The 72,089-nt window shown below is 37.8% G+C and overlaps 1 protein-coding gene across 1 annotated transcript; it reads right to left on the bottom strand.

The window, feature by feature from the left end:
* Positions 1–19,017: 19,017 nt before the first annotated feature.
* On the bottom strand, positions 19,018–64,482 carry LRIG3 (leucine rich repeats and immunoglobulin like domains 3). The gene is made up of 19 exons (XM_067314281.1): positions 64,164–64,482; positions 56,872–56,943; positions 56,560–56,634; positions 41,706–41,840; positions 40,899–41,042; positions 38,538–38,681; positions 38,093–38,236; positions 37,529–37,672; positions 36,056–36,136; positions 35,244–35,315; positions 34,798–34,869; positions 32,268–32,431; positions 28,307–28,627; positions 27,461–27,742; positions 26,352–26,804; positions 25,979–26,137; positions 24,708–24,851; positions 24,325–24,600; positions 19,018–21,139 (listed from the first exon to the last, which is right to left on the bottom strand). The coding sequence occupies exons 1-19, from the start codon at positions 64,352–64,354 to the stop codon at positions 20,895–20,897; spliced, it is 3,318 nt and encodes a 1,105-aa protein (XP_067170382.1). The 5' UTR covers positions 64,355–64,482; the 3' UTR covers positions 19,018–20,894.
* Between the last annotated feature and the right edge of the window lie 7,607 nt (positions 64,483–72,089).

The following is a 72,089-nucleotide window of genomic DNA, read 5'->3' as shown; positions in this document are numbered from 1 at the left end:
AGACAAGGTGAAAGTGCCTTTAGAATGCAATGATAATTACCCTGAATGATTTCTTTATAGAGACAATTAAAAGGCAGAAAGACCGACTACATTTTCCCAGCTGGAAGTGCTACCGTACAGGGCCAGAAGAGACCAATGCCACTAGCATCAAGAGGTTTAAGACAACAGGGAAAGCATTGCCACCGCAAATGCAAACCACATCAGGGGTTTGCAGGGGTTTGCACACACAGAGGACATCTGCAGCTAATAATAGTTTTGGGGGGTAGTTAATTCAATTGTGCACTAATTAATTTTGTTTTCCAGTTTTCTGATTATGTACTCTTTTTTTTCAGGTGAAGGGAGGAATGTCACAGGACTGCTATGAGAAGGTAGGGTAAAGAAGTGCTTCTGCACAGAATTTTTCCTAGTCTTCTGCCTTTTTCTCTCTGAAAGTATTTTTTATGTATCCGTAAATATTGTTTCTAGGAGGTCAGTGACTTGCAACTTTTCTTGATTTATTGACCATAAGAAATTTTCAGTGAATGCTGAAAATTGCTGAAAATACGCTCTGTTATAGGAAATTCTATGGCTCCAGATTGAAAATCTTGCTATAAGTTGTAAATTAAACATAAAGAGTAGTCTCATAATGCATTATGGAACTAAATAGCACACAGAAATTGTGCTATTCCAGTAAGGAAAGAAGCTGTGTTTTTCACAGCAAGAAACAATGCTCAGAGCAATTAGAGTAACAAAGAAAATTATAAAAGAATTGAGAATGGCTATGAAGTACTTGCAGCTGAAATATTTCCATCTACTTGATGTAGACCTCGTATTCCAGATGTTCACTTAGCCCTCACCCACAGTCTGTGCTTTCTAATGGGTCAGATTCACTCATTCACTTGTGTTCTTTATACTGTTAGCGGAACGTGTCATCCCTTGAAATCATCCTTTAGAGGCTAATGCTCTCTGTTATCTTTTGCCCTCTTAATATAACACTCAGCCAGTGATGAGTGCACCTAGATCCTTTCTCTCTTCACACCTCCTTCACTGTTCTTTAGGCAAAGGATTTGTACTTGTAGGTTTGAAAAGACAATGAAAAGAAAAAGAGAGAGAATAAAAAAACAGGAACAGAGTCTGCTGAACAAACAGATTTCACAAAACACCTTCCTTTTGCTAATAGAATGTCATCAAAACCAGCACTGATTCATTAAATACACATTCCCCAAATGTTAATTTCAAGGATATGAGAACCTTTGTTCTAAGGCTGAAATCTCTAGCATTAAAAAACTGATAATGAAATAATGCATAGTCCCTGATATAGCTCTGCAAATAAAAAAAAATTCAGTTCCTGACATTTCCAGAAAACATTTAAAAATATTTCAGTGATGGATCTTTTTAAGAAAAACAATGAGGGCAGATATATTAAATGCATATAGAAATGCTGAGAGATTTCATTTAAAAAATAACATCATAGAGCTTTTTCATTTTGTTAGACAAAACCAGATCGATAATAGGAAAACATTTATAGATTATTTTTTTCCTTTTGGCCTTCCTTTTTTTCCCCCGGATTTTTTTTTTCTTCCAGTAGTTTGGATAACTCTGCTGAAGACATGACTACACTTGAGCAGGACAATGTCATATAGAGATATCCACAGTAACTTTAAATGAACTACCTTAGAGACCAGGAGCAAAATAGTTTCCATAATGGGATCAATCACCGTGGGGAAAGCCTCATGACTCTGTCTTCCAGTATACAAATTAGCTCATTTGGGATTGGCTCCTGTGCTTTAGCTTAGCACTGCCTACTCTGAGTTTAATGCTCCAATGGACAACCTTTGAAGGATAACCTCCTATGGCTTGGTCCAAGTCTGCTCTGTTTAATTCAGAATGTGTGAAGTTTGGATTTCATCAGGTACCTTGATGCAGAAGACAGCACACGTCACTTTTAACAGGACAAAAGGGAGGATGCTGTCTGCCTTGCAACCTGCTCAAGAAGCTGAAGGAGCAGATTGCAAAGAGATTTGCTGCACTATCTGCTCTAATCTCACTTTTCAACAGTGATGGGTTCATATTATAGTGCTTTATGTTTTCACTACCTTAGATGCTTCTTTTATCTAGAAATGCTGAGGCTAGAAGACCTTAGGGATTTTAAATTTAATATCTTTAATATTGTGTTATTTAAATTAAGTGAGTTTTAATTCAGAAACTGAAGTGGTCAGCAAGAGTGAAACTTCAACCCCTTGACATTTTCCAACAATTGCCAATGTTCTCACTACCAGCTGAGTCACACATGTAAGTCTATGTAAGGTACATCCACAATCTATGCATTTATAAATACATGATTACATACATGATACAATTAATTTTGACTCCATAAGAAAAATTATGCTTTTTCTTTAAAATCATTTTTGTATGTATCGTTACCTTTATTCATTATCTTTATTGATTCACTTACATAAATGCTTGATGATGATACTCAAGCATAAGATTAAATCTCATATCTGTATTGACAATAGACAATATGGACAATATTTGATGCTCATTCGCCACAGTTAAGGATCCCAAACACAAAACATATGCATCATTTTCATCATGCGGGATGACACATTTTGGGACACAAAACCACCACAATCTCAAAAATAGTGCAACACTTCAACCTTGATAAAATTATAAGTGGGATTCATCTCAGTGAACTTTTAAGCATTGATGCAGCAGCCAGCTACATCTGAATTACTCAGACAGATTCTTTTATTGTTGATGGGGAGAAAAAGACAGTGGATACCTACAGTGGAGACATTTTGAAAGCCACCATTGTTGTCTCTGACTGTAGAGGCGTCTTTTGAAATATTGTCCTTCAGAGACAGCCACACTGGGCCCTTAAGAACATGCTTTGGGATGCTAAGTTTAATTACCAACTCTCCCTGTGATTTCCTTCAGTTCACCAGACCAACCTCTTGGCCATGTTTTTTCCCTATAAATAATGTGGGTTACTTACCTCTTTCTTCTTCTCATGAGAAAAATGCAATTACATGTCCAGATGCAAGGATTAAAGGAGATAAAACTAAATACAGTGAATTTTGTATAGCAGACATTCTAGTAATATATGTAGGATAAATAGCTAGATAGATGAATGAATTTATTGTATCAGTTACCGTTCTTCAGGTGTAATCTGTTGCTAGTATAGCATTGACTTGTGATAAGAGTGTCTGCTGCCAAGTAAGATGGGAGATGAAAAAGAAATTAACTAAATTAGATTTATGTTCTGCAGGACAATTGCCAACACAAAATGCATTATTTCAGTACCCAGTGGTATGTGAAATGGCTCATGTTAATTCACCAGAAACTTAGTCCAATACCTTTGCCTGTGTCTTTTCCAAGCTGCCCTACTAAACTACTCGGATCAAAATAAAAAGGAAAATAGATCATAAAGGAATTACAGTCCCAAAGCTAGTTTACTGAAGCTTGGATGGTCTTGGCAGCACTACAAATGATGTGCATATGATCAACAAAAGCATGGAAAAGATGCAAAGGATATTGACATATTTTACTATTGTGTTTGTTTTTCTTCTATTTTGTTCATTATGTACAAAATTAGAGATGGAAGCCACAGCCAGAAAGCAGCATCTCAATACAAATATAACCTAAAGCCTATCCAAATAGCTGACTGAAGCAAACCAGTAACAATAAGAAGAACAGCAAGAGCACAGAAGAGAGGCTTGGGAAAACAAACAAACAAACAAAAACAAAACAAACACCTCATCTTTCTATGGATGTCATCAGCCATGACAAAGAGAAAGTAAGTAAAAAAAAAAAAATTCATACTTCAGTGTTTAAATCTCACATCTTCCTTCACTTTACAGCTCAGGTGCCCGTGCTGTACCATCACTGCCTGCCAAAAATGGTGTCAAGCCCTAATGAGGAACTGCAGTCAAGTTCACTGAGTAACTACGGCCGAACCTCGGAATTTCACCTGCTACTAGATGGTCACACACGCCACAGAATTTGAATGCTATATAGCATCATTTGGCACTGGATATAGGTAGAGCTAGTAGTGAGATATCACCTATTTCATTTACTCTGCATTACAGTGGATTAAAAGTCCCACTGAAGAGCATACAATAGCATCAAATAAATTACTGTAACCCTAGAGGGCAAAGATGCAACATTTCTGATCAGTAAAGATGCACTGAGACTTTATGGAAAAGGTATTACAGTTACCACTTTGAATAATAATAGCTGTTCTCCACTATCAGTCCTACAGAAAATTGATGATACCATGGATACAGTCATTTATGCGGGGTGGAAAATTTGCTCATTGAACTGGGAAAGAAGCCCATCTTTATAGCGAACTCTCAAGCCTGAACACCAGATCTTGATGCTGCTTGTTCCCAGGAGAGGTCAGAAGTTGCAGCCGCTCACTGAGCATTGCTATGGACAGCCATTTCCAGAGAGGAGGCTGGAAGGAGAGTAGCTTTTCTTGAAAGTAATTTGAAGGATGAGGTTTTCCCTACTTGGGGTCTCCTCCTTCTAGTCATATGCCAGTTGGACTAATCACATCAAATGCATGCTAGTCATGTTGTGTCATTTAATTAAGCAATTTTTACCACTTTTCTGGACAGAATTTTTGAAATTGTTGGCGAAACAAAGTTTTCGTCCTTGAAAAACAAAAACATGAATACTACAGAAATACTTTTTAATTTTAGAGAAAATGTCTTTAAAACACGGAAAACATAGAGTCAGAGTTTCCAAATATAAAAGAATCTCAATTATGTTAAAAGATATTTTATGTTAAATAAAAACTTAAAGGGAAAAAATCCACCAGTTCTAATCTATTGTTTCAGTGATCACTTTATCTTTATCTTTACAAGAGCATTTTGCACTCTTTAAATTCAATCACCTTCTTTATGGGCTGCGAAGGAGGATTTAGCGAGTATAGGAACCTCATGCAGCAGCGTTCATGCCAGTAGGCTTTTGTGTTTTGATTCCAAGGAGATATCTCTGTAGCTGTGCTTATGATAGTGTCCCTGAAAACTGCCTTTTGCACAAATGAATAAATAAAAAGCCAAGCACAAACAGTATTTTGCCCTGTTTTTGTAAGCCCTGCACATTAACAGCCTCAAGAGCTATCGCTCAGACGAGCCTGTGAAATACACAGCAGGCAAAACATCTCGAGTCCCTTTCACTGGCCACCCTTCCACTTTGCCTTATTTGTCTCTCTCTGCATTTAAACGCTTCCCCGTGAGAGCCATGCAGCAGATTAAATCGGGAGTGAAAACAGTGCAGTCATGTTACTTTTTCTTCCCTTTGCATTTTCAAGGATTGTTTTTTGTCTGGCTTTGTGTTACTCATTCAACCAGTGCGGTTAGGTGTCTCTGAAATTTTGTGCACTCCCCTCCAAATTCAAATTCAGCCTGGCCCAGTGTCAAAAGAGAATGTGAAATGAGAGATCTGGGATCTTTTCAGCTATAACTTTCCGCACAACCTTAGACACAGTTGTCTGATTTAGTTTCCCCATCATCATTTCTTTTTAAGAATATTTTCCTTTCTCTGATGTGTTGATATCACAAACTGAAATGACATTATTGTCAGAAAGCCTATCACAGGAGTTTGGCAAACTGATAGAAATGGATGAGAGACAGAATCACTATAAAAATTCTCTGAAAATAGCCTTGTGGGCTGTTCTAGTTTAGGGAAGATGATTGTGCTTCTAGCGTTCATGACATCCTTGTTATGCATGTAAGGAGGGAATATTGTTCTCGAGAACTGACAAAGTCACAAGCTGTAAATTCGCTACCATAAACAGACAAAATGTTAAAGCATGCTTTTTGTTAACTCCTTTCTCAGTATGTATTGCGCTTGTAGCTTTATCAGCTCAGTCATCTTCACACACACACACACACACACACACACACACACACACACACACACACAAAATCAAAGTGATTGTTAAAGACTTGCAGGTTGAAACCATAAATAAACAATACTCAATCAATAATTGTAATGTATCCCATCTTATTCTTTTATCAGCCAAGTGTGAAACACAGGCACAGCCATTGAACACGGGTTTAATTGAATCGCAGTTGCTTAAGTGCTCTCAAGAGGTGATAAATTAAAAAGTGTTATGCATGAAAGAAATAGGTTTCTGCAAGCTGGAAAAGCAATATGGCATGAACCTAGTAATAAATTGTTGGTTATCCACTAAAACCAAATTGCTACCAATAAAAATTATCTGTGAGAATTTTAACAAGGAAGGAAGAGTAAACAGAAGATTTTACCCCAGACAGATTTTTTTTGTCTTTTTTTTTTTTTTTTTTTTGTCAAATTAGTGCCAAGTTAACTGAAGATCTCATCGAATTATTTCTTGCGGACAATTAATCCAGTGAACCTAACTTATTTCCTATGGAAAAACGGTTCCCCAGAACACTGCTGTTTGTTCAACTGATTTTATGGATGTTTTGCAAAATGATCAGATCATGACTTTTTTCTGCATTTTTTTCTTCAAAAATTTTTGTCAGTTTTTAAATGATTTTGAACTCAGAATTCAAACAACTAGTGCATTTGCTCTCCCAAATCACATGGTGCTATTTATGTAAAGTGAATGAATAAGGTAAAAGGTTTATACTTGTAAAAGTTATTTCTATATTTTGTTGCAAATTATTTTTTCAAAAAGTTTTTGAGTTAAATCCAGAACTTACTTTCTAAAGTTGGTTGATTTCAGCAAGAGCAAGTTTTCATTTTGCATACCTTGTATGTAAATTAGAAATGCAATGGAATAAAATATAGAAGACACTTTTACTTATAAAATAACTGAAAAGGACAATTGCAGGTAAATTTATCAATATTTCCCAGTTATGATTTCATACTGCCCTGCTTCCCTAAAATATGAAGCATTAAGGCTCTCAGCATATTCAGCCAACAGTCAGACCAAATTATGAGAAGAAATTCAGTGCTGATGGCACTAAACGGAAAATCATCCCAAGAGCATACCAGTGCTGTACTGGTATACTGCAGAGTACTGCAAATACTGTGCAGAGGAGAAAAGAACTCAGTGAAAAAAAAAACCATCCCTTGAGTTGAAGAAACCTGCTGGGTAGGACTGCCACTGCACAGGGCTATGGATAGATTAATTCCTCAGATTCCAACTCAAATTAACTCAGAGCATTTCATCAACAATCTTATCTGTACTTCTCTTTGACAAACCTCCTATCTGGGGGAAGTGGGGAGCTGTTCTTGTCTTTGCTGCCATGTTGGTTTCTGCAGATGTGTTTTTCCCTCTCTTTTTATTTCTAAGAGATTTTTTTCCTATTTGTGATGGGTTGTTTTCCTTTTCTCATTTCACAAGTGACTATAAGTCTACTGAATCAAAGATTATAGCCACAGCTTTATTAAAAATTAAGAGTAATAATATAATTTCCTCAGAGGACCATTGGATAAGCAAGAGGAAACAGATACAGACATAACCGAAAGGGAATAGTTCCATGCTGACTGATGCTCAAAACTGACAGATTCTCAGAACTGTTTCTTCTCCTCTGTCTGCACTTAGAGACTGATGCAGTTATAGCTTTTAATACAAACCAGGTCATGAATTCATCCCACCAAAGATCTAAATCACACTTGTGAGATTCCAATATTTGTTGTGCTCTGGACAGAGGCATCCACCCAAGGGACTGATGCCTGGTCCCAGATCAAATAGTACAGAGTAGCTTGTGTGCTGGTCGAGACAAGCTCTGCTACCTAACACTGACAGCAGCCATACTGAACAGCAGTAAGCCTGGGCCTTCTCTGAGCATCTCTGTGAACTTAAGAAAACATTATTATTATTATTATTATTATTATTTTCCCCCAGATATAGTGCCCTGAAATGAGGCAAGCACTGCACTACAGCCTGTCATGCCATTTGTACATCATGATGCCTAGGGTGTGTGTTGCAAATCCTGGACTTTGATTTGAAGGCACTCGAGAAGGCATGAAGACAGCGGGCTCCACTGGGATGGCAGGGGAGAGCTGTGCAGGGTAGTACTGCTGTACCACTGTACGGCTTCCCCCACCACCTAGCGGGAATAGCCCCAGGCGGAACTGTTCCCAGAAACGCATCTGAAAGTCACCTATGAAGGAACTGGTTGATTCACTCCAAAAAAGAGATCAGATCTGAAAGAGGAGGGTAAATTGTTAGACAGTGAAGATAATGCTCGCATACTATAGGCTCCCAACTTAGAAATTGCATTTTGTTGTCTAAATTTACAGATGATGCTAGGAGTGAAGCTTTCTGATAGATGAAGAACTGGCTCTTGATGTATCAGCCCATCAGGTGTTTTGGTTCCATAAGATAAACTGATAATAATGTTTGGACATTTTTGAAAAACTGAAGACACAGGTTGTGAAGCACCTTAAAATTTCACGAAGAGAAACTAAAATTCAAAGATTTAAACTTAAAAAAGAAAAGAAAGTAAAATAAATGTACAGTCTGGAGTTATTTCGAAAAGTCAAAAATTCTTTCAGGATCTTATTGATAGGGAGCAACATTTTCTGTGGAAAAAATATTTGTTAAACTCTCTTTTCATTCTGCATCTTAAGAAACACCTTATCCTTTGTTTAATTACCTGAGTGGTAGCATAAAGTTATAAAAGTTTCCAGCAGCAAAATATAATTATACCATTCAAACTTACAAAATAAGTACTTACATAATGGAACATTTTATAACAAAACAGTAAATTAAATACAATATTGCTTCATGTTCTTTGGGCTCACCTCCCAGGATTCATAGTCAGAATGAATATTTTAGGTCTTTGGGTAGTGTGTGATTAAAACTGTGCCTGTTTTCACATTTTTGTATTTAAACAAAGAGTTTGTAGTTTTATCCAGTTTAATAATGAAATTCTAGTTGTGAGAACCTCATATATAAATAGTTCTGAATGTATGTATATTAGTGATAAAGTAGTCTCTCCAACACATGTCCCTCCAACAGCAACACAAAGCTAAAGCACAGGCCCAATTCCCTCTAACCTAGGATATTTCCCTAAGTCCCATCTCTCTGCCCAAAACACGCTTCCTAGTCATTAGAAAAAAACAGGCACTTCCAAAGGGGGAGCTGGACCTGATGGGCTCAACCAGCTCCAGCAAAGCAAGGATTACTACTCTTTTCTTAAAGCACTCCAGTGAAGTGTTTCAGGAATGATAGGATGAAAGAAAAAAAAAATCTTTCTCAGTCCATTTAATTTCTTGTATTGATAGGTGCTTTTGTGCTTAGCTGACAAGGGCTTTGAGGGATCTTTTTAATTTAACAAGTATTAATAGAAGACTCAAGGCATTTTGTTGTGAGAAAACTTGTTCCTTTTAGGTGTTGCTGGCTGTATAGTATTTAAGACAAAACCTTTGTTGCATACACAAAAGCAAAAAGCAAAGCGAAATCAAAAGCTAAAAGCAAATTGCTATTGAGCCTGTGCAGATTAATCTGACATCTCCAGAGCAAAGTCAACTGTCCCATTTACTAGAGTGAAGAAAATGGAAATAAAAGGCATTTGCTGGATTCCAAAGATGGACTTCAGGGCTGAAATAACTATGAATTTGAGAATTCTCTGATGGCAGATGTCAGGCTGCCTCTAGCTCACCAGAGCAATGACCCCGTTAGAGAATAACCTGCTTTCACCTGCTTGGCCTTAGCTCAATGTGAAGGCAACAACTGAGACAAAGAGCCACTTAGAATATAAATATCTGAGCACAGCAGCATGGTAGTTTTCTCCACTTGAGGTTTATAATCCAGGAGATTATAATCTGGGAGAAAATATTATGTTTATCTCTTATGAGTCTCAATTGAAAGTAAAAGAGAGAGAAATATGAAAAGAAAAAGAGGTCACTAGGTTTAAAGAACTTGAACTCTGTGAAAGTACATTGGGAAAAAAAATATCTTTTCTGCCAAACACAACTTGGATTCAGAAAATGCATTTCTCAGGCTATCTGTGATAGGTACTAGCTTCAGGCTATTTTCAATCATCTACCACCTGTTTTGGGATTCAATTCATCCAGCTAAAAGTTTACCGTCTAACAGTTAGACATCTAGTCTGTATGGTCATGGAGGTTCCCTGTAAAGGAGAGACACTGATCAAATTAATTGCTCTCTAGAAACATCAATTTTAGGAATGGCCCAGGGGCGGTAACGGTGGCCTGTTCTCACCGTTATCACTAGGGAAAGGCTAGATGGTGAGGCAGATGTCTTACTTTTAGGTGACTGAAGAACTACAAGGTAATTCCAATAACATGCCTAATTTAGGGTCACAAATGTAATCCACTCGTATACTGACTGTATGCAGAGAAAGTCTGTAACTTGAGTTGTTCATTACATTTCTGAATTTAGATGCAAGAGATACTGATCCAACACTGCTGGACATGTAGGTGGTCTGAATATGACTTCACTTATTTAGTTAGTCACCTTTGGAAGAAAGTGTAGAGACTTGCTTTTTTGCCTTCACTGCCTTTTCCTACATATATTGTTTCAGATTTTAGGCTAGAATGTTAAAATGATACAGTGTAATTAAAGCTATTCACATACTTTAAAGAGCAGAGCACATTCAGTGTGAACAAAATGGAGATCTGATAAGCTAAAATGTCACAGTGGTGTAGTATGTTCTTGCTTTTCATTAATATTCAGGTTTCTGAGAAATTACACTTTATGAAAGTTGATCTAATTGATTTATTTCCACTAGTTGTTAGTGCCAACTAATTGTTGGATGCATTACTTAGAAATTAGATCATTTTAATAGAGAGATCTAAACCCAGTGTTCCATTCCACAGTAACCGATCACTCCAGTAGTCCTATACTTAACTGCTAAAACCTTAATAAAATCTTAATGTAAATAGGAATACTGCCACTGACTTCAAACAAGGCCAGCTTTTACCCAGTGTAACATGACTGGTCTCAGAACAAACCCGTAGCTTTTCTTGATTCTACTCAACAGAAATTAATTTTTTCCTTCCTCTATCTGTTTCTGTTCTTGTAGTTCTGCAGAGGTCTGCAGGGATGTGTTATAGATTTGGCGGACTCCACAAACAAAGAGGGTTTTAATCAAACATATAGGGTACACCTATGGATCACCTTTTTCCAGTTTCTGCTGAGGAGGTTTCCATATTTAATGTAATGTTCAAAATAAGTGTAATTTTTCAAATGATTGCCAATGTTGATTTACTGTGACGTTTGGTTGGATGGGTAAGTTTAGAAGAAAGAGATGTCAGAAAAGGGTACTAAGTTGATTAAAGGAAAGTTATAGTCAAAGGGAAGTATAAAAATTTGGCTTCTTTAGCCTGGCAAAAGAAAGGCTGAGATGGAGTACACTTGCTCTTTAGAAATGTGCTGGAGGTTAAATAGTGGGTATGGTTTCAGCTCTTTCCAGCTACTGAAAAGTATTGCTGCAATGAGTAAATGCCTGCCCTGAGTAAAATTAGGCAGAAAATTAGAGATGGATTCCTAACTGTTAGCAAACAGGTTTGGGGAGACCAAAGTTGATTGGGGGAAGAAAACCTAGATGGCTTCTGTAGTAGAGCATTATCTGTTTCTGCAAGATAGGCATAGTATTGGCAAAAAGCACTGGACTCCATGACTATCTCTAGTTCTCCTGTCCTCCATTCTTATATGAACATTTGAAGCCAACACTAAAGGACACTTCATTAATGGTCTCAGCTTCAACATCAGATACAAATCAGTTTACAATTGAAAATCTGTTGAAAAATCTGTTAAATCTGAGTTAAAAATTGAGATAGTGACCTGAGGCTATAGGTGGTACACAATAATATTCATAACTTGGTATTTTGTTCTAAATCACATTTCTCTAGTGATGATTGCAATAACGGCTAAGTGGTTCTTAGACTGAGCTTATTATTTGGCTGTTAAACAGTAATAATTCCTAGCAGCAATTGTAAGAAGAGGTGATTTGCATATAGTCAATGTGCCTAGAGCCCAGTTTTCATCTCTCTTTGTTCAGCGGAACCAGCTCATCATACTCCTTCTAACTTGCCTCCAAATGTTTCCCCATCAGATATTTTGTAACAACTCCCAAGTAGTCCTGCATTCATGAGTTCCGATGAAAAAGCCAGAAACTATTTATTGTTATGGGAAGGATGGTCTAGCTCCTCAACAGGCTCCATGCATGTTAAGGTGAATGCCAGCACCAGCAGGGGAATCGGAAGGAGTCTCCTGGCTGGAGAGGGGCCAGGTCTTCAGAAGAACCTACCGAATCACATTAACTGTACTCCAAAACATTACCCTACCTTTAAGTGGTCTAAAAAGAAGTGGGATTAGAAACTGATTAACTCTGACAAAAAAAGTAAATATCCAGACTTCTTGCCTCTTGGAACTGATCCCACAAGGAAACAGTAAAGCAAAAGAGTTTCATATAATGCCCTGAAACCATTAGAATAGAGCTCTAGCTCATTGATGATTTATCTTGAAGATAATTAGGGTCAGCTCAGCTCAGCCCTCTAAGCAGCAGAAGCTCATGGCAGGTAAGTGAAATGGCTCTTTCACAGTGATTTGATACGCTGCCATGAAGCTTGGCATGGCTTACTAGGACCTACTCTTACTCATAACAACAACAGCCTATTTGCTTCAATTTTCACAGCACATTCCCTCTCTAAAACTTTGTTAGCAGATTATTTTGACTGTAATCAAGGCTTTTTTTTTTTTTTTTTTTTAATTCAAGTAGCTGAATTAAATCATGGAGGTGGTGGACCACCTAGGGAACTCTTCCAGAAGAGTGAGCACATGCAACCTCTGCTTCTCCCTCCCTCCCTACACACACACACACACACGTACACATACAAGCACACATTTTATTTATGACTTTGCTTCCACCTGTGCTGACATGGTTGGGAATTTACAACAGTATTGAAAATGTTACAAGCAGTACCTCAGAAATTCCACATTTTACTGAACTGCATTATTATGGAACATTTGCCATGCAGCCAAATCAATTACGGGGCTGACACAGCATTTATAGCAACATCTGTGAGAACGGTTGAGGAAGAGGAGGAAACCAATGTTCACTTTTGATTCTCATGTTTCAAAGAAATTAAAGGTGATAGAAGACTGACAAAGAGAAAACACTAGGAAATAAGCAACATGGTTAAAGTGATATATGTTAAATATTACAAAAAAAAAAAGGCAAAAAAAAAAGCGCATTACTTTTCAGGCAGGAGAATAACCATGGCCTTTCCAGGCATGTTTTAACTTAGCTATATAAAACACCTGGCCCCCAAAAAGCAGACCTTTTTTTTTTTCCTGAGGAAAATATGAAGCTTAAACAGGAAGCCCACATAGACTCAAAACTCCTTTGTGAAAGGCCTCATTAAAAAAATGAAAAATTCCATCAAATTTATATAGTAGTTTCTTTGTGATCTCTATGAAGTATACTCACAAATCCCTATTTCTCCATTTAAGAATGATTTGTAAGGAGAAAGAAGGTTCAAGGTTGTTGAAGAGATCGAAAAATTTGGGTGGAGGAAAGAGGAAGGAATGCCTTTCCCAGATGACTCTTCAGCCTCTGCTCCTACACAACTTGCATTTCTGTTTGCTTATTGAACATTTTCTCTGCAAGATAGTAAGATGCGGAAGAAAAGAGGAAAGATAGCTTACGATATTTGTGAATGCTGAATATGATTTCAATCATCCTGCAGCACAGTGCTGTTTAACTGGGGAAAAAAAAAAAAAAAGTTGATCAAACTTCAAAACTTCATAGAATTTAAGAAATTACCTCAGCTGCCTCATTTGAGAAGACTGTATGATGCAGCATTTTATTTACACTTCACTTTAATGGGAGTGATGACTTGGACTTACACATACACACATGAATCACATACAGCTCATGAATTCTAGGTGCTGTCAGGGAATTGTGGCACCAAGGCATGTCTGAGAGGGTGGAGCTCATCCCCTGTCCCCAGGGCTGTGGCTGTAGCTAACCCATCCTAGCAAGTGCAACAGTGGCTCTTCAGAATTCACTTGGTGCTTCTGTGGAAACAAAACCACATTGAGTTATGCAGAAAGGATGGAGATTAACTTTCTACAATTCTGAAAGGATATGGACATCAGAAAATTTCTAATCACACAGCAAAAAAATATTAAGGCCGACGCTTTAAGACTATAGAAACTTGTTGAGTCAGAACTATTTAGAAGAAGTCAGGAAGAGAAATATGCTCTGGCAGTAAAGAGAATTAACCCACAGGTACCTGCCAAAGTCAGATCAAATGGAGTTGGAAAGAGAGGTATGTGTGGTAAAGAGACAACAAGCAACAACTCTACCCATTTGAGCTTCTACATCTGTTTAGAGTTGCCCTGATAACAAAGGGCTCTGCAGACTGTATTTCAGTTCCAATTGGAATATCAAGGGCTTGTTAAGAATTAAAAAATAAAACAACAAGTAGTCTCAAATTGAAAAATCAAAACATTTTATTTTTAGTATGTGGAAAATGACTTTTTTTCAGAAATTTTTTGATGGTCTGATTTAATTAAAATAAAATGAGTAATTCAGCATCAGAGTTGTCACATATTCAGCTTCTCTTTCTCTTTTTAAACCTGCTTTGAACAAAACCACTATTTCAGATGAAACTGATAGGGTATGCTGGCAGGTGAAAGAAACACAAATAGTTGTTACAAGCTACCGAGCAATAAACAAACACTTGCTTTACTAAAAAGGCACCCAAGAACCTCAGTTTACATTAAAGCATGGTTTTATTCATTAAGTTAATACAGTTTTCTAATTAGTCATATTTTCCATCATCACCATCATTTTACTATTCTACTCCTACTGTGTGGTCGCAGTTATGTGAAATTTAATTCATTTTAAGTACTATTTTACACATGGTTTTTGTCCCCTTGCCAAAATCTGAGAGCAGACTCACTTTTCCCTGCTTACAGCAAATGCGGATGAGGCTGCTGCTAGTGCCCCTGACACTTTCTTTAGCTTACAGAGGAGGCTGTGTAAGCTAATTACGAGGAGAGCCATGTTTCCCCTTTCCTGAGGGAAGGTTAACAGAGAAAGAAGTTTACACTAATAAAGAATATGATCAGCGTGTGGCAAAAGCCAGGCTCTGAGCAGTTGGCTGCTGTAGCAGTGATGCTTTCCCAATGCTGATGGCATACAAATCCACAGTAGGTAGCAATGCAAGTACAGTTTATTTTAAGCTAGTAGAGTAACTACTTTCAGGTACAAGAACTGGCTGGTCTTCCACCACTACTATTCAAATAGTAGCTTCTTCACAGTTGTGCTAGTGACCCACAGCTGTGAAAAGCTATTGAGCAAACACCTCACTCTAAGATGCGTTACAATTTTTATATGGTAACAGTGGGTCAAATAGTTTTTGTGCTACCTCTCTGCTTTTCAGCTATGTTAGACAATAGTCTGCATAATCTGCATGCAATGAGGTAGGCCATGAGCAAAGCGAGGGAACTCTTGATGCCAAATGCAGGAAAAAAGTTCTTCTGGCTATTTCTAAGAGTCTAGAATCAATATGAGATTGAAAAACAGTTTCAAAAAAATCTCAATGTGAGAAAACGCGCACATCTCTTCAAATGCAGTTCTCCCCAGCATCTGGAGGGCTCTTTGTCAGCAACAATTCTGCCATATGTGGGCTAAGCATCAGACAAGTATCTCACCAAGTATCTCCAGCTCAAACATGTTCTGTGTTCTGCAAAAAAGCTACAGCTGTCCCATTCAAGGGCTGATGAAGTGGCAGCTGTAACTTTTCGATAAGCTTATTGGGATGCGTTAACAGAGAGCAAGACTTTTCAAAACTGCACAAGTTTAGAGGATTATTCAAAACCACTTTATGATATGACAGGAACTCTAGCCTTCCTCTCCTACAGCCTTACACCTCTGCCTACTTTCCTTTCATGTGGCATGCCAGCAGGTCAACAAAAGACAGAGTTAGATATTGCACATTTAAAAAAAATCAGCATGAAATCCCACCACTGGTTGATGAACAAAGAGAAAAACCCTCATTGCTCCATGTTACAGCAGAGTCAAATGGAAGGCGAGGCATAAAGAAAACATCAGGGTTCATTTTTCCATTACGGTCTTTATCCATAGGTTTCTAAAATAAGTAACTAGACACAGGATTAGTGCCAAAGGTAGCTTTTTTAACTGGATAGGAACTGATGCATTTTTGAATCATTTTTCCTCAAAAGAACCTGAAACCTTATCCTTCAAGAAAACTCTGTTTCAAACAGCAATATAACCCGTACTTGAACTTTCATTATCCAGCAGTGGATCCAAGGTCAGGGCTTCTCCATGCACACCTACAGAGGAAGTGCTGACAGTTAGTAGGATGGGCAGTAGAATGTACATTGCAACAGCATATGAAGGACTGTTTAGACCATGCTACTTACAAGTCTTTCAAAGTAAAGGTATCAGTCTACAAAATCTCAAAGTCCATCTTATATTCAGAGGATCTTATTAGTTTGGTCAAGCAACCAAAACCCTAAGTTCCAATGAAATCATATTTAAAATTTTCAGGGTTTAAAATTATTCACCATTGATTTCAGAACATAGTATATACGTGTGCTCAGATTGCAAACTCCTGCATTGTATCTGTTGGTGATTAGTCCACGGTGAACAGTCAAGCTGAACAAGTATAACAAGGAAGTTGCTTTAAAGTCACTGTATTGATGGCTGAGAAAAAGTGATCATACTGAAGTACTATCAGTAGTCCATAGTCTACAGAGTAATTTATGTTTCTGTTCTCTGTTGTGTGGGAAATAAAATCCTGGACTCAAGTCACAAAACCTAAAATTGTTTTTCAAGCAGCGAATTTAAATTACTACCAACTTTACTCTCAGGTCCTGTTGTCCCATAGCATTCTTAAGTCACATTGATCGTAGGCACTATGACACAGTGGACCCCATGGACCACATGACTCTGGGAAACTATGCATTGCACCAACAATATTTAGTCTTGAACACAAACATGGAATAACAAATGGATCTTGTTTCTTGTCTACCAGAAAAGGATATTTTAGATGCAGTAAAACATAACTCTCCAGATGACATGTTCTTTGGTACATAGCTGCTTTTGGCATTTCAGAGCACAGAGAATGAGTGGAATTAAAACACATAAAAAGTATGACGGAGACCATGGGAATACATATAATATTTTACAAATATTATATATTCTGTCTCCTCAATTATGCATTTACTGCATGGTCATACAAAAAGCCCCCTAAAGCTGTGGCAAGGGTCTCCTGATGCTTTCCCTCCTCTCCTCCAGCACCCAACCACTACTGACTTACTGCCTTGAACTATGCTGTGCTCTATGAACTGAATACATTTGTCCTAGCCTGTAAGCAGAGTGACAGGCAAGCAAAGAAAATGGAAACAGAGCGGTGTGGGTTACCAAAAAAGGGTCCCTAAAGGACAGGGGAGGAGTATTGTGCTACAGGAGAAAAAGCAGCATGGGAATATGAGAGGCCTCCCACATCTTTCAGTAAGTGATAAGATGTGGACATATGCTGTTTCAGTGGAACTACTGAATCCTAGTACTTAGGACAACAACTGTGATAAGCGCATTTAGCCACACATTAAGTGAGCAAAGACACTGTGGCTTTTATTCCCAGATGTAAAACTTTCTTAAAATACCATAAAGGAAGGTATTTGGTAAGCTCTTCATCTGAGTAAAGCCATATGCACAAGAATTGCACCTTTTTACACATTGTTTTCCTCTCTTCACTAAACAGGCTGAGCTCCCCCCCCCCCCCCACACACCCCTTTTCTTTTAAAATAAAAGAAAGAATTTGATGTAGCTGCCAAACAAAACCATATCAAGCTGGTCAAACATGTTCTCTACCATAAAGCAGTAAAGAAATTTAAAACAAAAGAGAAGGGAGAAGACTTCACTAATCGAGACAAAATTCTATGACACGTCATATCCATAATAGGAAGCCCTGAAAATAGCAGGTTCAATTTCTGCTTACATATACACTTGAAAGGAAAACAATTCCCAGTTATAGTCCTGGCTAGTAAGGTTGGCAGAATACAAATATCTGCAGCATAAATCTTCACAAATGTTTACTAGATTTTGGACCTTAAGCCTTAGTTTTCACCTTCTTTGAAGCAGTTGAAGGAATAAGACATAAATATTCAAGAAATCTCCGAGACTGGAGTAAAAAATGTTTGATGACACTACTGAGTCCTCAGAAAAGTAGCAGCGCTCTTCAACAAACAGTTTGGGCCTACATAACTGACGTTGTGGTAATATCAAGATCTATTTAAAGTAAGTAAAGAAAAAAAAGAATTCCAAGTTAAAACTTTTGGTCCTGAAATACTGTAAAGTTTAAAACCTTAAGGGGGGGGGAGGGGAAGAACAAAGGAAAACTTGTAAGCCTCTCAAACAGATGTTAGGTTACATCAACAATCTTAAAAAGAACTATTAAGACATTGCAAGTATCTTGCAATTTACAAAACATAACTATATTTAAGCACAACCAACTTCCTAAACATGAAAACTCAGATTGACAAAATGAATACTCATGAGCTTTCATTTCCATTTCCTGGGTATTTAAGGCATCAAGTAAAATTGTATCCATTTATTTTTAGGATGCTATTTGAAACTTGATGGGAAGGATCTAAAATTCAGTCACTGACCCTGAACTTTTGTTTGGGTACAGGGATCCATGGGAGACTAGGCTCTTTATACTCTCCAAAACTCAGTCTAAAAAATATTTAAGGGGGAAAAAGACGAAAGAGGAAGAAAGAAGTGATATTGTCTCCACTTCCAACCATACCCTCCCTCCCTCACTATACAAAAAAAAAATTAAAAGCTTATTTTTCATGATGAATCTTTAACATGGCTTCTAAAACTTAATCATTAATTTTAGAATGCAAGATGTTACTTACTGTTTTTAACTTTCCTTTTTTTTTAAGATATGTGAAAAAGCAATGCCTGGGTACAAATGTAAGCCATCATGCCCCTGCCCTGCTCCCACCCCCCAAAAATGGGGTCAGTGGAGAGGAGGAGAGATAAATTACCTTGATTTATTGAGTGAATCAAATTGAAGATTTCTTGCCTTATTGACTTATACCTTTGTGCTTAACTCAGGAAAAATTAATCTTTTTCAAAATGCACTTAATTATAATCAAATACCCATATCAATGTCTGTCACCACATCACCACATCTGGCAGCAATGAAGACAAATTAACAGTAAGAGTCAGAAAATCTGGCAATATGATAAACTAAAGCAGGCAAAATCCATTCTCTACACTTAGACCACCAGTGACTAAGGATGGATTAACTTCCTGTCTCTAACACTGGCGTCTAAATTAAACGGAAATTTTCATAGCAATCTGGGTACCAGGTTTCTGGCTACAAACAACAAAGTCCTGAGCTCAGCTATATTCTGCAGTGAAACCTTTGCTCTAGCTTTAGCCATGATGTCTGTGATGGCCTATTCTAACAGCTGCTTTTAATTTAGTTTAAAAGAAGAGATTTGGCAACTATAAGTTTGCACATTCAAAGTATATAGATATAAAAAGCTGATGTCCTGTAATATTAACCATTTTGGAGTCTCACTGTTTTAATGAAGTGATGACAACAGGATTCACAGCTTTTTAAGATATTAGGCATCTGTACAAGGAAAAATAAAAGAGAGTGTTTTCACTTAGCTTTAATTACCATCTTACAGCAAGCAATCCTCTTTCTATGACTTCGTATGGTTAAAAGCATTGGGTTCATTAGTGCAAATTTAATCCAGCAAGAATTTACAATTGCTCAACTTGACCGAGCAACTGAATAAAGCATAGCTCTCATTTACCTATAACCAGAAAAGGGCAGCTGAATAAAGAACAGAAGCATAAGTTAAACCAAAGAAAATATTATCTTGTACTTGAATTACCTTCTTATGTTGCACATGGAAGTGGTTGCAGAAGCAAGAAAGAGGGAGAAAGGGTATGGGAAAGCAAAAACTTGGACATGCATTGAATATTTGGCAAATGCTTAACACTAAGGCACTTAGAAAAGAGTGATGGTACCAGGCAGACATCCAGTGCCTTTTTTTCTTCTTCTTCTTTTACTAAATAGCTTGCTATGTATTTGTGGATCTACTGTGCATATCCACCACCAGATGCGTGTGCTCTACTTGCATGCATGCATGGACAGACAGCTGGTGCTTCAGCCCTGTGTGCATGCAAATTGAGAACGTATGCATACATATTTGATAGTGGGAATTCAGAAAGGGGAGGATTTACATATTTTTTTGGCACAAATACCTTCAACCCACCTTACCAGCCACATGTAGTTGTGGCAGGACCACACCCACCTGTAGAAGCTGAACATATTTAACACAGTAAATCCAGAGACACAAGTTTTAGACAAATAAACAGGTAAACAGGCAACAGAAGGCAGCTTACATATGCAACGTGCATTTTCTGTACCTACAAACATAAACTCACACTTTTCATTCTTCATACACTAGTGTGGTACAGAGACCACATGGCAGCATATTTTATTAGAAGTAATGTGCAAATAAGATGCATGATACCTGCAAACAGCATGGAGTTTCCATTTGTAAAAGGTACAAGTAACAGTACAAAATTAGAATACCTACTACTCATTTCAATAAAATGAAGTCTGACATAGAAATACATATGCTGTATTATTTACACCATTAATTTACAAAAGATATTTATAAAACAAAGCTATAAAGTAATTAGAAATTTAGTATTTTTGTAAGGAATGTCTTCCCTGTATAAAAATTAGAACATTTTGGCAATTTTTGCTTATTTGAATAAAAAAGCATTTATTTGTTCTGAATTCATAGCATCATGTCATTTCTTTCTTCCCTTCTTCCTTTCCTTTTTCCCTTTTCAAATAAAATTCCACACTGAGGTAGTATGTCAAAGTATTTCTTTGGTTCCAGAAATCAATGGCAAGTCCAAAAAGAGCTATGTATCCAAATCACAGGATTGGAAAGTAGAAGTCCTAAAGTTTTCAAAGGACTGTTTGTAAGTATAAATGCTATTTTCTCCTCTAGAAACTGTCCTTTCTTTCCCATCTTCGTCTGCCTCTGAGTCAAAGTCCAATGAGGCATGAGGATTAGCATGGGACGTTTTTGGTTGATAACTTGCTGGCTGCCTACAACTTGAAAGAGAGTCCAGCTGAGGCCTCCATAAAGGCTTTCCAAATGTCCCTGAAAGACAGTAAATATGTAAATACAGAAATACTGGTACTAACAGCTTTGTGTCTTGCTAAGGGCTGAACATTAGAACACAAGCCAAGAACAGACTCAAGCAAAAAAATCATCAAAAGGAGATTTTTTGTAACTATTATTCTTCCCCTCCCCCAAAGAAAAAAAAGCCATGTGACCACAAGTATAATGCAAGATTTCTGTCAGCTGAGACATTAAAAACATTTCCAAAGTAAATGAGTTGATTGATAGCTACTCTGAACAACACACTTAATTTCATTATCTTTGTTTTTATGACTATTCCCACTCCCTTTCTTTTTTTTGGGGGGGAGGAACATGGATCAAACTACAAACACATCACAAGACATATTCTAATGGAAATTCAGAACATTCTCCCTGTCCTGTTCTTGAATAAAAGAACGACACACAATCTGTATGCAGTTGGGCAAAAATAAAAAAAACAAAACAAATGTAAGATGGTATAACACCCTCCATCATACAATCTGAATGCTAAAAGTCTTTTCTTCTGACTAGCAGCTCACATTAATAAAGGCCCTGCCAGCCAAATTCTCCCTTCATTCACACCTGTGTATCTCGCTTCCCACAATTGGCTAGAATAGACATAGAATAGTCCAAAAGAATTTGGCATTTCAGTTGAATCTTTATTAATAATTATCTGGATACACTAGCCAGAAAAAAAACAGCGCTCCTTTCACTCGTTACCATTGGGAAAGCATTAGTGGCAACACCTCAAGGTGAAGGGCCTTCTCTTTTTTCACTGAAGAAAGATACAACTGTTGCAAGGCATAGTAGCTGTAAATGATACTCAAAAGACCTGTATTCTGAGGAGAACATGCCACAGACTGATTCTGAAAAACTCAGCTTTTATAAGCAGCTTTACACTACAATCACTAAGAATTTTGTTTTCAAACAGCCATACTTTTAGTATTGTATATTGGCTAGAAACAAAGGTTTAAAGCAAAACTGTAATTTGAGAAGTTACTAAAAATGGATTTGGATGAGGTCCATATCTGCATCAGTGATTTGCAGAGCAATTTTATTCCTAACACAACATGAAAGGATTTGCCTCACCATCAGAGCTACGAATGAATCCCACTTCTTAAGGAAAAAAAAAAAAAAAAAAAAAAAAAAAATCCAAGCTCTGAACTTTCTGGCTCATGCATCGACAGTGATGTTAATGCCAACTGTCTTTCTTCATTGCAACTGTGGGGGCAAAAAGGGGGCTGAATTTGAGGACAATGATCCTGAAGAAGTGACTCCCACAAATAAAGATGAGAAATATATCAAGATTTCTTCCACAGCTGCTACCTCAAGATCTAACCATAGGCTCTTTGAATGAAGAGGGCTAATGATTATGAAGTGCCCAAGATGATGATGATGTAAGTTGGGTGGGTAGTAGCTCAAACACTCACAAATAAGCAGCTCTGCAAAGATTTTTAGGGCAGAGGGGAACATAAGCCAACCTGAACTCAAGGTCATATTAGCTCCTGGCTATCCCTTCATGCAGGAGAACTTCTTTCTGCAGAAAACTGCTGGTAAAGCCGTGTCTACACAGTCCTACCCCAGCAATAGTGGCACGGAGCCAGGAAGCCGTGTGCAGTCCCAGGGCCTCTGTCAGATGTCATGGCATCTGCAACATTTTATGGTCTGAACATCTGGCTTTTGAAGGGGGAAAACTGCAGAGCTTTTACCTCCCTCCCCACCCCCTGAGAACAAAGAGCCCAGTGATGCACATTCCCACAGGTTCGCTCACAAGAGCGGGCAAATCGAGGCCTTGAACAACTCTGTTGACACATGAGCCAGGAAAGAATCCATGGTATCAGGATTGCATTTGGCACTCAGATATCACAGGGATGAAAGCAACATGTGTGTTTATATGCATTTTAAACAAACCAGTCAAACCAACCCCCCAAATTTAGTGAGCTTCAAAGTTAAAGCAACACTTTTCCCCTTCCCCCCCCACCTCCGCCTGCAACTTGAGTTAAAATTGTAAAACCCTGAGTTAACTCTTTTGTAATTCACACCATGAGAAAAGAAGAGAAAGGAGGGGTAGGCAGGGCTTTTTTCCACAGTGCCTTACTTTGAAAGGTAAATACTTTTGGCACATTGTCTTCACTCCTGCCCTGAGCCCTCCTGGCACCTTGCATACCTCTTGCTCATTAACTAAAAATTTCTTCTATGCCTAAAGTTTGTGAAGATGCATTTAAATACGGAAAACTAAAAGTATCCTAACATTTACAGAAATCTGCCAACTATATTAAGATAAAAGTCATGCCACTGAAGAGATGTGTGTAGAAAGAATTTAAGTGTGTTTTGTTGTTTTTTTTGTTGTTGTTTTTCTTTTGTTTTTAGCTAAGCTGCTATTAAGATCTCTTGGTAATCTAAAAATCTGCTCATTCTGTAGCTTTATTGCAATTACTTTTCTCCTCCTGAACTTCAAACATTTGGGACTTTCTATCTAATGCTGCTTAGAATCTAGGTTATCTGAGAAGCAGAAGAGGACCAATAGTTAGATGTGGAGGTGAGCTACCTCACTGGACTACCATGTTTGACCGGAGAACTCCTTAGATGTATGTCAGCTCTGTTTCTGAACACGCCCCAAGCTGTCCCCTTTATAAAACAGGAAAGGACCCATTTCCCAACTAACTCCTGGTACAATCCTGAGTTCTGAGCATCTAACTGTCCTTGTGTGCTGCAGTGGAGAGCCTACGCATTCAGTTCTGCATACTTGACTGTGCTGAGCACACCTTAAATCAGACATTGCAGTTAGGCAGTAACTAGAGTTCAGTCAACTCTAGGGAAAAAAAACAAAAACCAAACCAAAACAAAGAAACAAGAACACATGCAAAATGTCAAGAATAACTCCCAAACTGCCTACTCTCAACTACTTCCTGTACCTCTACTTTTTTTGAAAGTAGCTATATTTCACATATTGAATTATCTTACATTCAGTGAAACATGCAAAAAGAAACTCACACAAAATTGAACAAAATTAGGTTTTTTTCCCCACAGTGCTAGCTATATGAATATTGAAGCACTACTACAGAATTACTTGTTGTAGGAGGGGGAAAGAAAAAGCTGTGAAATCAGCTTTGCTTAGTGTTGCAAGTAAGCAACAAGAGACAACAATACCGACAGCTTGAATAAAAACAATAGCTAGAACATACCCATAAAAGTGCTGTTACTGATAACAGATGAGGGTTCCAAACTTCTATTTAAATCAAAGGTGTCTGAATTGAGACTTATGCTTTTTAGTCCAGTTCCTTCATTTTGAGTATAAATGGAGTTAATGAGTTTGCTACTTGTAGCCTGCATCCCAATAATGCCGACACATTGGTCAAAGGGATCTTCCAGTGGAGGTGAGTACTGACAGCATTCCTTTCTCTTTAAACATCCAGACTCGTAAGCATCCAGACATGCTGTTCTTTGGTCAGGACTGCAACCTAAAGAAAATGAGATATTATCTTTATATAGATTTATCATAATACAAGATCAAAGTAGGACTACAATTTTTCTTAAAAAAAACAAAAAACAAAAAAACCAAACTTACTTGTGTTGTATGCTTCAAAAGCCTCAGAGCTATATGTGTTTCCTTTTAAATACAGAGTCCCTGAGGTCCCCAGATAGTGGCACAGGAATGGATCTGCAACACCCTCCAAGTCTGTTTCACTGCCGTTATCTAGATGGCAAATGCCTTAAAAATACAATTGACATGTCAGCATAGGGTCTTTTCTTAAGCTTTAACTTATGTTTTCTTGAGTTTGTTCATTTTAGAACCCCATCTGTACAACTACATTTCACAGTATAGTTACAGCTTGCTTAAGTTTAATGTAACTTTCTGGTGAAAAGGATAATTCTAGGAAGTGTTCAATTAATTAGCTTGACAGAGAACATGTTGGACTTTACTCCATCATACAGTCCTTGGATAACAAAACAAACCTGTCTACAGGGACCAGAACCAAGGACTTTCTTCCCCTCAGGCACTGGAAGCCAGGGTCATGCTGTGTCACCTAGGGTCCTTTTGGAGCACAGAGTAGAAATGAGAAAGTTCTGGATGGGAGGGTCTGAGGGCATCACTAGCTGCTGGAACAGCTAAACATAGCTGCTGCCTTTCAGCTCAGTGGTTTCTGAAAGCTATGGACATGCTCTACACTTCTTGCTCTGTGGAGAGGCAGCTCCTCTCACCCCCAACAACTGCAGAGCTTTCTCACCACTGCTCCAACCCCATCTGCCCCAACCATTACTCCTGACTGCATCTCCACCTCCACCTCCTTCCCAGCAACACGCCTTTTCTTCCCTAACCCAGGTATGAGCTAGATTCTCAAGGGCCAGATGTATACATGTTAAATATTGCAGACTTTAACTTGCAGTCTCCTTAAGTCCTTTATTGACTCTGACCCCAAGATCTTTTCTAAAAGGAAAGTTTAATCAGTTGTATTATACTAACAGTTACACTGGTATTACCACCAATCTCTACATTCCATTACAAGCACCCTTTTCAAGCTAAAAACAGAGGAAGACATGCTGTTATAATTCCTTGCGGAAACTCTTGCTTTGAAAATGTGATAATCAGTTTAAATCTACCCTTGAGACTAGAGAAAAGAAACTTCATGATTTAAGCAAAGTCATAGTGTCATTTGTATGAACAGAACCAAGTTTGTTATTAGTTTGTTGATGCAATCACATGCAATAAGTCACATGCTGTCTCTTAAACATCAGTGAAGATGCTTCATTGGTGTTATTTCTGTTAGTTAGATAGACACTAGACAAGCTGCAGATACTCAGGCAACATGGAAAATGTGCTTAACATTTTACACCTACCATTACTGTCCCTCTGCTGTAAGAAATACCCTCCCATAGAAGATGTGAAGAACTGATGATGACTGCCATTTTCAGATGAACCATACCCATCCTGCCTCTCAGCCAGTGTCCCCTGGGATGACAGGTAACTTGGAATGTCAGCCGGCAAATTTGTTTCATCTGTGGTGAAGCAAAATATGCACAAAAGCCATCAGCATATTTCAGGATTTGGGGGAGCGTTTTTAAATTTGCCTGCAAAGTGCTGAAGGTAACAAGCAGTTCACTCTTCTGAATCGGAGTCAAAACACATAAATGTTCCTATAAGAAAGTTACTGCAAATTAACCACAAACACACTTTTTTTTTCTATCCAGTGCAACCCTTCAGTTTACACACCTGTATTTGTGATGCTGCAATCTTCACTTCTTCTTCTGGTGTGGTAGATGATGACCACCCACACCAAGGAAGTGCCCACCACGCAGCAAACCACAGCTATGATCACAATGCCAACTGTGGCCCATCCATCATCATCAAGGGATGGGGCAATGTTTTGAGGAGAATCACAGGTGGGAGTAGGAATTACATTAAGACGGATGTTGCCTCGCTCTGTTCCAAGCGTGTTAGACATTTCACAAGTGTACTTCCCAGCATCGTCTACATCTGTATCCACAATAATTAGTAACTGATTGCCTGCAGCAAAGAAATGTCTTTCCGTCACCACGAGAGGGCTGTCATCCTTAGTCCAGTTCAGTCGGGGTGGAGGGCTACCGCCAGCAATACACTGCAAGACTGCAGTTTCACCTTTTGTTACAGTTCGATCCAGCAAAGGTCGTAAAAATGATGGTGTTTCTGAAAAGAAAGCATAAGCTTTATGCTCTACATGACCTTGCAAGAATGGGAACACGTCCCTTTCCTTCACAGCTAAACAGGAAAAACTAAATTAAATGCATCAGTAAGGCCTAATGAAGCTTACAGTCATTCTCTCAGGGAAAACGCATTCAAGGAGTTTGAACTAAAAGCCTACAGTTTACTTGTCAATTGATCAGACCTAGATGCTTGCTTTCCTTACAAGGGTAAAAAAGCCAAATCACACATGGTCAAGAATACAAAGAATTTGGTTAAAAAGAGTAACAAAATGACAGGAAATTAAAGTTAACAAAATACCCTGAGTCTTAAATAAATAAATAAAAATAAACAAAAAAAAAAACACAACAGCAACAGCCCATTTTTCTTTTTCTACATATTAAATGCTGTTTCAAATACACACTGAGAAATGAAACATAACTAACTTTTATTACTGTGTATCATAATAGCGATTGTGTGCTGGAGTATATATTTCTTACCTATAGTTATGTATCAATAAACAGTATTTCAGAGTATTGTTACTACTACAGAACACTTTGAAAATAGTATTATGTTTAGTCAGTGCATGATTTTTAAAAGTGCTCAGCAACAGTTCTGTTCTCCAAGAAGATTTATGCCATTAAGGATTGACAATTTCTTACCTAAGACTGTCAATGTTGCATTAGCTGAAATGCTTCCAGCAGTGTTTTGAGCTGTGCAGCTATAAACTCCCGTGTCCTCGATTTTCACATCGACAATAAAGAATACATCATCTTCAGGCATGACATGCATACGCCTCTTGCGCGCTGCAGGAAAATCCGTTCCACCATCTTTCTGCCAAGCAATCTGTGGGACAGGATGCCCAACTGCAGCGCACTCTAAACGTGCCATTGCCCCAGCACGAATGGTTAAGTCCATGGGGATCTTTGTAAATGATGGCAGCACTAAAGAAAAGTGAGCGATACTAAAATGAATAATGAATGATAAATGAAACACTTTTCCTCTTTTGCACAGCATATTATTAATTTTAATTCCCTTCCTGTTCCTATAAATCTCAGAAAAACATACAACCTAAATTTATCAGCTGCCAGCAAATAGAAAGGGAGGGAGTTGTTAAGTGTGTGAGACCACCTAGACCAAAATCTCATTTCTGCTATCAGCTTCCTTCATGATCTTGCCATAGTACCTTGATGAAGAGTATATGCTTACCTTCTGTGAAGAAGGAAAAGATGAATGTTTTCTCATCATGTTACATAGGCTTTGTCAGACTTATTTTAAATTGGGTTTGTTATTTTTTTCCTATACTATGATCTTAAAGTGTTCAGCACAATGGAGCCAGATTAGAAAATGAATGGTGATCTTGGAACCAGATACACCTTAAGAAATCATCTCAGTGTACTAAGGGACCTTCTAAAAGACAATGAGTAGAATGAAAAAAAATATGTATGCATATCTTGACTAAAATGATTCTATCTTTAAAATCCACAAACAAAAAGTAACATACTTACTGTTTACTGTAAGTTTGGCTTTGACAGAGTAGGATGAACCAAAGTGATTTGAAATAACACATTGATATTTCCCTTCATTGCTGAACTCAACATTGCGTAGTCGAAGGATGGTGGTGTACTCCATCACTTCACCTCCCTGTGCCCGGAGGTGTGCATAATTCTCCATTTCAGCATCATGCAGTAATTCATTGTCTTTCTTCCATGCGAAAGTCATTGGAGAATCACTACTGCTGGCTGCTGAACATACAAAACTCAAATTGGAGCCTTTGATTGCTGACTGAGTTTCTGGCTGGACAGTGATCTGTGGTTTAGGAAAATCATCTGCACAGAAGGGAGAAGAGAGAAAAAGTAAGACTGAGGAAGAGAAAAATATATACGTGCCCTGAGGACTCTTTTTAGAAACAGTTTGTAAGCCTTGTTTTATAGGTTTGAGAAAAGAGTCAGACAAGTGTATATAAAGTGGATATACGATGCTTTCGTTTTAAATTTCATTAGCCTTGGGGCATTTAAAGACGCCATATTTATGAGTTTATTGCGCCAAGTCATCTCTTTTTGAGCAGAAAGCACATTTAAAAGCAGACTGTGTGTACAGTTTGTTCAACAGCAGCACTAAAGAGGAGAGAACTACCCCCTGACACCTGTAAGAGCTATGTTGAATGTCAGTCATGAAGCCTACCCTTCACCTTTACAACACCTCAGGCTGATATGAATTTTTATTGAAAGTATAGTTCTTCTGCAGAAAACTGCAAGGTAAAGTCCAGAATTTTCCCCAAACCCACAGAAAAGTCAAGTACAAAAGTCATTGTTCTAGTGATTTGTGGCTTTTTGGTCCATCTTACAAATGCAGCAGCGCTGAAAACCTGTTAAGCAGAGTAGCATGCAGGAATTTCAAGCAGTTATATTCTGGAGGGTTTTTTGCTACTGGAAAGCTACTGTAAAAGCACCATTTTGTCAGTTTCCAGAATTAATCGTCTTTTGAACTACTTATGCCAAATGCATCTATGTCACATGTACAAAAGGAATAGGCATTAAAATACTTGGTCTCCCCAAAGCAAAAAGTTTTATCTATTCCAATTCCCAAGATGTCTTCCATCTACCAACAGAGACACAAGTCCAAATTTTACATACACTGCAGCAAAAGTCCTGGGCCCAAACTACTCCTTACCATGGACTCTGCTTGCACTGCGGGCAGCTACCAAGCCCCTTTGCCTTCTTATATCTCATCTCTCTTGGCAACAACATACCAGGGCAAAGTGTGATTTCCTTGAAAAATCTCACCAATGCATGTTGCAAAAGAAAATGAGACGTGGAGCTTGCCTGAACTTGAGCTGCCTACAAAACAGTTTGCAAGCCTGGAGCTGAGCTCTACTTAAATGGCAATGTGGATCCCCTGGTCTGGGACCGTAGGTGTGGACCTTAAGAATCTCCTAGGCTGATTAGTTCTCCTGCTTCATACCTACGTGTTATGTTCTCCAAGACAAATTGTATCACCTGCATGACGAGCTGGTAGTCAAAGTAAAACAAACTAATACATATTTAAATTACCCTGGTGAAAAGAGTGCTGAACACACTTCATTTTGTTTTAGTTATATTATCAATAGAATAATAAAATATTTTAAAAGTTTAGTTATTCTGAGGGGGAATGAGAAGATCAGTTAAATAACTCAATGTTACAGAATATAGAAGAACATTTCAGGATAAAACTGGCAATATCTTTTTTTCTGGAACAGAATAAAATATATATGTGTGTGTGTGTGTGTGTGTGTGTGTTTGAATACATGTATCGCACAGACGCATATACACAGATGTATCACAAATGCGCACACACACTTGCTCTCTTTTGAGGAATATATTTCTCATTCTCAGAAGCTGCTCGACAACTGTATAATGAAAAACAAGCTATTCATCACCTAAATAGTACTATTTTAGCATCATTGTGCTAAATTTAAGTAATTAAGACAGGTCACAAATGCATCTATTTATTCTTTCCACAGAGTTATCTTTGGTATGGACAGGTCTCATGATTTGTTTCAGCTCAAAAGAGAGTTTTAGAAAGCATAAGTTATATGAATTTTCTGTATTTTAGCTTCACTCTTGCCTAACACTGTTTTCCATTAACAATTTTAGGATGTCTCCCTCCCGTCTCCTGCTTGCTTTCAAAATTGTAACTTGGCATGATTTGGAGGATTATACACTCAAAGCATATATAATAGATTATTTATTTTAATTTCAGACAAGACATATCATACTCCTCTTCATAATTCCGTAACAGCAAGGGTGGCCATTTTAAACTTATAAAGGCAGGGTGTGCATATACACCCAAAGACATAGTGATGGTGCACTGTAAAGATGTAATAAAATAAACAGTGAAACACACAATGATTGTATTTAGAAGGTTATGATGGCTTCTGCTTCACAATTACTTTGTGTTAAATGTAACAACTTACTCTTAGTACATCCCATTTTGCTAATATATCTTAAAGGTTTGGAAGTTAAATAAAAACAGGTATTCAGCAACTAAAAGAAAGATCAACATCCCCTGTAGTTTAACAAGATATATATATATAATATGTGTGTGTGTGTGTGTGTGTGTGTGTGTGTGTGTGTTAAACCTCCAACTCAATTTCTTGATAGAATGAATTTATCATATGTAGGATATAAACTTCATTAGCTATCTAATAATCAGTTATTTCCTGCAATGTCCATGTCAGCTTCTCCCTTTCAGCATTAGCTAAATTATGCACCATCCATTACGCACTTGTTATTTAACATTAATATATTAAAACATTTGACTGCTAACGGGAGGGAAGAAAACCAACATTTGTATACACTATTTTAAACTATTCTGTGCCTGCTTTGCCACTGAGAAAGAATAAGAGCAGAGACAGCAAAAATTAAGCAATCAGACTTGTTATGGGAGGAAAGTTATTTACAAATATGGTTAGTTTTCTTCTCTAAAGAACATAAAGTTTTCTTTAGTATGACAAAAATAAAATGTACAGAATAAAAAATATAGGAAATTAGTCAGATTTAATTTCCTGAGAGTTTCCAAGTTCCTACTTAGTGTATGAGAGTACACAATCACAGCATTTGAATGCAAGCTATGATGCAAGGGCACTTGCATCTTTGCTTTGAACGTTCAGCTTCACTTTGCTTTAAATACTTTACACTGAATGTTACTACACACAAATGAATGTTACTACACAAACATACAAAGATTTTATTTTAAGATGGATGGATGGATTTTATTTTTAAAATGGATGCTATCACCTCAGATTGATGAGGTTCTTCCCTTAAGGATTTCCAATGCAAAGCCTTAAAGTAAAAATATTGTATTATGATTCACTTTCTGGCCTCCTGAAATGCAAAATACTGGTAGCATAACTGTGGAAATTTTATGTTTTAAAGTACAGTTTAAGTAAAACAGACAATAACTTACGTGTTCCCAATCATTTTTAAAGTAGACAACAATTACACACAAAGAAAGGACAGAGTTGAGGCCAGTATGGCTATTTTACCTTCAAATTTTCTCAGCCTTGGAAGATCTCAACTCTTACAAAATATGAAAGTAATTTACAAATAATCAAAACCAGAAATAGCTTCTTAAGTTTGCCAAAATACGTTTCCTTTAAAAGTGATAGTTATCTAAACAATATCCATATTTTAAACCTAGAAGCATATACATTTACCACCACAAACTGCTGAGCTTTCTCTGCACACCATGTTGTGTACTATGTAAGCAAGCCGTACATGAAATAAGAATCAAGAAAACATCACTCCCCATCTTGTATGAAGCCGCAAGCTTCTACCTCAAAGTTTGGAAACAGAGAAGCAAATGTTAACAAATATTAAATCCTCTCCATTTTGTTAGAGAAATCAAAACATATCAAAGAAAACATTACAAAACCAATCCATTCAGCAAAATTTGTTCTATGGAATAAGGAATACGGGCTATACTCACCACAGACAAAGCCGTCTAGGCTGACGGCAAAAATACTTCTGCCTTTTAGAAGCTGCGGATGGGCACAACTGGCATTTACAAAGCTCTGAAAGTTGTTCTCTGACAGCCACTGTGGTAGCCATTTTAACTGGCAGTCACACAGGAGACTCGATGTGTTTAACTGTCTAAGAAAAAGCAATTACACATTGAACGCTTGTTTGCTTGTTTTTGTTTATAATACAGATCCACACAAGTACTACAAGTCAACAACATAAAGTTAAATTTTAATCTAAATAAATAAATTACTAGAGAAAGAAACCAATGTTACTTAGCACACATGTGATGACACTATTGTCAGATCTTCTAAATTTTACAAAGCAGAAATGTTTAATCTTTACTCTCAGTTTCTGTTATATCTATGAGTACAAGCAGTTGGCCAAGTCTGTACTGCATTAGTTACAAAATGGCAAACAGCAGTGGGACACGCAGAACGGGCACTTAGGAGAACAGTCCAGAAGGGAGGAGCTCTGAGAGCTAAAGCTGAATAGCTTTGCAAGAAAAAAAAATTGAGACAATTTCATTCCCTCATTTCCACTTCAGTCAGAATTTATATTGGGGAAGTATTTAAAAAGGCAGGGTGGGAAGACAAGCAATAGTCAGTGCTACTGCAACAAGTGCAGAACTAATTATCAGTTTACCTAATCTTTGGGAATAACTACATTCATAGAGGAAAAAGAAAAATGTGAGGAAACCAAAGGGATGTTCCGTGAAGCACACTGAATCAGGAGTTGAAGTAGGAAGAGTTCTCAGTTTTGGATTGAAACTCAGAACCATTTAAAAAAAAACTAGATTAAGTAATGAAACTCCTTTCTTCAAAGTTTGCAATATTATCTGTTCTTGGAGGAAAAGCAAAAATAATGGATCCAGGGAGAGAAATATCTTTAGTCACAAATGAAGACATACCAATTAGCACAAAAAGTCTTGAACATTTCCTGCAGAAAAGGAAGAGAAGCTCTATGCTCTTTTCACATCAACACTGCATGGATAAGGCCTATGAACGCTAGCTCACTTTTTCACATCTAGATGAAACAGATCATCCTTCACTGAAGTGCTAAGGGCATTCTTGTTATTCTAGGGAAGACAGATAGACCAGAGCACTTTTAGCTATCCTGATGCATTATTTGTCTATATTATTTTCAGATAATAGGGCCTTTGAATAAAATGACTAGATGGGAATTTATACTAAACTCTGGGAAAGTACTTCCAAACACCTCTCTACATCTTCATCAGCCATAATCAATGTCTACCAAGCATTTCAGAAGAAGCACAAGAATCCCCAAAATTTTGAGTTGTTATTTGTTAGCCCTGTGTTCCCACTGCTTCTCTTCTGCTAAACCTAGCAATTGCCCCACAGCTGGCTAAGCAAGTTCAGCAAACTAATCAAGCAGCACCACCACATCCAACTCAAGGAAGAGGAAAGGCAGACAGTACCTGGCTAGGGGTAGGAGCATGGCTGCTGCTTTCTATAGCAATTGGAGCTATGCAAGGATAAAGATGATGTCAAACTGAAATCTTTGGATGAACCAAATTTGGAAGACTGATCATTGCTTTCTCTATGGCACCCAACACTAGGTAACACCATAAGATGAAGCAGATAACCAACTGCTCAGGTGACCAAGGACAGACGTCTGGAGAACACAGCTAAAAAGCTCTAGACAAGCTCCAGGTAGTTTCTACTCATAATGACAACAGCATCTTTTTATTATTTTTTAGCTTGCTGCCAAATTATACAATAGAGCAGATCAGGACAACAGACCTGACTAGGAAAGGCTGATATAAATAGGGGAGAAATGAGATATATGCAAGAGAAAGAATAAGCTGTGCTCAAAACACGGTGAACAATGATGGTGTTTTCCCCTTCAGCGAAACTTAGCTCTAAAATCTAATGCATTGATCAACTGGGAAAGAGGGTGAAAGGACAAAAAACAAAAAACCCACTAAAAGAGTACATTCTTCCTGGTGACCGCTTCACGACTTCTCTGACAATCTGCCCCTTTGCTACTGCAGGATAGAAGGACCCAATTATAAGCACTGACAACCAGGTCTTTACAAAAGAATTATGGTACTGCATTTCACTGGTCCAGTAAGCTGTAGCTCAGTTATAGCACTGCTCATATTATAGGACATTACATCAAAGTCTCCTTTATCTATTATCTATTAAGGATCAGCCAACTTAAACTGAGGACCCTAGATACCAAATGTAGCAGAAAATGAACACCTCCCATCCTGTGCTATCTCACTTAAATAAAGTCATCACATGAAAATAAAAAAACCCATTGACATATCTTTATTATGTGACTTCAGAGATACTATAATGAGTATTTACCACTGCATCAGGAAACATCTTACAAGGCTTTTGTAAATAAATATATATATACACACACACACACACAATATGCATATAAACATATATAAAACACCATGTAAGCATATACAATAAATATATGGATACATATTATATTTGAAGTGATGTTTTTAGAAAGAAACCTACAATTCTTTAAGTTTCTTCATTTGCAAAAAAGCATTTCCTTGAACTGACATGATTGCATTGTTACTTAGATCTCTAGGAAAAAAAAAAAAAAAGAATGTTAGAGGAGGAAAGAATAATTTATTAACCTGATGCATTTAACATGAAGACTCAAACAATAGCTTGTTACACTAGTGATACACAAAGGATTCCCTAGCTCAATAACCAATGAGACAGTATTAAATAGTTTTATAGCATGCTTAATATATATAATACTTTCCACTTTAACTCCAAAATTCATGTTCAGCATAACTCCAAAATAAAAGAACCTTGTTAAGAACACTACATCAGCCAAGGTGTGTCCCACTCAAACAGTCACGAACAAAGCTTGTTAGTCCTATTTTTGTTTCAGTTAGTAACAAAATTCACTTTTTTCAATGTTGGGTTAAATGCGAATTTCTACTACTTACAGGTGTTCAAGTGCATCCAAACCAGAAAATGCTTTCTTTGTAATGGATCTAATCCTGTTTCCTTGTAGTATCCTGAAAAATATAAATGCACAATGCAAAACAGATGCAATAAAATGGGGACCTAGGAAGAAAATAACAAACAATTGTGTTTTTGGCATTTATTTCTAAACTGTGACTAATGTTCACCATTCAACCTTCCCCACTGCAGCAAAATATCTCATCTCTAAAATATACCCGTTTATTCCACTTCAATCACTAGATTATAGAAAAGGTGTTTAATGCACACAGTTCAGCGATATGGATTATTCTAAATGTATAAACATAAGCACCTTTTTATTTCATAGATGTGCAATTGAAAATGGTATCTTTTCACTACAATGAATGCACTTCCACTGCATGCTGCATTGCTTTATCAAAGACTAGTCCCGTCACTAGGCCTTCATGATATTTGCCAATAAACTTACCACTTCCTATTATGGGAAACCCCTGTTCTTTGCAAAAGGTTTCCATAAACAAGATCAGTCTCTATATTAGTAACATTTAAAATTTGAATATATATTTCAGATTAGTTTGACTAGAAAAATCTGGAATTTCTTTTACAGAATACAAACACTTTATAGAATAGAATATTAAAATGCTTATAGAATAGAATGGAATTTTATCAAGAACAAAATGACAACAGAAAACACATCTCAGCTATGGAAAATATAATGTCATAAGTGCTGGGCTTGTCCCTTGCAACAGGCATAAGCTAAATCCAATACTGAATTGTTCAAGAAATGATGAGATACAAATACTGTAGTCATACTCACAGCTTCCTAAGTTTATCCAGGCCAGAGAAGGCACCGTTCATATCTTCAATAGTCCACGATATTTCGTTGTTTTTCAGATCCCTGTTTAAAGATAGGGAAACAAAATCAAACCACAAGAGCCATTCAAAAGAACCAGCTACATACTTCTTAAAGAGCACCTGACATTTAAAACAATTCCTAAGATAGCTGTTCCATAGTATTATTTCAAGAGAGGCTTTTTCCAATTAGCTATTTTCATTGCAATTTTTACTGGGAGAGTTTGAAGATTATCTGTTGGATACTTTTTCCACTGATACTTAAAAAGGTCACAAGAACAACAAGTTTAAGAATCCTTAGAAAACAAACAAACCCCCCCCCCCCACACACACACCCCCACACACCCTGCAAAGATATTCAGATACAGGAATATCATAAGAGAAGGAGAATCATAGGAAGGGAGGGGATCAGTTGTTCCTCCTTCAAAACAAAATGCTTTTGCAAGTTTTTAATACAAGAACAGAGATTTATTAATAAGGAAATCATTTTTAAATCATAGGGCATCCACAACATAAGCTTAATTATCTGTGAAACACAAAGAGATTGGAGATATTTGTGAAAAGAATCAACAGGGTAGTTCCCACTCTGTAAACTCAGACACTTCACACAAGTCTCCGACTTCCTCTCTTGATGGCCTTCATCTCTCTTCTGTATACTTAATGAATGTAGCATATGACTCTCTGAACTGCATTTTTGCTAGATGCCCAAGGTGCGAGTATCTGAGTAAAACCCTAAAAGTAAAATGTTAACATCCTTTTCAAAGTCTGGAAGGAAAAGTGATCATTTCATTCATCTGGTTAACAGATGGGTCATTGATATGCAATTGGCACATTTTAACAAAGCTAAATATTTTTAGATTCATTTACTTCTTTCTCACCCTTTCCTTACGGCACACATTAAAAAAAAAAAAAAAAAGTCGAATATTTAAAACACTTGCTCAGTCAGGAAAACTGTCAGTGTCCATAGTAACACTTAAGCATTAGAGCTATGTCTTCTTATTTCAACCATAATGGAAAACTTTGATTCAGCTAAGACATAACTATGATCCAGATCCCTACAGCTGCAGGTAGCAGTGCTGCCTGCTACCTTCACAGGGTGGCATGCCTTTCCCACGATAATGCTACTGAAAGTTTGTATCGTATTTACCACCATTTATCCAATTATTTTTTTCCTCTCAGGGATTCTTTTCAGTGATGCCCATTACACAGCTAAAATGATGGTTAAGAACAGAAGGATGACATTTCCAGAGATGTAAATTTGTACACAGACTTAAAAGAAAGAGGAAGTCCTCCTTCTCCCAAATACTCTGGAAAAAAGTCTTGCTAAAAGCAAAACATATGTTTGTCTGGGAAATTTAACACAAGATTTTGTAGTTACACATTTCCGTAATAAAAAATGAAAATGTTAGACCTTAAAAATCAAGTTCTGTCAACTTACAAAGTTTGTAGACTGGAAAGTCCCCGGAAGGCACAATCAGCAATGTAGTTTACTTTGTTGTTTCCAATGTACAGTCCAACTAGTAGGCTTAAACCAACAAAGCTTGAATCATCTAACCTTGCTAAATGATTGAACGTCAAATCTCTGCAAGTTCAAGGAAAAATGTATTTTAATGTTTATGCTGGAGTGTTTATGACTCAGTTCAACCCAGGTTGATTTTTAGTTGGGGGAAAAATTCTTTCCATTACAACTATCACAAAACCTACTACACAATTTTTGATTATATAACTTGTGTATTATTTCCCATAATTCACAAATTACTGCAGAATGGATTTCTTTCATTTGAAAATGACTGTGTTAAAGCTTTAGTACAACTGCCACAGCAAAATGAAGCAGTCACAGTTGGCTTCAACTTCTTTCAACAAAATATAACTGTCTCACACACAAAAAAGTTGCTGTCACCTTGGAAACTTTGTTATGAAAAATTCACAGATCAGTGGTAAGAAGCTCATGCTTTGGCATGTACCCTGCTTTCAAAACTGGAATAGAATAAAAGCTACTCACAGCTCACTGAGTTTTTGGCAAAATTCCCAGGCATCAGGACTGATCCTGCTGACGGCATTTTGGCTGAGATGGAGTTGTTGCAGCATCAGCAAGCCGTAAAGCCAGCCTTTGGTTACCTCTGTTAAGTTGTTATGGTCCAGCTGCCTACATATACACAAACAGACAAAAGACATAAGGTTCAGAAACTCAGTGAAGTGCATGCTTTGCTATGGGTCTACATCTAACTTCATGCTACTGACTACATAGCTGCAGACTCTGCTTACATTTACAGTTGTATGCATGCACTCAGAATGTGCTGTTTTCACCATTCACCTATTAATGTTTGTTGCTTTTCAAACCATGCCAGAATAACTTAATTCAAAAACACCTTTCAATTTTATCATGCAATTCTGTTCATCCTGTGCAATTCTACCAAATTGCAGAGTATATGAAAGTTTACACTTACAAGACTTCCATGTTGGTTAAACCCCAGAAGGCGCCATCCATGAGCCTAGTAACACCATTTCTCTGCAGTTTTAATGATTTCAAAGCTGGAAGTCCTTGGAAAGTAAGCCCATCGATTTTTTTTATTTTGTTGCGATTCAGCTCCCTGCATCAATAAATTTTACAGTTAAAGCAGGATAAGTTTACCTGCATGCCAACAACCTTTCTTCACTCTCTGGAAACAAACCTTATTTAAATAGCTATGATGCATATAAAACAACAGAGACAAGATATAATAAAATTCAAACATATTACTGTAATACATTATGTTTAACTATGCTTATACCATTGATATTTTGGATAATGAGGACATGTGCTTGGTAATTTTTTGATTTTCAAATTTAAAGAATCTAGAATGTAATGATTAGCCCTGTTCTCAAAATAAAAAGTAAAAGGAAGTTCTCAGTATTTATCCAGCAATACAGCTATTAATTTTGGCTAGTAATTGCAATGAATAACCAGTCAGAAAGAAAAAGTTAAAATTTTTAGTAGTGGATAACAAGCAAAAAGTAAAGATCCTATGCTGGGTAATCCCTCTCCTTTTTTATCTGGAGTCAAGCATTCCTTACACATTCTGCCCTCATTCCCTTCAACTAGTTATGAATTGTTCCTTCCCTTCTAAAGCGGTCTTGGCAGTCGCCCTACTGCTGCTACACTGCCCCCACACACACCTTGTAGTTCACAGCTGGGACTCAAATGTATCCTGGAAGGGAGCAGTTATAAGGCACAGTTGGAGGGCAAGCTGTAGTGACAGCAGCACTCACTGATACATTATACTTTTTTGCTCTTCACAACACTTTCTTATCATTGGTCCTCCTCAGCTTCAACACGTGTACCAACCCCAGGCAGATTTCTGAGCCCTTTAAAAAGGGACATCCTCCCTCATATAGGCACAAGGAACACTGTTAACCATTTTTATAATAGTAATTTTAAACCAGTTACCATTTGCTAAATTAACAATTATGTTTACTAGCAACAATTTATATATAGTATGCAGAGATGGCATTAGACAGTACTAAGAGAAGGACCTTATAGCACAATGAGCGATCGTTTGCCGCTTCAAAAAGATCTTTGATCTATCAATCTGCATCACACCAAATTAAAAAGAATTCTCTCCTTCTAAAACCTACTTCCCTCAGGGAACTAAAGAGCTAAATCTTTCCCTCTCCATATTTATATCATGACTGTTTTTCAAACTTTCAGCTTTGTAAGAATTCAGCTTTCCCCTTTGGTAGCCTGATATGTTCTACCCTACTCTTCTCCTGTGCTTAGATGTGCAAAAGCCTTAAAGCACATTCAGTAAGAACAGCCTGTAGTTCTTCCCCACTCCTTCTCTGAATACTTCTTTCAGGGGATAATATATTTCTTTTGCCTTCACTGCAAATTAACTATCTAACATAACCAGATCTGCCTACAGATTTGGTTGTCAATCAGTAGAACTTTTGTAGGTACGAACATAATCAACTTTTAAAATCTCAGTGTGATCCGAAGAGAAGAAAGTCTGCCAAGATCATTAACAAATCCCGAGCTTTGTACAACCGTTCTTGCACTCTATCGTTAAGACTTTAGTCAAACTTGTCTTGCACTTGTGTATAGGACACAAGTCACTGTTCCCAGATATGTCAAATATTCTACTACTTTACTGTTTTTAATCGCACACCTTTTACTTTCAAAGGTAATCTAAGAGACTTCATCATTTTAGCTCTTTGCTATCTAATAGGAAAAATAATTATTAAGGATTTGACAAAGTCCCATGTTAGCCCATCCTCCTGTAAACTTTTTGCACTCAACAACAACAACAAACAACACCCACACACATTCCCAGTTTCCTTCATATTCAATAGTTTTATCTATTTTTTATTAGGTAAAATATTTATAGACAACATTGTGCCAGTGAAAATGACTAAGGTCTGTTTACTTGAACATATTGCTTATTGTCATACTTTCTGAAAGAAATTCTTTCCCTTCGTTTGTTGTAACCATGAAAACACAAAAACATATAGAGACTGATCTAGTCTCCAAAATATATAAATTTACTTCACTTAGTATTTTCTCAAATGTCTCCTTACAGGAAAACTGCAGTTACCCCTTCTCCAGTCTTGTCTTTTTTTTCTTTTTATAGACAAATGTAATTTTAACACAAAGACTATTCACAATTCACTAATATATAAGACTATTTTTGTTCAGTATAAAGCTGCAGTTAGTAAGGGTTGAAGTAATGTGTTTTCTGTGTCTGTCTCACTCTGCCTCTCGTTAAATTAAAGGCTAAAGTTCAAGCACTGGAAAACCTGAAAACAATTAGTTAATTGTAGGTTGCACTTACAGGTGCTGCAGATGGGAGAGTTTAAACATCTTTTGAGGGATTGCTGAAATTTTGTTCCTGTTCAGTTTCAATACTTGAAGTGTGCTAGACAAATTGTCAAAGGTACCAGGCTCCATGGAGGTTATTCGGTTACTGTTAATGTACCTGTTGAAACAATGTCTAGAAGGTTAAATTTACAGTTATTTAATAAAATTTTAATACCAAGTAGTAAAATACAGAGCTCTTATGCTGCCTATCCCCTGATAAATGGAATTTCATTTATCACATTAATTAGAGCTCTTGACAGCTCAGCCTATAGTCAAACGGTATTTCAACACCAAAATTTTGCTCTACTCTGCAGGAGCATATTACTGGCATAAGACAGTGTGCTGACAAAGTATAGGATGTTGCAACCCCATTACTTTATTTTCACTCAGTATAGCTCTGGCATTATGGCATTATTGAATAAGGATTAAGGGAAGATTTAAAAAAGTCCACAAAATTCCACATAACTCAAGATGGAACCAACCACAGGGAAATTAAGTTTATTTTGTTACATAATTATTTCTCTCAAAAGATACATTTATTTGTTTCATCTCAAGATAATGATTTTCACTTTCTATGAACTAAAACATCTCATTGCAACAACTGATGTATTCAAGCTAGCAATTTATGCTGTGCTCTAGAGGTGAAAATGGGAATAAATATTTAATATGAGCCTCTAACTGAAAAATTCTTAGTCCCTCAACATACAGCTCCCAGTCTAAGTTTCTCAACAACAAGTTTTTTGAAAGCAACCTGAAAAATTTAATACCAAGCTTTACTTACAGATACTTGAGTTGTAAAGAAGGAAATGATGACATTTTTAGCTCTGATATGTTGTTATTGCTTAGGTCCAAAGTTTCTAGACTCTGAAATGGTTTCAGATGTTCAAACAAGATGTTGACAATCTTGTTGCTGGTCCTGAAATTTAAGGACAATAGAAGACTGTCATTTCCAGATTAAACACATGTTAACTACATGTCACTCTGATAAAAATTAGTTCTTAATTCCCTTACTTGAAAATAATTTTTTGTTCAAGAAATACAATACAGTATATTTCTAAGCAAAACATTAATTTCTAGCCATCCCAAGTTGCAAATCTGAATGCTGTAAATAGATGTGTATCAACATTTCTTAAAAAAAAAAATTCCCAGCAGACACAAAGAAACAATTTGCATTATAACCCAGTTACTGTAATTCATAGCTTTTAAAAGAAGTAAAACTCCATGATCATCTGTTTCTGAACTGTAGAAATACCAGATATTTGTATTGATTACCATATCACAGTATTGCAATGGTTAAGATAGGAAAAAAACCTAATCTGATTTCAAACTAACATCACAGTAGCTAGATATTTTGCTTTGTAAAAAAAAAAAAAAAAAAAAAAAAAAAAAAAAAAAAAAAGCTAGAGCATGAGAGCATGAAAATCAGTTTGAATTTCCATAAAAACAGAGCTAGATTAGAAGATATGCATGACAGCATGCCCCCCTCAGGAAGACATTCTTTGTGTTTTGAAATTAGACCGAGTATTTCATCGTACAGGTTTTACTTGTTTGTTAGCAAAGAATAAAATTCATGCTTATTACAGCTCATTACAGAGGCTCTGGACTTCATGTGTGCTCAGACTTCAACTAAGGCATCACACTATTCCATAACAAAAACTTTGCAACAGTTTAAAGATATGGATATCTTCACCTACTACTAGCAATACCCCTTTTTCTACTTCCAATGAAAGATGCTTTTTTGCAGCCATCATATTTCATTTTCATACCCAGCAGCCTACCAGGCTTTCCATCCTACTTGCATAATGTACAGAATCATACATACACATCAGCAACATCAACAGGGCTATTCATTTGGGGCTAATGGCACATAAGGGAAAACAGATCATGACTAATTAAATGAATGTAACCCTAAATGATCCTGTTACCTTGTCAAGTTCAAGTCAGTTCTGGCTATGATACATCCTACACCTAGTATGATGAATGATCAAAATTTAGGAGCTTTCCCCAGCTTCTAGAGATTGCAGGTAAAGGCAATTTCAGGTAAAACTATCAACTGCTTCTGAAATGTGTTTGCCTTTATTGGAAATACTTGTTTTGGATCAAACAAAGCCACAGATTTAGGATAGCATGGGCAACCGTCATGTATGCAAAGGCAGGGAATACAATTACTACTCAAGACAAAAAAATCCTGTCTCAAAAACTGACCCAGAAGTTAGATTAATTCGACCACATGTGGGAACGGGCAAGTGATCTTGCAGCCCCTCCAACGCTGCTCTTTTTCCATATCATGTTTCATTACAGGCTGTCTGGTAGAGGTAACACTGCATTTTTCTTTTTTTTAAACTCTTAGCTGAAAGTATTTATAATAAATGGAAACAAATTACTTTAATAAAAAACAACAACAAACACCACCACGTGTCAGTTACACTGGCCAAATAAGACTACGAGTTAGATAACAGGTCATAGAGCCTTGCCTTTATGCATTAGTTTGTTTATAAGGTAATTACTAACAAGGTATTAAAACTGCCAATTACTTGAGTGACGAATAAAATTTTCCTTGCAGTAAAAGTGTGCTCCAGCAGAAGCCAGCAATTTCCTGAACTGCACGCCTCCTAAATTGCAGTGTGAAAGTGTTCAGTTATGGACACAGCTTACACAGTGCTGTCTTTGTGTCAGCATTGCTTCATAAAACAGAAATTCCTTACAACTGGCAGGATAATAGCCCCTGTATTACAAAGTTTAGTTGGATCTAATGGAACCGAATAAAACTCTTATACAGCCTTCAGATTAGTACTTAAACCAACTGGCAAATTACCTGACGCAGACCAGGTTACACACACACACACACACACACACACACACACACAAAAAGCAGCTTCTTTGTTTTGGGGAATGTTTTTCTTTTTTTGGTGATGGCAGAGTCACCTTGTGTGGAGAAATTAACTTCTTTTTTTCACTGATACAGAGCTATGCATCAAAGTTCTGTTCCATCTCATAATGAAAATCAAATCAGCACTCACTGTACCATTCTACTTGTTCACATTTGTGGGAGCTACTCAAATGCAAAATATTTAAACACTTCCCTCTTTACTGTCCAAGCCTCCTAATCCAGTCTTCCTGTCAAAAAAATTCAAACTCAATAACTCACAGCTAAAAGGAGATTATCTGGTGCTGAAAACATGCCAAACAGAATCATTCTATTTGAAGCCATAGCCCTAATTAAAATTAGAATGTTTAATTATAATTTGATTTTTTCTTTACAATCATCACTTAAGTAAATCAAATAAAAACTATGTCAACTTCCTCACAACTGCCAAGTTATTTTCAAAATTAGTCACAAAGGACATGTTTGAAAATGCAAGCCTATCTAATGTATCAAGACAGAACCAAACAGTATCCTTTTTCTTGGCATAATTAAGTTCAAGTTTGTCTTCTGTGCAAAAGCTTTCCAGCCAAGTGGTATTACTGTGCTCAGACAAAAGAGTTGTGCATACCGTACCAGTTTCATTTTACAGATCCTTCAGGGAAGATCATGGCAATCAGAGGTCCCCTTGCAATGGGAGAACCAGCACATCAAGTTCTCACAGAAGTACACCTGGTCCACGCACATTTCAATTTCTTCATATGCAACAAACAGCAACACGCTACAACCTCCTTTAACTTTCTCTGTTATGGCTAAAGAAGCAGGAGCACTGAGGAATACAGATAAAACCACCAAAATATCTACCCGAGTTTGAATATATGCCTTTTGCTATTTGAGTGCCTACACCCTAATTTGCAGCACAAACAAAAAAAGAGTGCATGTACATTGATTTAATTATTTTTACATAAGCTTGCGTGAATACCAGCTTAAGACAGAATACCAGTTTTTCATTACGGGTATGAGAAAAACCCAAGCTTACCATATCAGCATTCAAGACTTCAGCCACACCACTAGGCCAAACATTTGCAACAGCCCAGTCGAACATGATCTCAAGATTCACTCTATATAAACAGCAGCTACAGCATATCTGACATAGTGACTTGTACTTTCTTTGGCTATGGGGAAATAAAACAGGACAGCAGCTTCCGTATCCATCTTATTAAGGATCTAGTTAACACCATTTAGGCACAGTGTTTCACATTAGCTGAAGAAAACCATTTTTTAAGATATGAGATGGTATGAGTAAGTATCTCTTCATAAGACTGTCAATACGTAATGTGTTCTATCTTAGAAAAACAGCTTTGGAAGCTTAAAAATATGACTCAATTGGTTTGATCCTATAGCATGGAAGATCTCTCTCTGTAATAACTTAAGACCTGAAATCCTATCTCTTACTTCTATTCAGAACCTCAGCACAAAGTTCTTGGTCTTCCTTCCCAAGAAAAACTCTTCGCTCCAGGTAGATTTTCATCTGTCATCTTTTGAGAACCTCCTGGCTTTATCTTACACCATGATTCTGACACAGAACATGTGTATGAGTCTGGAGGTGGAGCAAACTGGTAAAAAATGAAGTTGCCTATAGAGACACACTTGGAGAGCTGTGCGCCTGTGCAGCCTGCTCTCCAAAGTTGCTCCATTTAATGTAGCTCTGTTTCAAAAACTGTGCGAGTGCGGACTAAGTCCATTATCTCCTGCCCCTCAAAAACTAAGCCCTGGCAGACAGGGTATACTAGACTGGCTTTACAAACAGGCTAATGAGATTACAGTGGAGCCTAGTGCTAGAGATTAAGAGGATGTGCAAGGCAAAAAACATTCTGCCAGTTCTAGATATATGTTACTGAGCACTGTTTAAGCCAAGACACTAGGGTTCACAGATCTTTAGTTTGAGGGTCTCATGTTTACATGGCTTCCAGATTAGAGCTGGCTTGCAGGCAGCCATGTCCGAGCACAGGCAAAGCAGACATGACTGTCTCCATCCAAGCACATACAGGGTGATCTCAGTTGCATTCCACTACAGCGCACAGTTTGCTTTGTCATGTTTGCCCAAATCTTTGTGGTTGCCGCTCCTTATATTCCTTCCATTCACCCACCATGACTGTATGACAAGAGTCATATGACACTATCAGCTACTGTTTCTTACTTTTTTTTTTTTCCTCCTTTTTCTCCAAACTCCTCCAAGTCTTCTGCTCTATAAACTTTGGAGCTCTCATAATAAACAATGATGTGAAGACACCGAGAGAAGAAAATTTAACAAAAAGAAAACATAATTGCTAATAAAGATGAAAGATCAAGACTGTAATAAACTTCCTCAGAAAGTGCTGAAAGACTCATGTTTTGTGGCTTTTAGAATGAGGCTGGACAAGTTTCAGGAGTACATGCTACAGGAAACAGTCTCAGTAACTCCTAAAGACAAGAAAGAAGGAGAAAAAAAGACCTCGGTGTTGTTTTTTTTTTCTTCCACTTGTACTCATCTGCCTACTAAAATTAGCCAGGCTGTAATGAACAATTATATCATCTAAAATATTGCAATTATAGTTTCAAGTTTAACATTCTCCTTACAAAAATCCCCTGATATGAATGGGACTACATACACTTCTCACAATCAGACAACCAACTGCAGACCAAGGCATTGAATTAGAACCTCCAGTTTTTTGAATCTTTACAGCTGTTAGAGATAGAAACATAAATATTTCAAGTGAAACTTCTATCTCAGAGAAGTAGATGCCAGAAGTAGAGTCAGGATTCTGGCTCACTTTCAGTCCTACTGGTAAGTCTGCAAGTCTGCTGCCTAGTTCACACACAGGCTCCTCACATTCCTCGAGGCAAGCAGTTGCTCTTTCTTTCGAAGCTCTCCTTCATTCCCTGATTCTTGTCTGTCACTGCTCTTTCAGGCCAGACATCAGCGCAGTCTCAGGTCTTATTTTGTGTGCTTATTTTTTGTGGTATATAGGTACAAAGTACAAACTCAAGACTCAGAGTTTCTCCTTAATCTATCAAGTCTCTATCCAAAACTTGAGACCAAAGCTTTACTGATTCCTAAGCCAAACATAAACAGGGAAAAGAGGAAAAGAGTGATGTAGAGTGAAACATCTCAGAGACAGTGAATCAGAAAGAAGATGGAGGCAAATCCAAACTTCCAAACACTTGATACTTTCACAGCAATTCTTTCCTGAGTTCAGTCATAATACTAATATGTAGTTAATTAAAATTTCTCTCCAAACTCTTCTCTTGATACTCTAGAGTCTGGTTCCAATTCGACTTTTTGGCCTTGCCAAAAAAATAAAAAATAAATAAAAATCACAAATTACTTAGCATGTGATATCCAAGTGAATGTTTAAGTGCATTACTTTATTTTAACTAGGGTAAACAGCAGCAATGAAGGCATAGCTATTTCAGCAGAGGCTAACAGCAGGAATAATTGCCCTTTGTGGACTTGGTGTACTCTGTGACTGTTAGTCCAGTCTAAAACCTTACACAGCTATGAGTTTGTGGCAGCTAGATTAAACCCAGCATACTGCCCACCCATATTATAAATCACATTTTCAATCTAATGTGTGGACTCATCAAGTAAAAACTTCTGCCCTTCATTTCCAGAGAGCCAGTCCTCCCTCTTGAAAGTTTCTTTCCCTAGACTTCAGACTTACACTCTTCTAGAAGACCCACTCCTCATTTCAACTGCTAGTAAGAAGTAGAAGGATCTTCTCCTGTCAACTCCTATTTCCCTCAGGCACGATGTCTGTCTCAGTCATTACATTTGACTGCTCTATTGCAATAACTATTTCTCTATGCTATAACTCTGACCTCTTAAATTCCTTTCTGACTTCCCTCATTCTCTGTACTGTATGCCCTACAAGTTGGCACAATTCTCCCTAGTAAAATTTCCTACAGTTCTTTTATTTTCTCACACAGGAATACTGTTCTCTATTTTTCAGATACATTACTGCTTTTAATTAATCTTTTTAACACTGTTGATCAGAAAATCATGCTAGGTTTTTCCACTGAAAATAGCCATAAAATTTGCATTCTTTTCCAGTTTTATTGCAAAAGCATTCGTCTAGGCTCTCACTACTTTATATGTCTGCTACAACGAACTCCAGGTTTCTAGATACTTCTTTCCTTTCGCATCATTCAGTCTAAACTGCTGCCGTAAAAACCTGTTTCCATGCCTACAAGTCTGACTAAGACAGGTTCCTTTTCAAATTCTTTCATTTACTTCCTCTTACTCTCTATAACAAATGTCAAAGACTGCAAAAACTAATTCCAGTAAAGTTTCTTTACTCTAGCTTTTTGCTCGCAACTTCAGCCCAAGTCACACATGGTTTACCACCACTCTCATTTTTGGGACTTTCTCCAACTTGCCTTATGCCTGAAGCCCAGTCTGACATTCCTCTATCCTTTTTTTTCGATCCTTCTTCAAAACAAACTCTTTCAGGCAGCATCGAAATCTTAATCCTTCACATAAGAAAGTGGTAACTGAAGAGATGACAAGGATTTAAAATATTTGACCGAAATTTTCTTAATATTGGGAGCCAGACTTTAGTTTAGTATGTTGGCACAATACCACTTTCTCTGGCAAACGTAGAAGGGAAAGGCATCCACTTTTACTGAATGTAAGCTTTCATTTTCAGGAGTTGCGTCTAAATTTCATCCTTGTGACTATAGCTTTCTAAATGTCAACTGAGATGGTGTTCTTCCAGATTCTACACAGCTTCCATTTCCAACCTATTGCTAGATGACAAAGGGGCAAATTTCTCATATCTACCCCAAACAACCTCCCCCAAACATACCTTCTTCCAAACAATGTTACATGAAAAGATGCAGAAGGTATCTTTTACAGAAGGTACTTGGAAGGAGTTTTACTCATTAGGATATTGCCAAACAGTGTAAATTATCATTCTTATTAACACATTGCCAGCTGGGACAGACATATAATCTATTATGTATGTTTGCATCAATGAATTGAATTTTACTTCTCAAGATACCTATTTGAAGCATGACCTGGAAGACCCACTATCTGAAAACATATTGAAACATGTATTTCCATATTTTAAACAGAAATGGACATATACAATACTAAAACAAAATCACTAATACATAGTGCAATGGATTAATCACAACTTTTCTTTAGTAGCATTACTAGCTTTGTGCATAAAGTTAGATAGGTATTTAACTTATATGTTAATTAATCAAGGACAGAATGAAACAGTGCAAACTAATTTCAGAGGAGTATCATTCTGAAAACAGAGGAATTTATTAAGCAAGAATGAAGATCAGTGATCAGCATATCCTTTATTATTCCTCAAAAAAGGAGAAGATAATCTTATCTTGTTCTTCCTGGTAAGGAGAATGGAAGCAAGCAGGAAGAATGAAACTGCCTAAAACAGATGAATTAACAAATCTTTGGTCATAAGCTAGGCATCTTGTTTAACAAAGACCTATGAGAAGTCACTTTTCAACTTAAGAGTTAGTTTATTCAGTTTAAAGAGGTATAAAGAAAAATCCTTTTTCAGATTACATATCTATGCAGGCAGCACAAACAATCCCATTCACCCTAGAAGTAAAGATAATGACACTGCAACATGGTAAGTTCCACATACTAAAGTTTTGTATCCCAACAGTTAGCTCTATCTCCACTGCCTAATAGCACAATGTTTTATACATCTCAGGAAACAATCGTGTTGTAACTGGGTCTTTCATCAGTTGGATTTTATTCAGATTGGAGCAAAGCGTGCTGTCCACTGAAGAAACTTTGCTGATGACTGAAATCAGGATTAATGAGCAATTAAGCAAGATAGCAGAAAGAAGCTAGTATAGTAAGATACAAAGCTAAACTTTGGCTCTTCTGATAAATTATTTTTAAAGTATCAGAGATTTTTAATGAAGCCTGGTAGACGCTAAAACTTACAGACCCTCTCCTCCAGTAAATCCCCCATGGCAACTGCATGGGTTAGACAAGCAGCAAGCACAACACTCATTCAGAGAACACTACTCTCTGGATCTGAAAAAACTTTTTAAGGCCTTCTCTGGGTTTTTGCTTGTTTTCAGTGACCAAAAAACCCTATTTTTAACACACCATTGTTGATGGCTTTGATAATTTTTTTTTTCCTTTGAAGAGAATGACTTTGCATTTCTTTCAGTATAGCACCGACTTTCAGCTTTTAGGTTAGTTTCTCAAACATGCTCATTGAAAACAAAAGGCCTGATATTAATAATCAAGTAGTCAAAGTCTTTCCAGAAGGGCTGATAAGAAAGCTACATTTAAAGTTGGAGTCGTTTTGCTTACCATGAAAACCTGTAAGCCCTAAAATCAACTAAGATTGGCTACTTCCCCATCCTTTTGGCCAATTTTATCTTTTGACCAATCCTAATGGTTACTGTTCTTTGTTTACCTTTTTAAACATCCAAGACACACAAGTGCATGTGTCTTCAAATCCAATGCACTCAAATTCAGCCTACACCAACAGAAAAACATTACAAGCTGAAGGCTATAAAAAGTGCTTAAATGACCTGTAGATGCAGTCCAGCACCTAACAGACAAGTGGGCACATTTGAAGAAATCACAATACTGGCAACATTTTTAATCATTTCAAAGATCAAAATGGAATGGCCATGGGACTCTGTTTCAACTGCCTTAAAGGCTCCCTTTCCAGATGGAGCTGGAGAATACTGTTAGTGTAAACCTGTACAACGTTGCATATTCTATGCCCTCTGATGGAAAGATTTCACATTCCTTAAAAAAAAAAAAAAAGTGAAGTTCAAACATAATACAAACATTGTATTAATGTAAAATTTGAAGAAATATTATTGCATTTTAAATCACCAATGTTCCTTTTATTTCAGCACCATGAACTTTGTATTTTCTACTATAGCTTTAGTAAGACTGAATATTTTTGGAGGTTCTAGACTAATGTGGTCAGTCTTTATAAGCTACAAGAATATTTCCAGCTAAATCATCTACTCCACATATATTAATGCTTTATTTAAAATAATTTCTATTCAATAAAATGGAATATCATAAATGTATTTAAAACATTCCACCATTTAAAGCTAGCCTAATGTTAGAATTTCATGCTACATTGCAGTGGAGATTTTGGCATGTATGGCTTTCCTAGACCCTAGAGACAGCAAGATGATTATTAAATAACATATCCTGGATGTAGAAAATAATAAACTTTTTATTTTATATTAATTCTAGTTCTCATATATATTTTGCTAACAACAATATAAAGTTCAGCTGGGGAGGGAGAATACTCTCATACTTACTGTTAAAGTTGTTTTGTCTCTCTAAAGTCTGATTGCTGCCATTTTTCATAGCACTCAAGGATATGGTATGCTGAGGATGTTGGATGGTGTCCACAGTTTTGAGTGTATTTTTAAAAATCTCTTAAGTAAAGCAGTATGTGTTTCTTATTTAAACTGTATATTCTTAAACAAAGCCTACGTGTTGCAGCATTTGCAAATCAGTAGGTGTCCATCTCCCTTTCAAAACACTAATCACACTAAAATAAGTTGTTTTTTTTCTGAAGAGTTTTAAACTAGAAGCCCTATGCAAACATACATATTTGGTAGTTAAAGATCATGCAATGCTTTTCTGCAAAGTTATTGTAATTATCAGTTCCTGTCTACTTCTTCAGCTTTAGTAGCACTGCTCTCCCTTACAACAGTTAAATCACAACCCCAAGTATCTTTAAGGGTCTTTAGTCACTGATTATTAGGAGATTTCAAATTCTTTGGAATTAAAGCTGGTTACACTCAAAGTAGCTGTTTATTTACCCAAATCATCTCTTGAGCATTTAATACACTCCAGCTCTTACATGCTAATCCTACAGATGTTTTTACATTTATTTTATATGACACGTCACACATGCGTACACACACAAAAATGACAACGCTGAATAAAGTTAAGTCTCAGGCTTGCATGAAAACCACGCCTTGAGTCTGATATGTAACTAGCACTACTTATCTCAAATGTATCCCAGTTAAAAGAGAAGAGACACACTGACAAACAACATTTGTTTGTTTTATTTATACCAGTTAGCTATCTCCTCCCAAGAGAGGCACCAAGACTTCTGGAGGAGTATCCTTACGGCCATAAGGTGAGATACTTCATATTTTCCAGGGAACTGTGAAAGAGTACTGTATCTGTACTTTCTGGGCACAGGGAAGATATTCTAGGAAGGCTTTCAAATATCACTAGCTTGCAACCACTAAAGTGATCATGCTGATGTATATTTGATTGAATTTTAGTATACACTACCTTTACACTAGTATATATAAAAGGCAGAAGTCAAAAATCACTTCCACTCTTCAGAGTCTTAGTGTATGGGAGCTAGACTCAAATTAGGTGCAAAACTTTACAGCAGTGACAGACCTAAAAGGTAATGCTAGTTCTCTTCTCATGTATCAACATAACAGACTCTAGCAGGTTTTCAGGATAAATAGGGAAAGACTGGTATATCTTGGAAAAGGAATGCCATTAGAACAGGAACCAACTCAGCAGTCTTTAGGAAACTTCAGAATTTTTGCTTGTTCTTGTCCTAGGGAATTAGTGCCCATTTCTATACCCAATATAAAAGCGACCCACCTATGTAGAAAAAAAAGAATTTTTTTTCCCCCTCACAGAACTGCAAAATTTTCTAATATAAAACTACTACAGCCCTTTAAAGCAATTTCATTTAATTTCATTGGTTTTACAAGCATTTCAGGAATGCAAATAAGGAAACATCTAACAAGGGACAGATAAATGCAGCTATCTTAATACACCTACATTATCATGTACATTGTGTATGTATATTACTATATACATATTTGTGGTAATTGGTCAATAAACCCAGTATTCTCCCCAAAAGCTTGCACTGTCCAGTTCTTGGGATGACCTGGCAGCCTGGCTAGAACTGCTGTTCTGACTGGAGAGCTGGAAATGTCTGCCAAATGGCTGAACTTTGTTTCTACCTTGATAAACTGCTCTCTTCCTGCCCTCTCTCACAGAAGGCTGAGGAAGGGGCTGGGTGCCTGAGCAAAAAAAGAAAAACAACCCCAAACACAGCCTGAAATTTCAGCATGAAATTGTTAACTTAAATGGTCAGGCAGGCTGAAAGATGCTATCAGACCTCTACAAATAACATCACAGTAAGACAGGTATGCCAAAGTATGTTTGCTGGTCATTTTGGAAGGAACCTAACTTTAGACATCTAAAAACTAGTCTAAAATAGATATCTAGGTGGGCTTTAGTGGACAAATCATCTGACCTATTTTAGGAAAAACAAATAACTTCAGATAGAGACTGCTTTCTTCCATTTGCCCTGAAGAAGGTCTACGGGGACTAATTTGTACTTAAAATACCAAATTTTCATATATTCAGGGTAGGAAAGACGAATCCCACCCTTTGCTCTGTCCACTAGGTACTACATATGTTAGTGTTAGGGAAGCCATCATAGATTCACAGCCAAAGGCCTGCAGATGAGATTTAGCCCAAAGTACCACCCGTTTAGTTCACAGCCAGTTCCAGATTCCCAGGAGGCTCAGAAGCTCTCCCATGCACATGTAACAACACATACTCATCCCATAAACAAAACAACAGATGCACTTCCAGTTGCATAATGAGAGTGCACCTGCATTTGCTTGCATATTCCTTCACACCTATGTGTGTGGGGTACCTGCATGATACTCTCCTTTCCCATGGTGTTCAACTCTCAGCTGCCATCCATAAAAGCCAAAATGTTGGCCTCATTGTTTAATTTTACCAGCAGACACTGAGTATGAGACTGGGAACATCTGTTGCTCTGGGTATGTTTACTCTGCATAATTCAGCAGCATGGAAATATCTAAGCTAGATAAATATCAGTTAGATAGCTGGCAAGGAGGTAGCTCCAGAAATGGAAACTACACTAACATGATAACCCACCCATGCTTGTTTAAGCATGCTTGCTCAAAGAATTTAGAGATACAGTGGTATGTGGAGATACCTGCAATATTATTCACTGTAGACATACCACCAGTGTAATTTCCTTTGCAAGACAAGAAAGATTCCTGCAGAATAGGTAAAAATCCAAAGCTCTACAGGTGAGCAACGAGCACCTGGAAACATTTTTCTCTTCTTAGAAGAGACATTCTTCAACAGTAAAGATTTTGGCAAGAAAGGAGGGCACCACTTTCACAGCATTCCTTGAAAACTTCTTTGAAAAAACAACTGGCTTTTCAACCAACAGTAATGAACAGACATATATGTATCTCATAAGAAATGTAATCAAATAAAGTTTCAGAAGACAGGCACCCTCTTTTCAGCTATTGTTTGAAAGTCAGAACAAAGTCCCCACAAGGAAATAGTAGTTTGTTTTGGAAAGGCTCCACAAGCTCCTTTTTTATAAAAGTTGAAAATCCTGTATTTTTCAGTCTGATACAACCTCTCCAAATAACATCCAGCACAGAAAAAAATGCATCATTAAATTGATCTATTTGTTGATCCAAGACACCAGTATATTATGTATATTTTTATGCCAGAAAACTGTTTGTTTATTCCTCTTTATTTACATCCTTTTTTGTAAAATGAAGTGTGAAGTCTTTCTGACATAATTTCTGACCTGTGAGATGTTCAAAAGGGAAACCTTTCTCAAAGTCACTGGATGCTTTATTTCTTGAAAAATGTAATGTCACTCTCTAATTTTCTGTTCTTTCTATGTTTTTGATGTGGCACAAATAATTGTCTTAACTATCATACATTGACATTCATAAGTTAATGAAGAACCTTTAAATTGCTTAAAGAGTAATTTCTACCATGTTAAAGTCAACAAATCTCTACAGTGGTCATACAATAGATATTAAATCTCAGCTGAGGCATACTGAACATATTTGGTAACATCCTGACACCATACAGAAGGATGCCAAGTAGTTCAAAATAGAATGAGAACAAGCCAGCACCCAGTGAGACCAATTTTAACTGCAATGGTAGTGTAATAACAGTTTTTAGAAAGATTTTTTCCCCCTCTTTTAAATGTCAGTATATAGTGCAGAGCACAGACCTAACAAAGGTTTCTCCATGTTTGGCCAGGTGGGTAAATGAAACTAAGCTAGTGATCCAGGGACATGGAACAACCAACCCAGCAATGACTGATTTTTATTTATTCTATCAAAAGAAAACAAAAATCTTTTCACAGCTGCAGAGGGGTAATTTTAGGTTCATCTAAACTAGTTAAGTTTCCATGGAATGGAGTAGAGGAGATGTTAAGACAAATTCTCAACTTTGTACTCATCAGAAGTAAGGCAAGAGGATTCTAAACACTTTATTATGTTAACATTTCCAACCTTATGGTAAAAAGAACCTTAACAACATCAAGAGTTAAATAAAAATATATTTTTTAGATCAATGAGATATTAAACTACAGAGTGCTATGTCAGTGTAAAAACACCACCAGTGTTAATGCAAAACAGAAATAGATGATATGCATAAATTCAGGAGTTATTTGTCAAACACCATCTGCTTTTCCTTTCATTCTTTTCTGATTTTGATCTGTAAAAAACCACATCAGTATCAAATGTCACTTAGTTCTTATTCAAACAGAGCAGTCCAGACACAGCGGCTGCACCAGCTGACTTAGCTGACCTGGGCCTAGAGTAAAAACAAACCCCTACAAACCACCAGATGTAAGCAATTGAATAGTGATCAATTTAATTAATTGAACAGCTTTCCAAAGTTTACTGTAATGTTTTAACCCTTCAGGCATCCCTGAGAAAGGCAACTTGCAATTTGTACTTAAGGGCAGGATTTGTTCAGAGGGCTACATTTTGCTAGCTTTAAATCCTTTTGATTTCCATTGATAAAAACAAAATTCCACCTATGAAAAACACATCTTTTTTTCTAATTGACAGTACGATAATAACTTTTTTTTTTTTTTTTTAGCATTTCCATCAAACATCTTAGAGAAATTAGATGGCCAAGAAAATCAAACTGTTTTCAAGTGAAATTCATGGGAATAAGATTTCCTTTAAAACACCTAAAATAAAAAATATATATTTTTAGAACAAAAATTTTTTTATAGGCCTAAAAGATTTGGGGCCCCATATGACTTTTTAAACTTTTTACCTGTATTACAGATGTCCCACCAAGTAACCTAGTAATTTATTTCAAACAAAGCAATGAACATAGACATAATTGAATGTGTGTCACAGTTACATGTACTTACTGCAGCTGTAAAAATTATACACCACACACAAAAATTGACTCAAAAGGCATTTTAAGATATTGGCACAACATCTTTTAACCTAGACATTTGTCCTGAAGGTGTGTGGTGAGGGGATTTCCCCACCTTCCTCATTCAAATTAATAGAATTTTGCCACAATTTAACACAATTGGGATTTCAGCCAAGATGCATAATAATAGAATATAATTCTTAAAGTTTGCATTGTACAAGTTTGTATAAATTTACTAATGTTTGTACGGTGCCTAGCACAACAGGTCTGAGGCTTCTGGGCACTACCACAACATAAATTAATTCTAATGCAGTCTTTGTATCTGAGAGAAGCATAAAACCTACACGGATTAAGCTCAATTATACACATTTTAAACAACCTGCTATATAATATGACATAATCAACATCCTAACCACAAGCTGCTCTATTTCCAATTATTTTACTTTAATCTCTGTAATACACATATTTCCACTAACACTGTAGAGTTAGTTCTACTAACTAGAGAGAAGAATAAAATCTACTTACAAAGACAGAAGAGTTATATTTGTAGAGACTGGCCCCAGATTTGGAATGATCTCCAGTTCATTGTTGTTCAGCTTCCTATTAATATTAAAAAAGGAAGAGTCAGCTTTGATGTCAATCAGAAGTATATACATTGGATTTGCTGAACTGCCAAACAATGTCATTCCAAAATTGAAATTAATTTGCATTTCACTTAACGTAGCATATCAGAAGAACAGCAAACATCTTTGTTTTTCAACCACTTATCCCTAGAGAAACAGCTGTACAATTACCATACCCAAACAATTTATTTTTAATTAAGACAAATTAACTTACACTTCCCGAAGACCATGAAGGTGATCCAAGGAACCAGTGTTGACTGAATATAATCTGTTGTGACTTAAATCCCTATGAGGTTACAAAAATAAACAAGCTGTCAGTTTTGCCATAAAATATTGGGTAAAGCAATGCAATTTCAATCCAAACTATACTATCATTTGTCTCCAAGTTTATAAAAAGTGAGGTTTTGATATTAGTAAAATTAGAATAGAAACTCATTTCAGTACTCAATGTATAAATAACTGTAAGTGCCTTGATCACTACCAGTAGTATCAAAGAATTTCCTGCAGCTCTGAACAGCTTGGGCTGTGAGTGCCTGTGGCCATGCATTTAAGGCAGTTATCACAAAAAACATCTCAACATTTATATATGCCACCAACAACCTCCCCTCAATTCCTTCACAACAAAAGATCCAACCTCTAATGGCTAAAGCAACCTCTAATGGCTAAAGTCATTCAAGAGAAATTCATAAAGCAAGTCTCACTGCAGTCTCATTTCTTGAGTCAAGATCAGAGTATCTGTTATCATCAAGTCTTCTCACTTGCTTCTCTAAAGCAACTCACAAATCACAACTGCACGATATGACAGCACAGAAATCTTGATTCTATTTTCATGCTTTCATACAATTCAGAACTCTTCTTCTATAAGTAAATTTAATGTGCATCTTAAACATGCAATATCAGAAGAAAACAGACACAAGAAGGCCTCATACTATGCTGAATTTTAAGATGTCTATTAATATGAGATATAATTGCACTTGGAAAAGTAGTTTGTAACACTAAGCTTTTTCCTTTCTGTACTTAAGATCCCAATATATATATCGATGCGGTTTGTAAGAAATTTCGTTAATGAAGTTCCACATATACTTCTTTAGAGACAACAGTGTTTGTTACAAAACAAGGTATAGTACTAAGAATCCAACACATTTTCTTGACCACTGTCAACCTTTAATTCTTTTCATCTACAGACACCTCCTGAGACTCTTCAATGTCCTCTTGAACATTTGAAAATATCATGTAATAAGAGTATGCAATAAGAAACATTTACTGTGGTCTCAGAGGTACTAGAAACACCACAGAACCAAAAAGAATGACCATACAAGAGAATGCAGAGAAATTAGGCAAACCCAAACTTGCAGGCCTATAGAGATCTGTGCAAGTGGTACGGATTTAAAACTGGTCTTTCACTATGGCTTGCCCTGTTGTCCCATTTTTTAGTCACCTATCCACCACAACCTCTAAGTTTCTGCTCCCATACTAGCCCGTCACTATCTTACCTGCACCGATACAACTGTCTGCAAGGTGGGTGCTGAACAGCAGAACGCTGAGTTTATCCAAGCCAAGAAACAAAAGCTTTATTATTTTTAAGTTTCTAAACTCACCCCTTTTCAGTGACAGAATTTGCAACACAGACCCACAAACAATTGCACTAGCAGACTTGAGGAACGAGCAGCTGAGGCACCAGGGAAAGGGAAGAGAATTTCTCAGCCTGGATTATTTCACAACACTTCACCCTGTGCTAATTGACCACTGCATCCTGAATGCTGTGCCAACAGGTCTGTCTGTGATAAAAGCAGGAAGGGGCTTGGAAAAGAGGGTGCTTGGCACCACCAGAAGGGTCTGAAAGTCAATGTCTAGGCCAGCACTAAGCCAGCTCCTCATCAAGCCATGTGGGCATGAAGAGCATCTCAAGTTTAATATATGAGGAAACTCAAGGAGTCTAAGCTTTTCTGGAGAATATGATTCAGTACACGGTCATCTATGCTCAGTATGCCAAACACAGGTCTGTGACTGTCACGGCTGTGTCTGTTTTCCAACATGCCAAGGCTGCACCCGCATCTACAGATTTGGAAGCGATGGATCCTGACAGATGGTTTGCACAGCCATGCTATACTACATAAGGACCAGAACTGGCCCACATCAAGCCAGCTGCAAGATCTGTGCAATGCACTCAGCTATATTACTAAGTCCTGAGCAATTGGGGATCTCAGGAACTCAGGTTTCTCTGCACCTACCATTTCAGATTCTTGAAGAACACAGATATAAAACTGAAACCCAACCAGGTATCTAGGCTCCTTATGTATCACAAGGGGACAGTAAAATCATGTTTTAGACTCCCAGAATGGTTTGGTGCTTTATGCTTCATTTGTTCAGTGTTTCCAGAATGAGGTATCTGCTTTGCAAGAATCTCAACCCACATATTCCCCCCTCAACTCCAACTGTATGCCCAAATACCCAGCTACAGAGTCCCAAGTCTTGAATTCTTTTCTGTGAGAGTGGCATAGCTTCAACGGGAGGAACAGAGACTGCCCACTCCATGAGCGGTTACAGTCCTGGGGGGTCAGGCTCCCCCTGCAGAATAGAAACTACGAAAAAAACCTGTTCAAGGGAGGACTCAGGTCGCCCATTTCCTCAGATAGCATAGGACAAATAACTCCACTATCCCTTTTGTCCTCTCCCAGAATCAGTTAAAAAAAATAAAAATAATAATAAAAAAATAATCCCAGCCCCACATATGCATATTATGAGGGGTACCATCCAGTGCTCAGTTATTAGATATGCTCCGATGTGATGTGGCCCAGAGGGCTCAGGTGCCTGAAGCACCAGCATCTGGCTCAGAGTCACATATAGGGAGGAGATAAACATGACGTTCCCCAAGTCAGGGCAGCGTAGGAATGTGCACAGGGCAGAACTGAAGGTGTGAAAGGTATTTTCCACCTCAAAAAAAAAAAGGGGGGGGTGGCAGTTGGAGAGAGACACCTAGAGAACTGTCACACCCTCCAACCTCAGGTGGCCAGGGGAGGATGAACCTCAGTTCAGACTTAAGCACCTAATACATATCTGGGTCTTCTTCCAGGTGTCTAAACCCCTAAAGATTTTTCCTCTTAAATATGGAAAACCAATGCAGTGTTAACATTTTCAAAAATCCACAAATGGTAGTTTCATCATTATGATTGAGTTCTCCTGTAAATGAGGTTAACCACACTTGAATTACAGGACTGAATCTTTCATTGCTTAAGAGTCTAGTGCAAACATTAATCTGGCCACAGATTTGAGAAAAACCCATTTGTTTAACATCTGAAGATAGTAACTCTAGATCTGAGATTTTCATACTGCATTCTTAAATGTAAACACTGAAAAAATATGGTATAATAAACAACTAGGTTTTAACAGTGATGGGAACCTAACTTGTTACTTTAAAGTAGACAGAGTACAGAAAATTTTTACACTAAAACTTAATTCAATATTTGGCTTTAGTCTGTAGGGATTGTAAGAACTATGCAAATAAATAGCCAAAATTCAGTGAAGTTATGGCTGTTAGGGACTAATGTGTTACTGTTCTTCATGCTTTAGACAAGAATTAGGAATTAGTAATTACTTCAACAAAGAGCTTTCAACATTAGTGCTAAAAACCTGCGTTTCTTCATTTCATCTAAAAACCCTGCAAAAGGTTTATTTAAAACATGTTTGCCTAAAGGACCTACCAGACAGTAACAGACGTGAGTAGATTTGTTCTGCTGCAGTTATAACATGCAAAAAAAAAAAAAAAATCTGGCAGAGTCCTTAAACTATAAAAATCCTGCAATTACAACCACTGCTGTGCATGATCACCACACTGGAGCCAGACACTTTCACTCATAGCTCAAGCTCACATCCATCTGGAGTCTATCAAGGCAACCATGAGCGTAACAACTTATGCTAGGTTTCAAACAATTTTTTGTGTTTGTTTTTTAACACTGCAGATACCCTCAGATTTTCCATGTGGCACCTACTTTCAAAAATACATACATACAAACCCCTTATCCCTTGTTTACTTACAACAGGTTGTCAAACACAAGTTGAAGAAAAAAAACAAAGCAAAACAAAAAAACAAACAAAAAAACCAGACAATACTGACTTGCCTGTATCACACAGCTGTATACATGCTTGTCTACCAAGTACTGGGCAAAATATAAATTTTAAGTATTTTCATAAACACTATTCCAGTATTACTGGCATAAAGAATTTTCAACACTCAAATACTTTTGTATGAGTATCTTTCATATCTTTCACAGCCTCTGCATCAGAAAGCTGAAACAAAACTCTGAATATCCATGTTTATGTGATAAAAAAAATGAAGGAAGGCCTAATGCATAAAGGGAGAGGGTGAGTGTTTCTTCACACATTTTGTAAATATGACTTTTAGTCTCTAACTTAATTGACAACACTTAGTTACAATTATTATCTTCTTCCTTAGAGAACTCAGAAACCTGAGTCCCAAGTCAAATTTTAAAATGCAAATCCAGCAACAGCTTCTTAATCAATCCCACTGGGGCCTACAGAGCTGCTAATTCAGCAGAAATCAAGAGAGCTGAAAAACAAAAAGCCAGGCTGTAGCTGTTTTAAGACACTGATCCAAAGTGACTCATAAATCAGCTTGCTATGTTCAAGTTTTAGTCTGGAAAATATTGAAAAACAGCTGTGAAAACCATACGGCCCTTTTTTCTGGCAATTCTGGTAAAGAACTAGAGGATTTATAAAATGTAAATACCAAAAATGTAATACAAACACTAGTGAAAAATGTCTTTTAGATTTTCCCTTCTGTCTCACTGACAGTTTTAGCATTCCTAGGTGAACCTGGTAAGATGTATTCTAGAAATCCACTGAGAATTCATAAATACTGAAGACTCTGGCCCATATTCAAACTCTCTTCCTCCCTCTACTTCTGGCTATGAAGCATCAATTCTAACAAAGCAACATTCTTTCAATCTCAGGACACACATAGTAGAAGTAAATTAAAATTTAACTTCAAAACTATTTGCACACAGAGCCATTACAAATATTTATCTGTTTTCAGTGGATTATCATTATTTTACGTGAAGGCAGAGTTACAGGGGTTTGGGTTTTTTTTTTGGCTAAAACTACTGTAAAGCTGACAATTGTACCCTGTTTACACCCCACTTCATGAAGTATTTTCTGTGCAATGCAGTAGCCTCACATTTACCACCAAAAAAACTCCCAGAATTTAACTCAATATTCAGGCTCATTTTCTTATTTCACTCTTTGTCCACTATAAGGTCATGTAGTCTTTCCACATTCCAAACTCTCATTTTATTTCACTAAGGCATTTGAATACAAAAGGAATGAAAGAGTGAAACCAGAGCTTCAAAAGCCAACTTCATCGGACATGTTTTCTCTCTTGGTATGTAAAGCCTAACATGGGCCTAGACCTTCTTAGGCAAGAACTTGCATTCTCCTGCTCCGGAGTTCTTGCCTGCATATGTTGAGAACATGGTGTAATAGCTTTTCTTTTCCAAAGAGGATTGGAAATCCTGCAATTAAACTGCTAGCCTTTGGCTATATGCAGTGTGGACTTCCACGGGAAAAAACAGTAAACATATACCAATAAAATTCATAAACAGTCTTTTAAAAATCGTAAATGCACAGTTTGGAGAAACAATAATCTGGACTATTCAAACCTTTCCTGAGTATGTAAAGCTGAAAAGCATTATAATGTTACACATTGTGCAATCAAAGTTGCAAGTACTTGAGTAGCAGGAGGTAACAGACAATGCCACACACTGTCTTGCTCTCTTATTAAGAGGGGAAGGAAGAAAGAGCAGGGTACTTCTAAGGCATTTGACACAAACAAAAGAAATATTTACACAAAAGCAGCCAGACCACATGGTTTGGTGACACCTACAAAGAGATACTCCTGTGAGTTTAAGACCGAGTGACACAGCTGTCCAATGAGTAATCACAGCAGGGTTTCTTAAAACAGACCAAAGCTTATTTATACAAGTGGAACTTATTTTCTCACACTTTTAAAGGAATGTGAACTTACGTAAGGACAATTTACATTACCAAGGGAATTCTAATTAGAAAAACCTCCCTTGTGCTAACAAAAAAGCCTTGCAATGTGTTTTATTGTCTCTCAGTAAAGGAAGTGGAAAAGACAAATTCATATTATCGCTAATGAAAAATACTTTTTAAAGTAACTCTAAAAATGAAAGTTCTGTCATTTTCTCCCCTTGGTTTTAACTGAGGTGTCACATCTGAGTTTTAACTTAACATCACTAAACTAAGTTAAGCTATGAAACTAAGCTATAAAGTGTAGCTGAGTATCAAAAATACCTTAAGTTTTGTCAGAAAACTTATGTTAGTTTACTGTTCGAAAGAACAGGAGGGATGAAATTTAATAGGAAGCAAAACGAGCTGTTGAAGGTAGAGCAGATCCGGTATTTAATTCATGTTTCAATCACATAAGTCAAAAGAAAAAAAAAAAAGTCTTTCCCCTCACACTTTCCTATGCGCTGCACAGAAATATTCACCTCCTAGAGTCATTCATATGTTCAGCCCCATATGGTGTCAATACAGCCATCCACATTTCATGAGTAAAGCAGCATGACCTCCAGACGAGGCAATTGAGCAGAATTAGCCACAACTAATTGAAAGCCTTCCTGTTTACTTTAAAGTCCTTATCTCAATCTGCTTTGGAAATGTAATAGAAAATTAATACGACTAATATAGAAGATATTTGAGCGACAAGAGATTAAAAGCAAATGTGAAAAGTCCCTTAGCTACTTTCTGGCTTTTAGAAAGTTCCGATAATTTATGCTTTGTCCATAAAAGTTTGTCACTGAAAGCAAGTTTTCTACATATGGCGTTTCAGTTTGTGTTACTAAGAATTCAGTAAGTCTGTCTCATCGAATTAAATACAGTAAGTTTCAGCATTAATAAAACTATTACGCCCACAACTACTAAAGAATGAAGATCAAGAGTAAGAACCGCACAAACAAAAATAAGACCGCTAGAAAAATTTCTCTGACACACAAAGTAGCTGGAAACCGATATTAATTTGACGATTATTCTACGTTTTCCAGGAAAGTCATCAGAATAACTCCCCCCCCCCCCAAACCACTGAATAGCGTTACTGGGCCCAGCTTTAGTCCCAGCGATTACAGCCGTCAGCCCTCTTACAGCAGAAGTTTTTAACAGGCCAGCTGCTCCCCGCCCGGGTTGACCTGATGCCCGCAGCACCGCTCCGCGCCCGGCGCCCCCGGGACGTCCGGCGGCAGCGCAGCGACAGTTTCACCCCCGCGCCGGGCACCCCCTCCTCCCCCAACCGGCGTGGGACCCCCGCGCCGCCCGCACCTTCTGCTTCACAAAAAGGGCACTTCCCTCCCCAAACCCTGCCCCCCCCGCCCGCGGCACGGGGTGGCCGCGGAGCGGGCGCGGAGGCCCCGCGGGACGGAAGATGGCGGGCGGCCCTCCCCCGCCGCCGCGGATCCCCGCCGCGCCGGTACTCACAGCTGCACCGCCCCCCGCGGCAGCCGCTCGGGCACCCGGCTCAGCTCCAGCCGGCTGCAGGCGACGAGGTGCCCGGCGCAGCGGCAGGGCGCGGGGCAGCGGGCGGCGGCGCGGCCCCCCAGCAGCAGCAGCAGCAGCAGCAGCAGCAGCAGCAGGAGGGCGGCGGGCGCCGCGCGGGGCCGGAGGGGCATGGCGGGCTGGGCGCCGCTGCCCCGCGCTCCGCGTCCCTCGCGCTCCCACACTGACAGAGCTGGGCGCAGCGCGACCTCCCGCCTCTCAGCGCGGCTGGCGGCTCCCGCTCATGCCCCGAAGCCGCCGGCAAGGGGGGAAGGTGGTGGGGGAGGGAGAAAAAGAAGCGGGGGGAGGCACAACGCCGCAGCCGCCGCCAGCCACTCCGCAAACTTGCCACCGCCTCAGCCCGCCTCCGAGCGGCGGCGCGGCCCCGAGCGCGGCCAGCCCGCAGCCCCCTCCCCCTGCCATGTGACAATAACAAGCGCGGGGCCGCCCGGGCGGGGGCGCGAAAGGGGGAGCCGCGCGGCGGGAGCGCAGAAGTACGTGCTGGGGAGGTCTCCGCTGCGCGGGCGGCCGCTGCCAGGCGGGGGGGGCGGCACGGGGCACCTGGAGCCCGTCACCCCCCTTCCCTCCCTTGGGGTAGCTGCAGGGTGGCCCTGGAGCAGGGGCAGGACCAAGCGCCAGGCCTGGTCCTCGGCCAGAGCCGTGAGAGCTCCCCTGCCCGCACAGGGGGGTCTCGGGGCCGTGAGAGCTCCCTTCCCCGCACAGGGGAGTCTCCCAAGCCTTGTCCCCTTGCTGCGCGCTCAGGGTTTCCCTCTGCCACCTCGCCGTTTAGCACAAGCTGGAGCAATCCGGGGAGGCTGCTGCAGCCTGTGCAAAGGTCCAAACACGTTCCCAGCCGAGCCAGGGGTCACTGGGATGTAAAAGGTGAGGTGAGGTTAACTCTAGCCTTCCGGGTCCTGCACGGCTAGTCCAGACACCATAATTAAGCCCATTATGTTCCTCACAGGATCCCAGCTCCAGAGGTGCAGGGAAGTAGACAGGGCATATGGATTCCACATCTCTGAGGTAATCTCTGTAATTTAAGTAAATACCTATTGTTCAAGTTCCATATGTAAGCCCGGACCCTGCAGTGGATTCAGTTACCGTAGACTTTACACATCCCCACTCAGCAGAAGCAGAGTGTCAGACTACTCAAGGACACTGTACTTTCTCTCCCACCTTTATATATATGTATTTTACCTAAGAGACTGATGACAGCTTAGACACTAGGGACCTTGTATGGTCTTGAAAGCCTGATAGCTCCAATGTTGAGAAGGGTATGGTTGATATTTTGTCCTTGTCTTTATTATTCCCATATGTATCCCAGGAAACAGGCTAAGTTAAAGAAACAAAACTTCATTCTATTTTAAGTCAGGAGTCATGAATTTGCAAAGCAAGCAGGCAAGTCATAAGCTGCTAAAAATATTCACATGCTGCTTTCGGCACAACTACTTCAGGTGTGTTGAGTGTATAGAACTGTGTGATGTTTTGTCAGCTTGTGATCCATTGACTGTTGGTGGTCCATAAGGAAATTGCTGTGGGAAAACAAACATGCTGCAGAAACACACATTTTTCTACACACAAAAGCAAGCAAGCAAGCAAATAAGCAAAATAGAGGATAAAAAAGTAATTTGTACTTTTTAACTTGCTACCTTCATTTATTTGTTGTAAATGAAAACTATCCTGGCAGCACTGGAATGTGATAGTTGTTGGCTTTTTTTGCAACCTTTTTCTTCCCTTCAAAAACATTAGGTTAACATTAGATTAAGAAAACCTGTTAAATACTGAGCTGCTGTAAATAGCACACAGGAAAATGTAGACAGTGCCAAATTCAGCTTTTCAGTACTATTCATCATTAGCTCCTATATCTGCTCCTACTGAAGTCAGTGGGAAAGCTTCCTTCAGTCTCAAAAAGTGCCAGGTTTTGTTTCTATCTGTACAGTTGTTTCACACCACTTTACTAAGATGCAAAGACATGTGAACATGTTGTGTTTATATTTAGGTAAAAAAATGCTACATTTGCTGCTTTGCAAAGTAATAAAAATTCAAGATTAAGATCTTCAGGTTTATGTCAACCCAGAGAATTATTACATACCATATTAAAATTAAAATGGCTTTAAAGTAGCTAGGAGCCAATCCTACTACAGTTCCCAGAATGCAGAGCAAACACCTCTTATTTGAGAAAAGTGAGCTTGTCTTATCTTGAGTGTTGGCAAGGGCAATGACTCACTGGTAAGTGGTAACAGAGGCATTAAGCTGTCAGTTTTAACATCCGAAGGAAAGAAAAAATAGAAGCAAAGCATTCTATACTTACTTTATTATAACACTGAATGATATATATGGTGTGAATAGGAACAATGGAAGAAGAGAGAATTTGAGAAAAGAAAGCGTAAGAAAAAGAGATTAAAAAGTTGAAAAGGGCAAGAACTTCTGTTTTTGTAATTTTGAAAACCGCTCATGCAGTCATTGAATACTATACCCTTATACCAGAGAAAGCTTATGCATATTAAGTGTTAACAATATATGAAGCTGTTTTAAATTAAGCAAGGTAAATCAATTCAGAAAATGAATCCATTTGTCTTTGCAGCTTCTTTTTTCTGAATTCTCAATAAAGCATTTTAAAATTGATTATATTATGAATTGTAAAATGCTTATATGCTGTAGTAGAAAGCCTGTGACAGAAAGTCTTTCTTCTCACAGGGAGTTCTTGCTCTCTTTGGAAGTCTCAGGGACCAATTCTGCAATTGATATGAACCCTGAAAGAGCCTGCAACCGCCAGACCCCGTGGTCTCTTCATCATTAGTTTTAAGGTGAGAGTGCACCATGATTGTACATAAGCAAATACAAACATGAAAATTCTTGGGACTGTTTTTCACAGGTTTGGCTGCACTACATTTGCCCTAAGTGAGCTTATACCAAAACAAGAGGTTTCACTCCCACCCCCATGTCTCTAGGCATAGTGAGGCCTCCATGGCCCCTGTTTAGCATCAGCGTTACTGTAACTGCAAGGTCAACAGGATTAAGCGACTGATTTTACTGAAAATTAACCCATCAAAAACAATACCTTCCCCCCCTCCCCCATCCAGCCTTTAGTTCTGAGCTAGAATAATTCCCTGGTCCAGTTTTCCATGTGGCTGCACAAGGAAGAGGACTCATCCATGGTGATGGTGGTGAGGCAAAGACAGGCCCTTTCCATGGCAGCCTGAATATAGGCCAGTCTGAGGGCCTGATGCTGAGGAGGGTGAAGCACTACTGCAGAGAACAATTCTTGCAAAACTAGACCTTCAAGCGCTCTCTTTGGCTAACGATACACTCTCCCCAGTTCCAATTTTAGATTCTATTCTTCCATGGGATTACTGAGCATGATTTCCGGATTAGTTGGGAGTGGAGGAAAGCAAGTTGCATAGTGAACTGTATACCCTTCATTGAGATGTTACTAGATGACTCTAATGGTCTATTTTTCAGTCCCTGTTTATTTTAAATCAGATAAACATGAGTTTACAGATTCAAGTCCAAACATACATATTTTAAAAGATGCATTAACTTGAGTCAACAGGCACACCCATAAACTGTCTAAATATGATTTTGTATGTATCATTAACATGTTGAAATCAAGCATTGCTTTCACGTAACCTACCTCTAGAAAAGGTCTACCTCAAATCAAGCTGGTTTTAGCAGATTACTGAAAGTAATTTACCTATTTCTAAAGTTAAGCAAAACCAAGTTAAGATTCTGTACATTTGCTGTTTTTAGTTAAATTCAGAACATCTTTTATAACATTTGTGACTTTAACAGCCTGAATAATCTAAACTCAATTTGATGCTTAATCAGTTTTCAAAGGAGTTTCAAGTCACTATGAGAGACAATTATACATGGTTATATGTAGCAATGTATAAGTTAACCTTGCTAGGATTTATGTCAAAAGGGGTGAACAGTCACATCCACTAAATGATTATGTCCATTAAAGACATTCTGGGGATTAGAGTCTTGCAGTGTCCTCCTGAATTACCAGGTAATCCAAACCTGACTCTAGTGTTTGTTTCAGATTTTCTGTTTGTCATGAGTAAATAAAACGATTTAGATAGCGTTCAGCAACAAGAATCCAAAGCAAAGAGAACAACATTGCTTAAGCTTTGAGTCATCTCAGTCCAGATGGAGTGAGATAGCAATCAATGGCCCATCTATCTATTTTCTTATCAGTAAATGTCCTTGCAGGAGTATTGGCAGAACTGATGTCCTAACTATTCAATACTAAACCTTCCCAGTTCCATTATGTTTCCCATAGAAGAAGACATTTAGGACCATTTGGGAGAAGGGAATAAGAATTCATCCTCTGATGATCACCACTACCTATTGCAGGTTCCTCAACTTAATCCATTAAAAAAAAATCTGAAGGCTAGGAAAATTTTTTCCAAGACCACAGCTAGAGAGAGAGATTGGCATAAAACCCATGCTACTTAAAAAGCAAAAGCACAATAGAACACGCTTTTTTTGTGGAGGCTGCTTGCTTACATAAAATAGCTTGCTATAGGCAATAGAAAGTTTTGTCTAAATCACCTGTCTGAAAGTTGCTGGAAAGCCCCTGCAGAACTCCCCTATTGAAGGCAGAAGACTCTTTTCTCTTCTCCGCTTTATCTGTGCACACAAGATTCTCATCCTATATTATGGAATATTTTTTAGGGAAATTACTATAAATACAAGGATTCCTACCCTCCTTTTCTTCCGCCTGTTGTGTATACAAATAGCAATTGATATTACTTTCAGTTTTTAATAACACTAAGACATCATGACCATTTATTTCAATTCCTGTGATTACTCATTGCAATTTCACATGCATTTGAGGAAAACAATAAAACATTCTTAAATAATTTCCTAGTAATTGTGAATCTCCTCCTAGTGTGTCAAAAGTCCATGGTTAATATCCTAAGGTGCATACAGAAATTGCTTTTTTGGAAGTAATTATACTTGACAGTGTGATCCAACACTGAAACCATGAAAACCAAATTATGCATAATTTGAATGCACTGATTACAACCAGAAAAAACATATGAACTCTCTCTGAAAACTTTGCCTAAGGCTGAAAATGTTCAGCTTTTATAGAATTCATCCAAGCACTGAGTTTTTGCCTCCATTACAAATAAACTTAAACATCCTAAGGCAATCCACATTAGTGACGATTGTTAATGTCTTCAAGTCATGTCCTGCATGGGGCTAAGTGGGAAGTTAAGTGCATGACTGGAAGGACAATTAAACAATCAACATCTACAATGCTGTAACTTCAAAGAGGAAAAAAGAAGAGTTAGTTTTATGTCATTAAGGAACACTCAAGTTGAAATGCTGTCAATTTGAATAAAAATAAGTAGATGTAATTTCAGGATGGTGCTACTGTAATAAAACACCTGCCAGGTCTGTTCTACTAGTTCTTTTAGTTTGTTGGGTTTTTTAATAATCTTTTAAAATAAGTAAATGTTTTGTGGTGAGAAAGATCAAGAAATGGTCAAAAAGAGAGTCTGAAAAATATGCTTTTGATAGGTGGTCTAAGACACCACTATCTCCAGTTCTCTCCTCCCCTTCCTTGGAGGGAAGAGGGGATGTTACAACAATTGAAGCATGAACACATGCTCCCTTCTGCAGTGGGCATGGAAATTTCTGCCAGAGGAGAGGGATGGATGTTTGAAGGCAGTATTTGCTTAAATCATCATGGGCACATTTGATAAAATTTATTTGTCAGTGTTTTAAGGCCTGGACATTAAGTATGCACCATATTTAGGTCCAGAACGGTTACTGAAATCAATGGCTAAAAGAATTTCACAGCATGAAATCGATGGGACTTAGGGCCTAAATCTTTGAAGAATTTAGGTCTAATTGAATGTTCCAGAGGGAATAAGCTGCAGCTGGGACTCATCTTGTGTAATTTTAGCAATTTAGAAGTTTGGTGTCTACTCTAAAGCAGTTGTCTTGGCTCCTTCTGTAGTCAGTGGAGAGAGAAAGACACCTCCAGAGAGTGATTACTACCTTTCTAAAATAAGCAGTCAAGACATTTGGAATGAATCACCCTCTGGAGGTTTCCTCCACTGACTAGAAAGAGCCTCATGACCAGTTTAGACTAGATCCTGGATTTTAGATTATTCCCACTCTATGCCTTTGAACATACAAACTAAATAACTAAATAGACTCATATACATATTTCTCAAACCTTTTTGATTATAGTTACCATAAATGTTGTAACAGTGGTAAGTAAAATTTCTTACAAATATAATTAGTTTACTGTTGTTTTTTAATTTTATAATACCCACATAATAGTTTGCTTTGTTGTCTGCCTGTGTAACAAATTCTATTGAGGATATATTAACAGGATAAGATTTAGTAAAACAAGTCATAAGTGGAGTGCTTAAGAGAAATATCGTGTACAAATGTAAAATGGGGACCCTGTGGAAAAGGATCTAGTAGTGCGTCATGAACTAAATGTGTGACAACAATGAAACATCGTTGCAAAAGACATCTTTTATTTTGAGATATATCAATTGAGTGTTCTATGCGAGAGAAAGGAAATAGTAGTTCTGTTGTGCTGTTGAAGGCTCAGATTAAGTATTTTATTCCATTTTTGAGGGCGAGGGAGAGGGAGAAAAAGAGGGAGAGCAAGAAAGAGAGGGAGAGAAGAGGGCTACAGAAAGCCGATACCTGACTCAGAAGGCTGCAATTTATGGCTCTCACAAATACCCAGTGTCATAGTACAGCAAGCAGCACTGGAGATTTTGCACAAAGTTATCCCGTTGCCATCATGGGCAAGACAATGAATCATAGTGGACTCTGTAGTTTCATTTGGCCTTGCTCCCACCTTTGTGCTGTCTGCTGCCCATTGCTTTCCCAATTATTGTATGAGACCAAAAAAGCGAGCGCTGTCCTGGTAAAAAGCCATGGTCAACGTCAAACTTGACAAAGAGGGGCTCCAAATTGTTTTTGGATAGCCAAATACACAGCGCATCCATCCTTAACAGCTGCCCAAGTATTTCCTGGCAATAGCCATGGTTGCCAATAAGGTCTGACTTCCTTAGCCAGAGCACTAAAGAGCAAGCTGGATCAGAGAGCAACAAATACAGCATGCTGATCTTGATGGGCTGAATGCCAGCTATAGTCCAGCAAGAGCTGCAGAAAACACCAGCTGGCAGTACTGGTGAGCAATTGGTCTGCAACATTCCCTTCGTATTGATCCTGTTAATATTAAATGGGGAGAAACGGTAGAGGATAGATGAATCCTGTTGATGGCTCTGATGCATTTTGTGAATCTCACAGAAGCAAAACTTTTCATGGCCTCTTTTACATCTATCATGGAGGCAATATCAGCTGGGAAGCCTTTGAAATGCAGATATCACCTTTGAAATTGCCTTGCTAGCTGTCAACTTTCTAATACTAGGTAGGAGACTGACGTTTGTCCATTTCCTAATGGCCATGGCACTTCTTTTCTTGGCCCTCAATGACTTACTGAGCTTGGTTTTTTTCCTCGGCAAGCTAAGAATAAGATCAGCACACATTTCCATGAATGCTGTCTGTTGTGAAGTTTCCCTTTGCTGTTTTCTTCCTGGGTTTGCAGCATGGCCAGCTGCAGTCATTGCTCCTTTTCACAGATGTCTATATTTTTTACTCTATCAAAGGAAATATTTAGCAATGCAGAGCGCTGCACATGTTGAATCTCCAAACACTCTTCTGGTTATGTGCTGTTATCGCCAAGCAAGAAACTTCTCGTTCAGGGACTCTCCTTGCAGTTGTGTTCTCAATTATTGTTGCAGCATATGAGGAGGAAATGAATGGCAGAAAAGGATGCAGTGCTCTAGTAGTGCCACAAAGCAAAAGGCTCAGTGTCTCATGGGAAAT

The sequence above is a fragment of the Apteryx mantelli genome, chromosome 1 (assembly GCF_036417845.1).
Source record: "Apteryx mantelli isolate bAptMan1 chromosome 1, bAptMan1.hap1, whole genome shotgun sequence".
NCBI lineage: Eukaryota > Metazoa > Chordata > Aves > Apterygiformes > Apterygidae > Apteryx > Apteryx mantelli.
The sequence above is the reverse complement of the archived record's forward strand: the minus strand, read 5'-3'. Positions and strand labels throughout refer to the sequence as shown.

Bases quoted from the DNA above. Each gene is read 5' to 3' on its own strand.
- LRIG3 (XM_067314281.1), bottom strand. From the start codon at position 64,354: ATGCCCCTCCGGCCCCGCGCGGCGCCCGCCGCCCTCCTGCTGCTGCTG. The intron at 38,237-38,537 runs GTAAGTGTAAAC...GTGTATATGTAG, and splicing joins TTAACCAACATGGAAGTCTT to GCAGCTGGACCATAACAACT. The intron at 21,140-24,324 runs GTATGTTCTAGC...ACTGTCTTTCAG, and splicing joins CAGTAACAGCACTTTTATGG to GGACATTTGGAAAGCCTTTA.